We start from the raw sequence: 57,311 nt of genomic DNA on the forward strand, positions 1-57,311 counted from the left end.
TCAGATAACTTTTAAAATGTTCTCTCCTTTTTCCTTTCAGCTAGCTCCACCCCTTTCTTGCTAGCCTCTCCAAATAGTTACAATTCTACAGCAGTAGCTACGTTACCATGGCAACACACAGCCAATCAGAAGTAGCTATCTCCTGCCTACCTTTACCATTAAACCAACATTAATAACATAAACAAAAATCCCCATTATGATTAGGTTTTCCGTTACAGCGTGGGGAGTAATTGTTTGCCTTCCAGGAGACAATACGTGATCAACTGAAACCTAAAAGACAGAACTTCTATCAAATTAGTTCACTTCACAGAATCTTCTTAGGACATGTGCTTTGGAATACAGACTTTGAAACCTTAGCAAATTATATTACAGTACAAGAGCTCGTAACTCAGAGCTCTCATTCTTTTATGGTCTGTTAAGGGGAAAACACAGAAATACACTCTTTCAATAAATAAAGCTGGATCTTTGATTCACCAGGCCTGGTCTTCTAATTTCTCCTATAGTTAACAGGGGAAAGAAATTACCCTTTATTTTATTTCACATAAGTTTTCCATAGCCACCCTTTATACAGATTAGCACAATTATTCTCAAGTGATGAATCTCCTATTTTCTTTAATGATTCAGCCTAGTTTCCAGGAAGAATAATAACTGCTGACACAAATCACAATCCTTTCATGTCCTTTTGAAAGCAAAGATCCCAGTCCATTAACTTGTGAGCACTGAACTGGCTAAGTACACTAAACATTACCATGTAACATCCCATTTAAAATAGAATATTGATTCTTATTCTGCTGTAAATCAATTACAAAGAAGGAAATTAAAAATATTTTAGTTATTGTGTCCCTTTCATTTTTTTCCTTCTCTGCTGAATGTCTTATAGCAGGCACTTACTAGACATCTTCAATTTTGTATGGCTTAACATTTGTAGCAGTAACTACTCCAAAAACACATTCACTTCTAGAACCAATTCTTGGGGGAACATTATAAAGTAAGCTACTGAGATACAAAGGAATTTCCTTGTTAGCTTTCCTTCCTTTGCTACCCTATTCACATAGGATTTCTAAAGACTGGTATTACTACATGTAGGCTTCGAAAACTCCCCAGTGTCTAATACAATAATCTTACATCTGAAATAAAAGCTAAATGCAGAGGATTTCTAGATAAAAAATATAGCTTGAAAGAGTTCAGCCCAATTCAGGGAATCACTCTTCTGCGAATTGAAATTAAGTCATATTTGGAGACATTAAACCAGAGAAAGAGATAGGGTTTTGTTATTTTTTTTCTTTGTATATTTTACTAGAATTAAATGAGTCTGTCACATTTTGCCCTGGTACATTATTCCTTGAGGTAGATAGCATCCAAGATTTTAAAATAAGACTAATGATTTAATTTAATTGCCGACACTAAACCTTAAGCTAATGTATATTTACACTAAACGTTCAACTAATTAATTCAATAACCAGATTAAAAGTATGTTTTTATTGCTTTGCTCTTCTGAGTCTCCAAGAGGGAAAACAAATCTGAAAGACTGGCTCTGAAGGAGAACATGTGGTTTTTTGTGCAACTTGGGCATCAATCTCCAGCTATTTTGAGCTGATGCCAGGGTTCCCTGGCTCAGTGCAAAGGTGCTTTCAGTGTACCAAAATGCCAGGAGTGAATGGAAGAAATTAGAGGGGGAGATACTTCACAGTACATACTTTAATGCCACTTTAACGTCATGTTCCCACTCTACAGAATCACACTTTCATGAACCCTTTAAAGCAAGCCAGGAACTGGAGGAGCAACATTGCAAGATGTGAACCTTCTTGTGATACATGCCACAGCAGTAGTACAGGGTTTAGATGTGAAGACCTCTTAGAGGTTTCACAGCAAGCCTTTTGCAGCCATAACAGCAGCATATAACTTCTGGAAAAACTCATGATACATGTTGTTAGGAAGGCTGTATGGGATGCAAACCCTACTGGGAGGTAGGACATACCATATTAGAGTGGAACCCCTACTTAAGAGCATCCGAACTTAAGATCATTTTGAGTTAAGAGCCATTGCTCTGCCGGGGTTTCACTTTGACATAAGAGTAGCATTTTGTTAAGAGTTTGTGATAGAGGAAGCTCTTGCAAAAGGGAGCTCTAGCGTAAGAGTACAGGGCTTTAGGGCCTCAAGCGTGGTGTCTCGTGCTCTTGTCCACTTTGAGAAATGTCTGCTTTGCTCTTGTCCACTTTGAGGAACTTTGGGTTAGTTGATTTTGTGTGGTTTTTATTCCTAGTATGTTTGGCTTCATGAAGAGAGAGCAAGAGAGGGAGGGAGGCTGGAATGAGTACAGTATGAAGAAAATGATTCTTCAGCCTCTTCACTTTGTGTGCTTCTACCATTTCAAAGTTGAAAGTTTCTTTTTTATCGTTCTATGTGAATGTATGAATGTACATTTATACATTATACTTACAAACTACATTTTTATTTTAAAACGTAACAAAAATGGGGGTTTTGGGGAGGCGGAACGGATTAAAAGCATTTCTTTTTTAAAAAATAATTTTTTATTAGTGCTTTTTCATAATTGTGAAAGACATAAACATAACAAAACAACAAATAGAACAACAACTTATAAAATTAAGATCAAAGAAGAAGTGAAGGAAAAAAGAAATAATATAAAAAAGAAAAAACCCACCCCTCTAACAAACCAAGTGAATACATAAAATTGACTTCCATCTATTGCATGGTGTTTTCAATTCCTTCAATTGGCAGTCTCTTACTAGTATCGCAGTTCTTTCTTATTCCTCTGTTTGGAACCATAGTTCCTAACCTTGTTCCCTGTAGTATCAAATCAGTACCTTAAATTTCTCATTTTTTAGATAATTTTGATCAGTTCCCGGTTTGTTCGTTTGTTTGGTCTGCCTTGATTATTCACTAATAGATATGTCAATCTGTCCATATTCATGATCTCAAGGATCTTATTAATCCAGCAATTTATCTCTGGGTTTTCTTTATCTCTCCAATACTTGGCATATGTCATCCTTGCGGCGGTAACTAGGTAATTAAATAGTATTTCCTTATTTTTGTCTTTCTCTATCTCTAACATTCCTAAAAAAAATATTTGGGGTCCATGTTTATTTTGATTTGTAATATCCTTTGCATTTTGTAATGTATTTCTTTCCAAAAAGCTTTGGCTTTTTTACAAATCCACCAACAATGGAAAAAAGTCCCATCTTGTTCCCTGCACTTCCAACATTTATTTGATATTTTTATTGTAATTTGATAGTTTTGGGGTTCAGATACCATCTATAGAATATTTTGATCCAATTTTCTTTCATCTCTGTGGCATATGTGAATTTTAACCTATAATTCCATGTTTTTCCCACTCTTCTAATTTTATTGGTTTCCCTATGTTTTCGGCCCATTTTGCCACACAAATCTTTATTAACTCAGTCTCCATCGACCATTCCAATAAATTTTTTAAGATTTTTGTTAGAATTTTATTTTTCAGCTTCATTACTTTATCTCAAAAAGTTTCTTTATCTTCGAATCCCCTTTTCTTTTATCAGAATATCTTTGTACCTCGGCCAAATTTCTCCACCTGTTTCTCTCCTTTGACACGCTTCCAGTGGAGAAAGCCATAACGGAGTTTTTGAGTATAGTTTCCCTTTATACTTTTCCCACACTTTTATTAACGATGACCGAACAAAATGGTTCCTAAAATTCTTTTCCACTGCTTTTTTGCCAGACCAAATGTAGGCATGCCATCCCGCCCTCAAATTTGCCCCCTCTTTTTTATTCTGGGTTTCTCACTCATCCAAACAAACTTGGACAACTCCTAATAATTTTTAAATCTTTGTGCGTTCCTTATTATGGGAAGGTTTTGAAAAAGGAATAACATTTTTGGCAGGATAGTCATTTTAATTACTGCAATTCTCCCTAATAGTGACATCTTTAAGTATTTCCACTTTTCTAGATTGTTCTTTATTTCCTTCCACTTAGTGTCATAATTATTTTCTAATAATTGAGAATTTTTCGCTGTTAGCGTTATTCCTAGATATCTAATATTTTCCTTATTTGTATTCCTGTTAATTCTATTAGTTCATCTTGTCTTTTCTTGATCATGACTGCTTTGCTGGCATCCCTAATAATTTGAATTGGAACTTCAGCAGTATCATTCAGATCAAAATATTCTTTCAGGATTTTTTTTTTGCTATCCTCTTCTGAATTTAACAAATTCCCATTCAATCTCCAATTTAAATTTTGTTTTGTTTTGTTAATAGTGAACTCTATTGGACAATGGTCCGACATATTTCTGGGGAGTATTTTTATTTTAGTCACTTTGAGCATTAATGATGTTGTCATCCATACCATTTCTATCCTATTCCAGGATCTGTTTAGATTTGGAAAAAAAAAGTGTAATCCCTTTCTCTTCCATGATGTGTTCTCCAGGCATCTTTTAAATGTTAATAGCATTTCAATGGGAAAATTCTCTTTGAGATAAAAGCATTTTGAGCTAAGAGTTCTGTCACGGAACGAATTCAACTCGTAAGTCAAGGTATCACTGTACGTGTTTGAACAGAATTTATTCCGTTTCTGAACCTATTTACACACGTTACCCTCATGCCTGTTTCCATAGCCAACGGACCTGTCTATCCTCCCTATCCTTGCCTTTGCAACAGTAAAAGATTTAACCCCTATGAGACAACAAGCACATACCCTCTTATCTCATTTGGCTTTAAAATGCCAAGGAACATGATACTGTGGAGCTGGTACACCAGCAGGTAATGATTGCTCCTCTTGCACTAAATCAATATGTATTACAATGATGGCCAGTTATGTAATAAACAAGAGTTTAAAACTTATTATATCTAATTATAGAATCAAAGTGTTGGAAGAAACCATAGGGGCCATTTAGTCCAACGCTCTCCCATGCAGGAATACACAATTAATAATTAACAAAACTTAAATCATATTTACTAGGCCAGTGCATAAATATAGATTAAACATTTTTTAAAGATCATATAAAACTGAAACCATCTCATAATAATAATGTATATCCGCAATTCTAAGATGCACTCCCCCCACCCCATAAACATTTCTGAAAACAAAGTGTGTCTTAGAATTATCGGTGCTTTTCTATATATAAATAATTTTTTTCTGTTGGTGGTACTGAAATTAATGTGCATCTTACAAGCAGTGGTATCTAAGGCTCTTCCACACAGCTGGATAAAATCCCACATTTTCTGCTTTGACTGGAGTATATGATAGTGTGGACTCAAATAACCCAGTTCAAAGCAAGTACAGTATTGTAGGATTTTCAGCCTTGATATTCTGGGTTATATGACTCTGTGGAAGGGCCCTTTAAAAAAAAAAGTGTCAGAAGCTACTTGAGAACATAGTCACTTCTGGTGTGAGAGAATTGGTCGTCTACAGAGATGTTGCCCAGGGGACGCCCGGATGTGTTACCATCCTGCTGGTAGGCTTCTCTCATGTCCCTGCAAGTTAGAGCTGACAGACGGGAGTTCATCCCGTCTCGTGAATTCAAACTGGCAACCTTCAGGTCAGCAACCCAACCTTCAGGTCAGCAGTTTAACAAAAGTTTAACCCATTGTGCCATCACTGCTCGGAAATGCCCGAAGCTCACTGAAATGCCTTTCTAACTGCAGATACTGAACTCATGGCAACCCAACAGCAATGTTCTCATCACCTGCAACTGCATAGAAAGATATTCCATAACTGTAGCACACCCCTTCCCAGCTGTATCCCTGACAAAATGATTATCAGAATTTGGATAATGGGGGATTCTAGGAAATTTGAGGTATGGAAGAGTTTATAAGATTTTGTGCACTGGTATACAGCTTGTTGAGGTTTTCGGGTTAAAATTGGGAGGATGCATAGGGAGTTGGGGGAAAAAACATTGTTTAGATATTGCAACATCTGTGGGATGGACCACATCTTGGCAAAGTTACTTTTTGGGAACTAACATGACCAACACATTGGCTATCAGATTAAGGCCCCATCTACACTATAAAATACAGTCTATGGGCCCGTCTATACAGCCATATAATCCCTAATAAACAACCCAGAATATCTGGTTTGAACTGAGTTATCTGAGTCCACACTGCCATATACAGTAGTCCAGTTCAATGGGGATTTTATACAGCTGTGTAGAAGAGGCCTATGAGTCTACATACAGCTTATATAATGCAGTTTCAAACTGCATAATATGGCAGTGTAGATGGGGCCTACAATTTGGAAGGTACGGGCTCCAGTTCTCACGGGACATACATTTAATCACACATAGTCCATTGCTGAGTTCAGGCTATTCTCCACTTCCAAACAAGTGAAAGCTTGTGGAATATATCCTTCCTTCAAATCTATATTGAATTGCATGTCCTCATTTTTTCCATAGAAGATTAAAAAAAAACACATTTTTTTCTAAATTATATTATTTTCTGCTCCTTTCCTCCTTTTTGGGCTCATTCCTAGGGACATAAGAAGCCAAAGGCAGTTAACAGCACCCATGTGTGCACCTACAATGAAGAATTAGTACAGTTTGACACCACTTTTGCAACCATGTAGCAATGCTATGGAACCATGGGAGATGTAGTTTTACAAGGTCTTTAGCCTTTGTATTGTCAAAGGCTTTCATGGCTGGAATCACTGGGTTGCTGTGAATTTTCCAGGCTGTATGGCTATGTTCCAGAAGCATTCTCTTCTGAAGTTTTGCCCACATAATAATAATAATAATAATAATAATAATAATAATAATAATCTTTATTTATAGCCCGCTTTTCTCCCGCACGGGACCCAAAGCAGCTTACAACGTATTAAAATCACATAAACAACAATCAGAACACATCCATAATATAGGCATAATAGGATAAACATAATAAGAAAAACAACTACAGTATATATTCACATCTATGGCAGTCATCCTCAGAGGTTGAGGGATCTGTTGGAAACTAAGTACAGTAAGTGAGGTTTACATATCTGTGGAATGTCCAGGGTGGGAGAAAAAACTCTTGACTGCTTGAGGCAGGTGAGAATGTTGCAATTGGCCACCTTGATTCGCATTGAATGGTCTTTCAGCTTTAAGGTCTGGCTGCTTCTTGGCTGAGGAAAACCTTTGTTAGCAGATGTTAGTTGGCCCTGATTAATTCATGTCTGGAATTCCTGTTTGCAGAGTGTTCTTTATTTATATGTCCTGAGAAGTCAGCCATAGGAAAGCACTTGATGAACCAACCTGGACACAGCATATTATTTGAGAACACAGAAATTCTGGACCACTCTAACCACCATGTCAGACTACACAAAGCCATTGAAATCCACAAGCATGTGGACAATTTCAACAGAAAGGAGGAAACCATGAAAATGAACAAAATCTGGCTACCAGTATTAAACACTATAATCAGAACAATAAATAAAGAATGTCACTCAAAAACAGGCATTCTAGACATGAATCAATCAGGGCCAGCTAACACCTCCCAACAAGGGTTTCCCCAGGCAGGAAGCAGCCATACCTTGAAGTTGAAAGGCTATTCAATGCTAATCAAAGTGGCCAATTGAAACAATCACACCTGCCTCCAACAGACAAGATTTATTTCTCCTACCCTGGACATTCCACAGATATATAAACCCAACTTGCCTAGTTTCCAACAGACCTCACAACCTCTGCCACAGATGTGGGCAAAATGTCAGGGTAGAATTCTTCTGGAACATGGCCATACAGCCCAGCAAGCTCACAACAACCCAATCTGTATTGCAGTAGTTCTCAACCTATGGATCCACAGATGTTTTGGCTTTCAACTCCCAGAAATCCTAACAGCTGGTAAACTGGCTGAGATTTATGGAAGTTGTAGGCCAAAACACTGCTCTATTGAATTGCTTATCCTCATTTTTTCCACTTTATATTATGTTTATGCTCCCTTCCTCCTTTTTATGCTCATTCCTAGGGTCATAAGGAGTCAACGGCAGTTAACAGCAACCATGGGTGTGTCTACAATGAAGAATTGGTGCAGTCTGATACCACTTTAGCAACCATGCGCCAAGGCTATGGAACAATGGGAGATGTAGATTTACAAGGTCTTTAGCCTTTTCTCTCAAGCCACAACTCCCAGGTCTCCATAGCATTGAAGCATTGCAGTTAAAGTGACATCAAACTGGGTTGTTGTATGTCTTTCGGGCTGTGTGGCCATGTTCCAGAAGTATTCTCTCCTGATGTTTATACCTCACAACTTCTGAGGATGCCTGCCATAGATGTGGGCGAAATGTCAGGAGAGAATACTTCTGAAACATGGCCACACAGCCCAAAAGACATACAACAACCCTGTAATCCCGGCCATGAAAGCCTTCGACAACACATTGACATCAAACTGTATTACAGTAGAGTCTCACTTATCCAAGCCTCGCTTATCCAAGCCTCTGGATTATCCAAGCCATTTTTGTAGTCAATGTTTTCAATATATCGTGATATTTTGGTGCTAAATTCGTAAATACAGTAATTACAACATAATATTACTGCGTGTTGAACTACTTTTCTGTCAAATTTGTTGTATAACATGATGTTTCGGTGCTTAATTTGTAAAATCATAACCTAATTTGTTGTTTAATAGGCTTTTCCTTAATCCCTCCTTATTATCCAAGATATTCGCTTATCCAAGCTTCTGCGGCCTGTTTAGCTTGGATAAGTGAGACTCTACTGGACTTACTTTTACAGTGTCTATTAGGCGTGGGCAAACTTGGTCCCTCCAGGTGTCTTGGACTTCAACTCCCACCATTCCTAACAGCCTACTACAGCTCCCAGAAGCCACCAGCCAGGCTGGTGTCTTCTGGGAGCTGTAGTAGGCTGTTAGGAATGGTGGGAGTTGAAGTCCAAGACACCTGGAGAGACCAAGTACGCTCATGCGTGATATAAACCTTATGCCTCCCTCCCTCAACCTATGCTGTTGTCTCAGTCTCCGGCCCCTTTAAGAAGCTAGGCTCCGCCCACTCTCCTCTCAAGCCGCCGCCCAGGGGCTAATCAGCGCCCACTTTGGTGCCGGGTGGAGGAGGGCGCGCCTGAGGGAAGCAAAATGGAGGCTGCTTCGGAGGGAACCTTGCCGGCAACCAACGGCGGAGGCTCCGGCCCGGTGCCCGCCGTTCCCGAGCGGCTCCAGCAGCGGGACGCGGAGCGGCGGGAGGAGGCGGAGCGTCGTCGGCGGGCCCGCGAGGCCCAGACGGTACAGGAGGAGCAGAGCGACGTGTTCGCCGCCGCCTTCGCCCGCGAGCAGGCCGCCATTGAGGCCCTGCTGAGGCCTGGTGGTGAGGCCGAGGCGGTGGCAGAGGCCGGGGAGCGTTTGCAGGCCCTCCAGCGCTCGCTGACCGACTCGGTGCGCTTCCTAGCCCCGTACGAGGTGCGGCGGGCGCAGGCGGCGCTGCAGGGCCTGCAGGGGGCGCTCTCAGAGCGGCGCCTCCAGCTCCAGCCGCAGAAGCGCTTCGCCTTCAAGAAGGCCCTCAAGAAGGAGCCCGCCCCGAGGAGGACGCCTCCCGAGCAGGAACCAGACCCAGAGAAAGAGGTTCCGCCGGCTGCGTTTCAGCCCGGCTGCGGCTTCAGCGACGCCGAGGACCAAGAGCTACAAATGGGGCCTCAAGAGCTGCTCCAGAAGGACGTCATCCTCTCCCAGTTGAGCCGCTGCCGAGTGCGCCTGCGCGGGAACCCCAACACCCTGCTGGTGCGCCATTGCAGGGATTGTATTGTGCTCTGCGGCCCGGTTTCGACCTCGGCGCGTGTGGACAACTGCAGCGGATGCACCCTAGCCCTCGCCTGCCAGCAGCTCCGGACCAACCGCACCACTGACACCAGTTTCTACCTTCACGTCACTTCCAAGGCCATGCTGGAGGAGTGCAAGGGTATCCGCTTCGCTCCTTATCCCTGGAGCTATGAGGGGCTCGAGGCTGACTATGAAACATCCGGCCTGGATCGGAGCAGGAACCACTGGAGCCAGGTGGATGACTTCGACTGGCTAGCAAGGGATGAGGCCTCGCCGAATTGGAGCATCATCCCCGAGAAGGACAGGGTTACCGACTGGAACTGAACCAAGTGTTTCCTGGAGCGCCAGACCCGAAAATAAGAAGGTTAAGGGCAGGAGTTGAACACATTATTTCAGGCATGGGCAAACTTGGGCCCTTCAGGGTGTTTTGGACTTCAACGTCCACCATTCCTAACAGCCTCAGGCCCTTTCCTTTCCCCCCTCAGCCGCTTAAAAGGCTGAGGGGGGAAAGGAAGGGGCCTGAGGCTGTTAGGAATGGTGCAAGTTGAAGTCCAAAACACCCTGAAGGGCCCAAGTTTGCCCATACCTACACTGTTTCCTAAATTTAGAGGGTGAAGGACTGGAGTTGAACCCATTGTTTCTTTGAGTAGGATGCCTCAAAACGAGAGTATCAATGAATGGAATTGAACCCATTGTTTCCTGGAGAACAATCCATGGTAATAAAAAGATGTGTGACTGGAGCTGGACCCACTCTTTCCTCTATATTCTACTCTTTACCAGAGCACTGTGTTGTCGAAGGCTTTCATGGCCGGAATACCTGGATTGCGGTGAGTTTTCTGGGCTGTCTGGCCACGTTCCAGAAGCATTCTCTCCTGACATTTCACCCACATCCTCAGAGGTTATGAAGTCTGTTGGAAACTAGCCAAGTGGGCTTTATATATCTCTGGATGGTCCAGGGTGGGAGAAAGAACTCATTTGCCAGAAGCAAGTGTGAATGTTGCAGTTAATTACCTTGATTAATTGAATAGCCTGGCAGCCTGGGGGAATCCTTTGTTGGCAGGTGTTCACTGGCCTTGATTGTTTCATGTCTGGAATTCCTCTTTTTTCAGAGTGTTGTTCTTTATTTACTGTGCTGATTTTAAAGGGGTTTTTTTAATACTGGTAGCCAGATTTTGTTCATTCTCATGGTTTCCTCCTTTCTGAAAATGAACAAAATCTGGCTACCAGTATTAAAAAAACCTCTAAAATCAGCATAGTAAATAAAGAGATCAACACGCAAAAACAGGAATTCCAGAGCAGCCTAGCTTTGAAGCTGCATGGCTATTCAGTTCTAATCAAGTTGATCAATTGCAACATTCACACTTGCCTCAATCAGACAAGACTTCTTTCTCACATCCTGGACATTCCACAGACATACAAACCTCCCTTGCTTAGTTTCCAACAAACTTCACAACCTCTAAGGATGCCTGCCATAGATACGGGTGAAACGTATGTCAGGAGAGAATGCTTCTGGAACATGGCCATACAGCCCGGAAAATTCACAGCAACCAAGCAGAGCACTTTCTGAAACTTCTGGTGGAAGCTTGGGAATCACATCTGGAAGGACTAAAGTTTGGGGATGACTGGATTTGGATTGCCTTGAGGCAACTGTGCTGTAGAGTGGTATTTCCAGATGTCCAGCCTTCCAGATGTTTTGGACATCATTTCCAAACATCCAGAGAACCAAGTTTGGGAATCACTGAATTGAGTGGAGTGCCTGGAGCAGCATGCTATGTTTTGAAAACATTTGGAGGGCTGAAGGTTTTTTTACTTTACTTTTCTCTCATCTTTCTTTTGATATAGCATCTTATAAGAGTTTTGGACTTCAGCTCTCTCAGGACTTTCTGATCATTGGCCCAAGCAGCTGAGGGTTCTGGGAGTTGAAGTCCAAAACAAAACGCCTGGAGAAATAGGGTTTGAGAATAATTGGTGCCAAGGAATTCACATGGGAGATTAGCTAGCTACTATTAGCCAAAACCAAACTTTTTCTGTTTATTGTCTATTGAACAGGTAATGACATTGTCAACAAAGACTTGCTAATTGGATTAAGCAGAGTGCTTAGAGTGTGCTTTGCTGTAGGGCAGCAACATTTGAAGGGAGCACAATTTATTTACTTTTATTATGTCTTTTTTTCCAATACAGGGACTCAATAAAGAAAATAAATACATTGAGGAATCATTGGATTAAGTGCAATGTCTGGAGGCAGACGTGCTGTCAAACAGTGGTGCCCAAACTCTTTCAGAGGTTTCTCCATTAAGAATTAATGCAACTTGACACCTCTTTAACTGCCATGGCTCAATGCCATAGAATCCTAGAAGTTGTAGTTTAGTGAGGTACCTGTAGCCTTTAGCAGATAATGTTAAAAGCCTTGCAAAACAACAACTCACAGGTTTCCATAGCATTGAGACACCACAGTTAAAGTGACATCAAATTGCATTAACTCTACAGTGTAGATGGGCCCTTGGATTTCAGCTTTCCAGAATCCCTGATTGAATCAGCAGATTAGATACCATTATCCCAAACTGAGTAGTGCAGCTTGTTTCTGTGTAGTGTCTGTTAAAAATGGGGTAAAGATACTTGCTCTGATTTTTCTTGTTTCTTTTGTTCACTAATGAAGCATTCACCATGTTCATGGTGCTAATTACAGTTTTGTATGCTCTTTATATTCCTTTCTATACTGCTTGCACTACTTTTTCCTGGTGTGTTAAGGGGCTGCTTTCTGCTCCTTAGCAAAGCTTTGGTGAGATGAAAGATCCTCACTATTAGGATTATTACTCCAGAGTATATTGTTTACAATGCAGTGCTTTGAATGGTGGCTTGTTTTACATCTGTAATACATTTGATTAATGCCAAGCATTCAGAACTGGAAAACATTATTAATCGTACATGTTAACCTGTTAGTATGATGAATAATTTTATAAGGCGGTGCCCATCACTGTGTAAATATATGGTGACAGTATGTGTAATGGATAACAGCTTGGCAGTTTTGGAAACCTTGTGCCTTCAGTTGATCATCTTATTTTTCAAACATTTCAAATGACTGCTTTGCTGATGGAGAAAATCTTATGTGGACTTTGAATTTTGTTACAAATGTCCTAAATCTAATGCCTTTGTCATTATGGAAAATTCTATTAAATCCCTTCATGGTATATTCCCAAAAATATTATACATGAATGTGATCTTGTCTGTATACTTTAATTCACATTTGCAAATGCCACCAAGTCATGGAGCTTTCGAAACTCTGTATTCTGCTGCTAGTACACATTACATGTAATTGTTCCCAGTTTCAGCTATGTTGTTCCTGAAAAATTGTAAAGTAATGTAATTGTATATAGAAACAAACAGTGCAAATATGTATTGGACACCATTTTGAGAAAGTTTAGCACTTTGATTAAGCTGGGAAAAGTTAAAACACCTGCTTAATTTCTCCACTGAAAATTTTTCAACTTTGGCTAGATTGTGTTGATCATTGTTAAATTTTTTGTTAACACTTTTAATAAGAGGTGACATTCACAGTGATGGAGCGCAGAGCTTTACATTACATATTTCTGTACAGTGCATAGTATACATGAGTCCGAGCATTTCAAGGTTTTTGAGTATCCATTGTTTTGTAAACATAATAGATAGAAAGAACTTGTTCTTCCACAGAAATAGTCTATCTCATCTTAGAGGTCTCTAGTTTTGTTTTCCTTTCTAAGAAGTTAAGTATTTACTGTATGCAAACTCATTGTACCATTTCTAATCTCTTTTTCTGTCTGTTTTTTGTTTAAATGTTTATTGTGAAAGACTTGAAAGCTTACTCACTTTGTGTGCTCATGATGAAATCTTATCCCTGATACCCAAAATCCCATTTTAGATTTGGTCTTTTACAAGTATCTGTTCCAGCATTGAGTGTACAGATGATTGATGGTTAGCTTGGATCAAAATAGTCCTAATTAAAACAATTAAGTGAAAGTTATGCTTTAAATAGTTCTCCATTTAAAACGTGCTGTGTCTTCTCTCTTTTCTGTAGTTTTCTTGTAATAATGATTGGAGCAGGGCTGCAGGATTCACATGGAGAGATGAGTGGTTGATTGCCTTGCTGCAAATAGTAATGTGAATCAAAATAATTCCTTGGGGGCTGGATGGTTGTTAGGTCTGGCAAGCATTTCAGCCTTTTACAGAGCTGCACATAAGGCATCATTTTGCCAGATACAGCTTTATCTACAATGGTAACACTACAATAGGAAAAACATCTTGAGAAAGCTATTTCATATAAGTTTTAGTGCTATTTATATAGGATAGGATATAGTAGCTGGCCACAATAGAATTGCACTGGAGCTGAATTTCTGAAATTTCAATCACAACTGAAGAGAATCTAGGTATGTGGTTCCTGGATGTTTTTGCTTTTCCGTGAAACATTTTCAGTTGTAATGATGGGAAAGTTAAAGGGTTTTGCTTACGTGTTAACTGAGCATCCCAGTAGTCCACTGATGATTTATAGGTATGTCATTTTTGTGCACAGCACAACTGCTGTGATGATGCTACAAGTCATAAAGCAGAGAAAATAATCATAAGTTTCAAGTACACATCCATTTACTTGGCTTTATTGCTGTAACTTTTTTATTTGTGGGTTTTTACATGGGAATTGTAGAGCTGACCATACTGAAAAAGACTGAAAGAAAAAAAGAATTGGAATGCGGTCAATCCTCAGTTTATTAAGAAGATAGGTTTATTCTGTAGGTTCTTAAGTTTAATTTGTATGTTAATTGGATCAGGTACATTTTAAAGTGTAACTTCAGCCCCCAATTTTGTTTTATTAGTTTTTGATGGTATGGAGATGGGTTAAAACCCATGTGATGTTTGTTTTGCTGTATGTGCCTCTGTTCAGAGATTTCATCTCACTTTCTGTCAGTGTGAAAAATGGATTTTGATTTTTTTTTACCTTGTTGAAACTAGGATTGGTGATAAAACTTCAGTGGATACATATTTTTCCCCCGGTAGTTCCCTTCATATGAGTATTTCCCTTTCCAGAGGTAGATTTTATCTCACTTCCTGTTGTCTCACCCCCGTTTGTAACTAGGAGCCCTATGTAAGTCTGATGTTTGAAATTCAGACTTCTATCAACAGACAATGGTTTCCTATATACATATATCACAATGCTAGTTAATTCTTCAGCGGATGACAACTCTTTTGGCCAATTTATTATATTCCCCTTTTTGGTTCCCCTGCCAGCATCCAGTATTTCCTTCCACCATTCATATAGTTACCTACTCTGGCTTTAGGCAACTTCTTTTTTACCTGCCTTTCCCACAATAACCATTGTTAAAACTGAGCTTATCACCTCAACATATCCACTGGTTTTGCGTTCCTATTACTATTAATACACAACCAGCTCATCCATAGCAATAAATGGACTTCATGCATCTTGAAGAAGTAGATTTAAGACTACAAAAATCAATCCCAATAGCTTTTTTTCAGTCTCAGAGTTGTTACACAATTTGTATACCGATCCAGACTCAGCTATGTCTTGGAGATATTTTTTCTGGTTAGAGATAGTTTTGTGGTTCGCCCATGAAGACTAATGGATCTTTCATGGCTCCAGAAAACTTTAGAAAGTTTTATGGATGGTATACATTATGATCCTGGTGAAGAACTAAAATCTGGTTAGGACTATTGCCAAATGTCCTCGCCAACCTGTTACTAATTGGACACCTTTGTTTACAGAAGACTTGCAGGAAATCAAAATGGGAAGGATGACAATTGGAGTGGAAAACTCAACTTATTCTTGACAAGAGATGATGCAGACAACATATTCCTGTAAGGGCACTTCCAGACAGGGCTTAAACCCACTTCAGAGCTGATGAAAGCTGTTTTAGATGTCATTATAGCAGACGCTGACATTGGGTGTCCAGCAACTCCCATCAGTCGGATTACCCTGGGTAGATTTCATTTAGTGAATGACACAGATGTGAGCAAGCTGCTGGAAAAAATGAGAACAATTTGTCTTCTTGTCATCCAATTTGTCATCTAGGAGGATATACAGTTAAATATTACAATGCAATATATTTACAGTACATCTCAGGGAGGTAAGTTTAAAAGAAGTAGTATGATCACATTTAAAAGCACATTTCTTGGATACCCTGGACTTCATCAATTTTAGACTAGTATAAAATATTCCTCCTTAGATACAAGGTGACCGAGAAGGCAGTTGCCTTTCAACTCCAAGCTGTCGGATGATACAAGTTTTCTAAACCTATTTCAAACTGACTTCAGAGCAGGGTATGGAGCCGGGAATTGTAGTTACCTTAATGCAGCATCTCTTAACAGGTTGAGGGGAGAGTGTGTATTTTGCTGGTTCTTTTGGTTCTCAAAGCAATATTAAATACCATTGACCATGCAATCCCCTTGGAATGTCGTGTTGAAAATTGGGAGCATTGGGCTTCAGTGATTCTAGCCCTATGGCTAGGTAGAGTCCAGTTGGTAGTGCTTGGGGATAGCTGCTCCTCAAAAAGGAGTTGTTACATGGCATACTACAAGGTGCTCTTCTTTCTCCAATGCTGTTTAACATTTACATGAAACTGCTGGGAAAGGGATCCTCCAGTGGCTTGGAGTGGGATGCTATCAGTATTCTGATAGCACCCAAATATTCTTCTCCATGCCCTCAAAGATAGTCTCAGTCAAGGATAGTATGTCTTCTCTTAATGAATGACTGAAAGAGGTAATCAGTTGAATGGAGAAGAACAATCATGTGAATCCAGACAAGATGGAGCTTATCGTCAATTGTTCTGATATGGATTTAGAGGTGTGTTCACCAGTCCTGGGTGGGATTATACTCTCCCTAAAAGACTGTTCACAATTGAGGAGTGTTCCAGGATGCATTATTTCAAATGAAAGTCCAAACAGATGCAACAGCCAGGAGCTGATTAATATGTTTTAATCATATATAAGTGTATGTGTGTCAATTCCCCTGTCTTCTGAGTGTTGTTCTGTATTTTATTTATTTTAGAGTTTTTAATACTGGTAGCCAGGAGAATTCCAGACAAGAAACAATCAGGACCAGTTAACACCTCTCAACGAAGGATTCCCCCCAGGCAGGAAGCAGCCAAGCTTTGAAGCTGCCAGGCTATTCAGTGCTAATCAATCTGGCCAATTGCAACATTCACACTTGCCTCAGGCAGACAAAGAGTTCTTTCTCCCACCCGAACATTCCACAGATATATAAACCCCACTTGCCTGGTTTCCAACAGACCTCACAACCTCTGAGTATGCCTGCCATAAATGAGGGTGAAATGTCAGCAGAGAATGCTTCTGGAATATGGCCAAGTTGTTGTTTATTCATTCAGTCGCTTCCAACTCTTCATGACCTCATGGACCAGCCGACACCAGAGTTTCCTGTCAGCCGTTGCCACCCCCAGCTCTTTCAAGGTCAAGCCAGTCACTTCAAGGATAACATCCACCCATTGCCCTTGATCGGCCCCTCTTCCTTTTTCCTTCAATTTTCCCCAGCATCATTATCTTCTCCAAGCTTTCCTGTCTTCTCATTATGTGGCCAAAGTACTTCATCTTTGCCTTAATATTCTTCCCTCCAGTGAGTAGTCGGGCATTATTTCCTGGAAGATGGGCTGGCTTGATCTTCTTACAGCCCAAGGCACTCTCACAAGTTTCCTCCAACACCACAGTTCAAAAGCATCTACCCTGTTTCCCCTAAAATAAGACATCCCCAAAAAATAAGACCTAGTAGAGGTTTTGCTCATTTGCTAAATATAAGGCCTCCCCCGAAAGTAAGACCTAGCAAAGTTTTTGTTTGGAAGTTTACCCAGCGCCTGCCAAACAGAACACCAGAGCATGCAGTATTGGTAAATGTGCATACCAGTTGTATATGGAAATAATGGTAGTAACAAGAAATTCTTGACAGAAGTCACAGTTTCTCTGGTATGGTTATGTTGGTTTGTGATGACAACTACTGTACAGTATAGAATAAATGTTCATTTTTTTTGTTCAACAATAAATGTGAATTCTTCTTCATGGAAAAATAAGACATCCCCTGAAAATAAGACCTAGCACATCTTTGGGAGTAAAAAATAATATAAGACACTGTCTTATTTTCAGGGAAACATGGTATTTTCCTTCATTCAGCCTTCCTTATGGTCCAGCTTTCACATTCATAGGTTACCACGGAGAATGCTATTAATTTTATTGAGATTGGTCATTGCTTTCCTTCCAAGAAGTAAACGTCTTCTGATTTCCTGACCACAGTCTGCGTCCTCAGTAATCTTCACACCTAGAAATATAGTCTGTCACTGGCTCCACATTTCTCCCTCTATTTGCCAGTTATCAATCAGTCTGGTCGCCATAATCTTGGTTTTCTTGATGTTTAACTGCAACCCAGCTTTTGCGCTTTCTTCTTTCACCTTGGTGATAAGGCTCCTCAGCTGCTCCTCGCTTTCAGCTATCAAAGTGGTATCATCTGCATATCTAAGGTTGGTAATGTTTCTTCCTGCAATTTTAACTGTAGCCTTGGATACATCAAGCCCCTCACATTGCATGATGTGTTCTGCATACAAGTTGAATAGGTAGGGTGAGAGTATACAGCCCTGCCGTACTTCTTTCCCAATCTTGAACCAGTCTGTTGTTCCATGGTCTGTTCTTACTGTTGTCACTTGGTTGTTATATAGATTTCTCAGGAGACAGACAAGGTGACTTGGTATCCCCATCCCACCAAGAACTTGCCGCAATTTATTATGATCCACATAGTCAAAGACTTTAGAATAGTAAAGAAAACAGAAATAGAGGGTTTTTCTGAAACTCCCTGCCTTCCTCCATTATTCAGCGGATATTGGCAATTTGCTCTCTCATTCCTCTGTCTTTTCTAAACCCAGCTTGTGCATCTGGCAACTCTCACTCCATGTATTGCTGGAGTCTACCTTGCAGAATCTTGAGCATTACCTTACTGGCAGGAACATGGCCATACAGCCCGGAAAACTCACAGCAATCCAGTGATTCCAGCCATGAAAGTCTTCGATAATACATCAATCACCCTGTTGGAATGGACAGACAATAGCTGAGAAAATATTGTAAACTATCTAAGAGGCATATTTTTCTCAAATACCCAAGGAAACAGAAAGTAAAGGCCGATGTATACCACCTGTAGCATTCCTTTATCGAATACCCTGTTTCCCTGAAAATAAGACATCCCCAGAAAATAAGTCCTAGTAGAAGTTTTGCTGAATTGCTAAATATAAGGCCTCCCCCGAAAGTAAGACCTAGCAAAGTTTTTGTTTGAAAGCATGCAGGATCGGTAAATGTACATACCATAGATTGTTGTACATGGAAATAAAGGTAGTAACAAGAAATAATAATATTATAATAACTTTATTCTTTAGGCTTGAGCGATCCATGAAAAAATTGATTCTAAACTCGTTTCAAAAGTAGGGGGCGCCAGCGTTTCGTTTCTGTGGTCAATTCCGAATTTTGCCCCCCAAAAAATTCAAAATTAACGAAAATTCGTTAGTTTCAAAATTGATTCGTTAATGGCAGACGCGCATGCGCAGTGGCCAAAAAAAACAGCACGAGGGGAGATTTTACAGGACTCTCCCGCCCTCATTTTTTGAGTGATCTTCTTCAAACTTGGTACAGTGGTAGAACACATTTAACACTGATAGCTCACCAAAATTTGGAACGTTTCCCTTATCCTCTGATTTTTAGCGAATTTTCATAGCTTTTATAATAAACCATTTTTTAATAATTGCAGAAATCTGTTCCTGGTTTGAAAGTCTTATTTCCTGTTAAATTGGGTTGTCTTTACTGTGAAAGTCATTGTTCTACTTCAGAAACTTTGTTTTTGTGGCTGAAACTTTGTTAAATTAGTGTGTGTGTGATATATACTGTATATATATATATATATATATATATATATATATATATATATATATATAGTCCCTGCATATGTGTGTGTGTGTGTGTGTGTATAGGTAAAGGTAAAGGTATCCCTTGACGTTAAGTTCAGTCATGTCTGACTCTGGGGGTTGGTGCTCATCTCCATTTCTAAGCCCAAGAGCCAGTGTTGTCAATAGACACCTCCAAGGTCATGTGGCCGGCATGACTACATGGAGTGCCATTACCTTCCCGCCAGAGCGGTACCTATTGATCTACTCACATTGGCATGTTTTCAAGCTGCTAGGTTGGCAGAAGCTGGAGCTAACAGCGGGCACTCACTCTGCTCCCGGGATTTGAACCTGGGACCTTTCAGTCTGCAAGTTCAGCAGCTCAGTGCTTTAACACACTTCGCCATCGGGGCTCATGTATATATAATATACATACACATACACACAATGTGGAGAATATGTGGAAAGGTAGATAGATAAGTTGGGAGCCACAGCGAAGGCACCTTCCTGGGAGCAAGGTCTAATAATAATAATAATAATAATAATAATAATAATAATAATAAATCCCTTACAATATCCAAGATAGCTCACTGCTACAGAAAATTTGGGAGGTTTAGTTTGGTATGGTACCATTATTGGCAGAGAAAGCTAAGCTGTAGGAGTTGAAATCCAATCATTTATCCTCCCTATAGAATCAATTTTATATGCATTTTTAGCTACAGAAAAGCTAAAATCAGGACAGTAAAAAAACAACACCCAGAAAATGGGAATTCCAGACAGGAAACAATCAGGGCCAGCTAATACCTCCCAACAAAGGATTCCCCCAGGTAGGAAGCAGCCAGGCTTTGAAGCTGCAAGGCTATTCAATGCTAATCAAGGTGACCAATTGCAACATTCACACTTGCCTCCCACAGACAAGAGTTCTTTCTCCCACCCTGGACCTTCCGCAGATATATAAACCCCACTTGCCTAGCTTCGCACAGACGTCAAAACCTCTGAGTATGTCTGCCACAGATGTGGGTGAAACGTTAGGAGAGAATGCTTCTGGCACATGGCCATAGAGCCCGGAATACATACCACAACAGTGTGATCCCGGCCATGAAAGCTTTCGACAACACAACCACAGTATCCATTCAAGTTCATGTAGCGTCGTATGGAGACCTGTATTGGGGGGAGGGAGGGTGCGAATCTGGGCCCCTGGGAGTCGTAGTCCTCCCTCCCTCCCTCCCCGGGAGCAGTCGAGGACGGGCCTGGCCCACACCCCCTCACATCCCGGGACTCTTCCTCCTCACCGCCGGGCCCCGCGCCAGCCTCCATCTCTGCGTGTCTCTGTCTCTCTCGGTCTCTCCATTCCCGGCTCCATCCGCCGCCTTCCCGCCTCACAGAGAGACACCAGGCCTGAGCTGAGGCGAGGCGGTGGCGGCCATTTCCCCCCTCCGTCTTCCTCCTCCTCCTCGGCCTCCTTCCCCCTCGCCCCCTCCCATTGGCTGAGCCCGTGACGCCCCTTTTGCTGAGGGGCAAAAGGAAAGGGCCTGAGGCTGTTAGGAATGGTGGGAGTTTGGGTGATTTGCAAAAGCTTTTTTTCCTAACGAAAAAAACGACGACATAACAAAAAACGGCCTCTCGCGGTTCGAAACCGCGATATCCAGACGTGTGGACAATCAAGGCCGTATATTGCTTCAAAAGTAACGAAAGTAACGAATTAATAACGGGTAACGGGGAAATCGAATTATTTGAGCAAGCCTATTATTCTTGTATCCCACCTCCATCTTCCAGAAGGGACTCAGGGCAGCTTACACAGGGACAAGCCAAACAACAACAACATAAATGTACATACAAACAGAAATTTAAAACAGTAATTTAAAAACAGTATAGAAATAAAATATAATATAGAAATTCTTGAAAGGTTATGCTGGTTTGTGATGACAACTACTGTACAGTAGATAATAAATTTTCATTTAAAAAAAAATCAACCATAAATGTGAATTCTTCTTTGTGGAAAAAAAAGACATCCCCTGAAAATAAGACCTAGCGCATCTTTGGGAGCAAAAATTAATATAAGACACTGTCTTATTTTTGGGGAAACAGGGTACATGTTGCCGTCCCACTGTTTTTGTGTTCCTTGCAATGTTATTCTCAGCCACAAGGTGATGCAAAGAGATACTCATCTACAGCTTTAATGTTCATCTTTCTGTGAGGATGTGAGGTGAATCACCTCACATCCTCACAGAAAGATGATGAACATTCCTCTTACAATGTGTTGTGTTATGGAAATTATTGTGTTCTCTTTTATACGGATGAAAACATTTAACCATATCACAGGACAGTGGTATTTTATAGCTTTATTTCTCTGATAAGTATCTCCTATAGAAGAGGCACATGAAGTTGAACATATACGAGATGATGTCACATCTTTCTCCCCATTTCTTAAAACCATCGTTGCATTAGGTATATTTCGGATAAACATGGGTGGAAGAGACAACATGGCTAGTGCATTGTTTCATACTCCGAATTCTATGCCTACTCTCAGAACACCCTGCTGGGATTCTCAAGGTCTAGAAAAGATCCTCTTCTGTCTTAAGAAAAGACATTGGAGTAGAGGTTTCTTTTTCAATTGATGAGATGACGACTGTATTGTTACTACATAAAAGGTTATGTTTCTTACAACCTCTGCAAGCCCTGTGCCACTGTTGGCCCAGTATAATTATCCACAAGCTGCTCATGGTTCAAACTAGTTTTGGAGATGAAAAATTTCCATGGTTGATAGGGCTTCTCTCTTGCTGTATGGCTTTCTTCTTGCTATATTGTTTTTCCAGTTGCCAAATTCAGTCGACCCTCCACATTTGCATGTTACACATTGACAATTGTGGATATTTGCAGATTACTTATATTTGCTGTAGCCTCTGCTGCTTCCTGATACATAATCAAAAAATATGTTCTCTCCAAGCATTTCCAGATCTTCCAGCATGGTATTATTATTGTTGTTATCATTGTCATCATCATCTTGCTTTTATCTCATGATCAATTCTATGGTCAACTTCTGGCAGTGGTTTACCATGGAATTGTGCTGGAAGACCTAGACATTCATTTAGGTTTTTAAAAAGTTTTCCATTTTTGTAACTCCCATGATTTCAGAGGACTTCAGACATAGGTTTCAGTTCATTTAAAACACGTCCTTAATTCCATCCCTAAAAACACATAAGCCAGAGGGTGTCATTCAAGGTGATTGACACAGGATAAGCAGCAATATGGTTTTACTGGCTTGGAGCAATGTGTAAAATAACTGTCTGATGCACTTTTTAACAAGTATTTCCTGTCAAAAAGAACCTGAGGTGGAGCATCTTTTTATACCTTGGTTTTCATTTGTAATGCACTGTAATACATCACGTGAAGGCCCAAACCCACTAAATAGTAAAATGAGGGATTATTTCCACTGCTCCTCTGCTGCTGGCAGAGATTTCTCTAAAGTGGATTACACTGATTAGTATTAGGATGACGTATTGTAGATCCAGCTTTAATCATTTGCAACTGTGAAGCTGTTATTCCTTTGCGTAGAAGGGACCACCAGAAATAGTAGCACATGCCATTTGCCAATAATATTTTTTTTCCACTTGCGGAAAACTTGTTAATTTTGCCCACATCGCTTCAACTTCTGGCTTGGCAAGATGAAAATGTCAAAGAATGGCTTGACTAGAGCAACCCTATTTGGACTCTCCAAGGCCTGAATGGTGGCAGATCGTCTTTTGCCGTTGTTCCCTTTACCAAAAAAGGATTAATTTTTGTGGAGGCTTAATACATTTGGCATTTCTAAGATGGCGTTGTTGAAACTCAAGTTCAACCAGAAGAAAAGGGTAAAACTAGCACAAGGACTATGGCTCATGAATTGGTTTTCAGTGTTTGCAGGGATCGTTGTTTTCTCAATGGGGTTGTTCCTGAAAATTGAGCTCAGGAAGCGAAGTGATGTGATGGACAATGCAGAAAGCCACTTTGTGCCCAATTCCTTGATATTGGTGGGTATACTAGCATGTGCGTTCAATGCATTTGCAGGCAAGATATGCTACGATTCTCTGGATCCTGCTAAATTTGTGAAGTGGAAGCCTCTTGTAAAAGTTTATCTATTGTCATGCTCATTTTTTATCATCTTCATCTTTTTTGTTGCTCTCTTTTGCTTTCTGCTGAGGGGTTCTCTGGAAAGTACACTAGCGCAAGGGCTAAAGAGCGGGATGAAATTCTATCGTGATACAGATACTCCTGGAAGGTGCTTCATGAAGAAAACAATTGATTTGCTCCAGATGGAGTTCAAATGCTGTGGAAACAATGGTTTCAGAGACTGGTTTGAGATTCAGTGGATCAGCAACAGATACTTGGACTTTAGCTCCAAGGAAGTGAAAGAGTAAGTACTTTGTTAGAATGCAACTTGTATTCTTCTATGTTTACAGTTGAACTTTAGTTGGCATAGTACTACTTGACAAAACCATTGTGTGTTTCTTATCTTAACATTTTAAAAAATTGAATGATCCTAGAAAACAAAAATAAATAGATGAATTGATTATCCTATAGAAGTTGTTTATTCAAGCATTCAGAAAAATAAGAATTCTATTTACATAGGAGTAGAAAAAAGTAAGGCGGCATTACAGGTTCCTTATTCAAGCAGTCTTCCTCCTTTCTAGTTCTATATAAGCAGAAAAAACAGAGCTGAATGCCTGAATAAAGTAACCTCCCAAAATAAGTAGTCTATTCATCCGTCTGTTTTTGTTTTCTCTAGGATCATTCATATTTTAAAAAAGTAAATTCAACTGTGAATGAGAAATAGAAATGAAACTAGATGATTGTAGAGCTGTGACTATGGGGATCTATCACCCTAACCAGGGAGAAAAACATCTCACACTCTCAAAGAGTTGATTGAAACTTCATAGGCAATATCCCTACAGAACTATTTTAAAATTTTGCCCATCACTGCCATTTTGCATTTGGTTCACCTATTTAGGTGTCCCGGTTCTGCTATTGTCAACATGGCCACCCAAGCCTGCTTGCTCCCTAAACTAGAATATACAATAAGAACATAATCCAGTAGGAAGCTGTCCAGCACAAAGCTCCCAGAGCTAAATCCAATGTTGGTCTGATCTAGAGCAGGTGCATTGAAACTGATGGAAAATCAAATTGTGATGATACGGTAAATTCCACTCATCTCAAGTGGTCCATTGCTAAGGTTGGATTTTAGTCCACTGAAATTGAGTGATCTTACACGGCTCCCATTCATTCCAACAGAGGTTGGGCAGGAGAACTTCCTGCTCATTTCTGTCCTGACATTGATAGTGACCTCTGCTAAGCTTCTCTGTGGTTATTCTTGGCTGGTTGGGTAGATGGAATTAGAGGGCTCTACAAAATGTACGTGCACTTGGTAAGATGCAGCTTTTATTTCAGTTGGCTTCATAAATCCAGGGCAGGCAGTTTCTTCTAGCCATTTATTTCTTCACAATTGTAAAGGTATTTTTTTGTTGGTCTTGCCAAGCCATTGCGTTTTAACATATTGCAGCCTGCTGGGATTCCTTTCTGGCTTTTCTTCTTTTTCTTCTTTATCTTTTTGTGACTAAATTGTGACAGTAAAGAGAACACAACATTGTTCTCTTATTGGGTTATCTCAAGTGATGAGTTGTGTGTCTTCAAGTCATTTCTAAGTTATGGTGACCCTAAAGCAACACTGTCATGGGGTTTTCTGGGAATGAGAATGTGTGACTTCCCTAAGATCACCCAGGGGGTTTCCACTGCCAAGGAGGGAATTGAATCCTGGCCTCCAGAGTCATAATCCAATGTTCAAACCATGACATTTCCATGATGAGATAAATTGAATAAATACCTGAACCCAGCGACAGCTATCTTTCTTTCTAACGCCATGTGTTGTTGCTCTTTGCAATAAATTAGAAGAAAAATTTCCCCCCTTAGCTTCTCAAGAGATTAGCAAGGTCCCCACCTTGTACTGAGAGAAACTGGAAACACAGAGATTAAGAAAGCTATGAATGGATAATTAGTGAATTAGTGAAAATTAAAGCTCTCCCAAGCGTTGCAGCCCAGGAATGTAACTCATCACTTGGGATTAACTCAATAAGGGGTTTAAAATGAAAGATGAAAAACCATTTTTCAAGTTGGTTTTTGCCCTTTAAGTTCCCGTTGAAAAAAATGGGAGCAATGCCAGTTATGAGAAGAGTTGATAATCCATTGTTGTGTCAACCATTTCTCTACCTATACATCAAACTTTTCTCTTTAATCTGAGTTTGAATGTGATAATTAGATAGCAAGCTGATTTTTGTTTAAAAAAAACAAAAAAGGATTGATCATAACCCAACAGACATTAACAGCACAGCTCCTTGGAGATTGTGACTGGCAAGAGTCCATGAACCACAGTTGCTAATACTGATGCTTTTCAAGAAAAAATGTTGGAAACCTTTCCATAGAGTTCCTTAGAGACAGTGCTGATGAGAAGGAAGTTGCTGAAATAGAGTAATAATCTCAAATAACCAAAAGTCTAACATATAGCTTTTAAACTGGTGGGTTTCCATGAAAGAGAGAAATAATTGTAGCTAATGGGCAGAAATAGGGCATCAGTCCTTGGGGGAAAATAATAATTTCCAGTCCAGTTCCAGGACCACTGGTTTAGAACAGGGCTTCTTAAACTTTTCCCACTGTGACCCCTTTCCACCCGAGAAATGTTTACATGACACTGTATGTATATGTGTGTGTGTATGTATATATATATATATATATATATATATATATATATATATATATATATATATATGTATATAAAATAAGCATAAAATTAAACATTAATTTATGATAAATCAGCATTTGCAAGGTTTACTAAATAGGCTGATTTTCCTTTTTATGAAGTATAGCTGAAGCATTTTCTTCAGAGTCCACCGTAAACACTGCACATTGTTGCTAACAGATACATATAAATAGAGGACCTGAATAGTAATGAGTCAGACACTGAACACTGGATCAATTCAATTAAAACAATCAAGCACATAAGGATTAGAGAAGCACAAAGGAAAATACTGACCAAATAATATAGAACCCTAATTAAATTAGCTCACATAACTAAATCAACCACAAAATTATGTTGGCACAGATGTGGAGAAATTGGCTCCTACATGCATATGTGGTGGGAATGTGACAAAGTACAAAAATTCTGTAACAATGTTAAGAAAGAAATGTAAGAATTAATAGGGCATATACTGAAGTTGACTAAAAAAGAATTCTTCACCCAGAAACTAGATAGGAACTAAAACATTCAAGATTGGGCAAAAATTATAAAATATGACAGTCACCACTCAAGCAACGGTGGCCCTGGGCTGGAAAGAACATAAAAACTGGGAAGTCAAAAAATGGTTTGAATATTTAATGGATTTCGTGCTTCAGGATTACATTCTTGAAAGGAGAACCAAATACACATCAGGCTGAATCAAGAAGAACTGGGATCTGAAATGGGGAAGACTGAGAGAGGAAAAGGAAAATACAAAGAACTGAACCATACTCTCGCCTCGATTGATCAACTAAAATAATATTTGAATGAAGGAAAGTACTGTTCCCTGAGGGTGGGGGGAGAGGGGGGAGGGAGTGGATTGTGTATTTGAATTTAATTTTATATTGTATATTTTCTGGACAACCCAAATATATACTGGGCCCTTGGTAGCCAATGGAGTTTGGTTCCAGGACCTCCCACAGATACCAAATCCTTGGATGCTCAAATCCCATTATATACAGTGGGAAAGTGAAGTATCCATTATATAAAATAGCAAAATCAAGGGGTTTTTTTTAGGAATTTTAAAAAATATTTGTGGATGGTGGGATCTGTGAATGTAGTATCTACCTTATGTATATGGAAGGCCAACTCTATTCAGGCTGGAAATTTTGCACTCATTTATACATCAACTTCCAATTAAAAAAAAAACCTCAAAAATGATTTTGCTTGGCTTTTGACAATTGCCTCAGGATGTTATTAAAACAAGTATTTGGTAGTTTGGGATAGAATTTTACATCCTTGATAATAAAAACAAGTGTGTTTATATAATGATGTTGAACTGGGTTGCTGTGAGTTTTCCGGGCTGTATGGCCATGTTCCAGAAGCATTCTCTCCTGACATTTTGCTCACATCTATGGCAGGTATCCTCAGAGGTTGAGAGGTTTCCAACAGACCCTCCAACCTCTGAGGATGCCTGCCATAGATATGGGTGAAACGTCAGGAGAGAATGCTTCTGGAACATGGCCATACAACCTGGAAAACACACAGCAACCCAGAGATTCCGGCCACGAAAACCTTTGACAATATTTTGAACCCTGATGTCATGCCAAGTGCTTATTTGTTAAAATGGACAGTTTCAATTGAAGAACTTCCCTTTCAAATAAATAACTAGTTGGGAAAACATAATGAGATGTTCAGCATGCTAGAATTATCTAAAGATGTGTAAGCTTGCTCCTAATCCAGGCAAGGCAGGGCAATGCATGACAGGAAAAACAAGATTATGTTGTGCCTAAAAGTGTGGGTGTATTTCAAAACAGTGAATTACCACCCTCAATTACTTGTCTGATTTTGGAAGCAAACCAGGGTCAAGACTGGTTAGCAATTAGATGGGGATATCAACATTAAATACCTCACATCGCCAGGTAGGGCTAGAAAACAGCTGTACCAGATACTAGGGGGTTCCTATTTGACCTATTTAACTTTATAGTTTGTTAAATAGCATGTGTGCTTCCCTCCCATTAATACCATTCATATTTAATTTTGTTTTAATGTTAGTTTATTTTTAGATTTTAAATTGTATTGAAATGCCTTTAATGTAAGCCGCTTCAAGTCTCCTTGTGGAGAGAAAAAACGGGATATAAATAAACATCATCATAATAATACTTTCCATCACGATCCAAGGAAGATGTTCCACTCTTAAACTGGTGCTTATCATCAATAATGGATTGGATAAGGGAAAACAAACTGAAACTTAATCTAGAATAGATGGGGTGCTTCTGGTCATTTGAAAGGTTACATTTCCGCTGAAGAAGTTGGTTTCTGTTTGCACTCCTAGACTTAACCCTGAGCTTGGAAGCTTGGGTTTCAGCTGTGGCCAGAAGTGCATTTGCACCATTAAGGCTCCCGTGCCAGCTGTGCTCATTCCTTGAAACATGAGATCTGACCAGAGTGACACCGTGCCTTAGTTACGTCCTGGGTGGATTACTGTAACATGGTCTACATGGGGCTGCCTTTGAAGATTGTTTGGAAACCTCTATTGGACCAAACAGTTGCAACCAGATTGCTAACTGGAGTTAACCAAACTAATTCAACTTCTCTGTTGAAGCAGTTTCACTGGCTGGTGGTCCCTTTCTGGGTACAATTCAATTCTGGGAACAATTGATAAATCCTTATATGGCTCAGTCCAGTTTATTTGAGGGATCATGTTTCCTCTGAGGAATCTGTGTTTTGAGATCTGCTGGGAAGTCCCATCTCTGTATCTCAGCACCTTAACAGGTAAATCTGGTGGGAATGCGAGAGAGGGCTTTCTCAGTAGCTGCCCCTGGCTCAGGAATTCTCTTTCCAGAGTCTTTGTTTCTTTGTTTGTTTAGACTGGCACCCTCTCTACTCAATTTCCACAGACAGGTTAAGATTGGGTGTACTGTCTGCTCCACCTGAACAATGTGCTGGATTTTATATCTGTTATTTCTCTTGTGCTGTTTTTGTAATGGTTTGGTCTTTTAACTGGTGTGTTGTTGTTGTTGTTTTGGAGTTTCATCACTTTTTGTATTTTGTGAATTTTAAACTTTTTTAATCTTTTGTAAACTACTGCTGAGCCCCTGGTAGTGCAGTGGGTTAAACCGCTGAGCTGCTGAACTTGCTGACCAAAAAGTTGGTGGTTTGAATCCAGGGAGCAGGATGAGCTCCCGCTGTTAACCCCAGCTTCTGCCAACCTAGCAGTTCGAAAACATGCAAACGTGAGTACTGCTCCAGCGGGAAGATAACGGCGCTCCATGCAGTCATGCCAGCCACATGACCTTGGAGGTGTCTACAGACAATGCCGGCTTTTCGGCTTAGCAATGGAGGTGAGCACCAACCCACAGAGTCGGACATGACTAGACTTAATGTCAGGGGAAAGCCTTTACCTTTACCTACCTAAACTACCTTGACTCCCAAATTGGGAAAAGATTATGATCATCATCACCATCATTATTATCAGTTAACAATTGTGAGATAGATAGGACAAGCCTCCAGAGTTTATTTTGATTGTGTTCCCAACAGTTCCTGTGAAGACAGAGAAATCTGATTACTCACTGGATATTCCCTGGGAATTCTATATAAAGGCTTTTTAGTGTTCATAGAAAGTGTTGGTTATATGTATTTTAAATAAAGGTGTAGATATCCAAATATACAGTTTGTGAGTCCTTGGAAAACGTCTCTGCTCTTCAGAAGGGTGAAAGATTGTGTAGCACATCCTGGGATACAAAAATTAAAAATGCACAGTATACATAACGATACATAAGTACAGGCTACTGTATTTGTGTGTAACTACACACAAGGCTGGCCTAGCTTGTCATATAAAAAAATAGTAACCTTTCATTTTCAGGATGAAGGTGGGGCTAGCTCTGCCTTCCCAAACCTGATACTCTTCAGCTGTGATGGATGAAGTGGCCAGTGGCCATGCTGGCTGGCTGGCAGTGATTGAAGCTGCTATCTGACAAATTTGGGCACATTTGGGCTGGAGAATGTATCCAGTACTGTACACAGATTCCATGTCCAGCAATGATGAGAGCACATATCAATACACCCCAGCATTTCTTATATTATTATTCAATAGTAAGAATGCCATGTAACACGCGGTGGTTGTTGGCGTCTCCCCCTGTGTACTTGGTACAGTAGCATCTTTATTTTAAAAATCAAGTCAGTGGTTGTTTAGATTAAGGATATCCTACAAAAAAACTTCACAAGAACTGTATATTAAATCATACCACTGCAAACATTCTCTCCAAATCTGGCAAAAAAACAAAAATCCTTAGTTGTTGTTTCTGACTTATGTTTTTACTGACTTATGGTGACCCTAAAACAAACCTATGGCAGGTTTTATTGGCAAGATTTGTTCAGAGGGAGTTTTGTCTTTGCCTTAAAGATATTTATATGAAATGAGAAATAAACAGCCAAAAATAAGTATATTTGTATAGCTATGATAAAACTTTGAATATTAAACTCCTTGCCTTGAAATATTTCAAATGATACACCACAGTCAAGACTCACAGGACCCTCAAAGTAGTTTCATGTATGCCATATAGCCTATATTTTAAGTCAGAGCATCCTAAACGTATCTTCCATTAGGTGTGATGCAGACAGCTTCATTGGACTTTGTAGGTATTTGTAGTACCAGCAAAGTGCAGTCTGCATTACGGTTCACATCTAATCTAATATTTAAATTTACTTTGGATGTTTGCATGTATTTATAGTGCTTGTATGCTTCTTGTCACAGTAAAATCTCTAAATAGCTTGCACTACAGGTGAAATCTAGTGTAATATTTTAAGTCATGGCCTCCCCTTAGGGCAGTGGTTTTCAACCTGTGGGTCCCCAGGTGTTTTGGCCTACAACCCCCAGAAATTCCATCCAGTTTATCAGATATTAGGATTTCTGGAAGTTGAAGGCCAAAACACCTGGGGACCCACAAATTGAGAACCACTGCCTTAGGGACAGTTACCTTAGCCTTTGTATGTGTGTATATATATACTTTCATACTGCTTGTTACATGTCTGATGAGTACATATCTAATACAATATTAATCAGCTTCCAAACAATTTTTTAAAATTCAAAATACTTTGAAACACTCAACAGTAATTCAAAACCAGAGTGGTGTAGACTTATTTAAACAAACTGCCTTAACGAATTTGTTTTAAGCAGCCATTGCCTTTGGCTCTTGGGCCATCCAGGGGGGAAAATTCTGTCATGTGGCTGCCATCACTTTATGAACTGATGTACCACAGCATTCTATGGTTTTCAGAACAACTCATAGTAAAGGTAAAGGTTTTCCCCTGACATTAAGTCTAGTTGTGTCCGACTCTGGGTGTTGGTGCTCATCTCCATTTCTAAGCCGAAGAGCCGGCATTGTCCGTAGACACTTCCAAGGTCACGTGGTTGGCTTGACTGCATGGAGCACTGTTATCTTCCCACTGGAACGGTACCTATTGATCTACTCACATTTGCATGTTTTCGAACTGCTATATTGGCCAGGCCACCACTAACAATCTTCAGAGAAAGGATTCAATCGGGCTCATGTGGGAAAAGAGAGCCTGCCAAATATACTGAGGTCCTTTCTCACTACTGAACAAGCCCCGTATCCACTGGTGATACGTTCCTGCACTTCATGGTTGCTATTACCCATGTAACTGTAGGTAATATTAACCTTTATTGAAATGAAAGACTTCTGGCCCAAGAATATAAAAGAGTCATGCTGAAGGAGCTAGAACATGGCTAGAGAAGACATATATTTGTTGCATGTGGATTAATGAAACCAAACTACTGGTTCTAAAGATACAGGGGTTTTACCGTACACAAATATAGCACTATGATTCTACTTTACCTGCCAAGTTTGTATCCTATGGAACCATTGGGTTAGTTGAAGAAGCCCTCTGCCTGAGAATTTTAAATACTTCTCTGTAAATGACAAATCTTGGGAATCCATGAGATATTGCCACGAAAATTAACTGGAATCAGAGTAGAAGAATGATATGCCATGAAAGAACACCTGTTCCCTAATGCATTGTATGCTGAGAACAAAGATTTGAAATGGCTCTGTAGTGAACACATAGCCAGTTTCATGAATATCCACATGGCTCTTTGTCTTTCCTCCATTCTGCCTGCAGACATGCTTGTGTGTAATGCAAAGTGAGAAACAGGGTGGAATGTTTCATTCAGATTGATTGGAAAGTTCCTGTTCTTTTCAATTTTATATTGGGTTAAAGCAAACTGATTTGGGGAGCTGGTATAAAATGTCTCTGATAATATTAAGAACTGAAATAAAAATTCTAGGATAAAGAACATGTGGATATCTCCAAAGCAAAAAAAAAAAAAGTCCAGAACAAAATCTGAAATTTTCTGGATGTGCTCTATGTCTGGATGAGCTCTATATCAAGTTAAATCAGGTATGGTGAATATGTGGCCTTACAGATTGGCTTGCAATCCCCATCATCCCTTACGATTGGCCGTGTTGCCTTAGGGTTGCTGAGAGTTACCATTTACCAATGTTTGAGAGGTTATGCATTCATCACTGTCAGATAAAGTTAACAAAAAGAAATTCCTCTTTGGTCTATTAGAGAATGGGACTTACCTACCATGACTTTGTGGTAAAGTAACAGTTATTAAATATGAAACCCATGCTCAGTAACCAACAGGGACACTTGGAGAGTGAAATGCTTTCCCCCAGAAGTATGAAAACTTCTTAGTTTCATTCACTTGTCCTGATGGATTTAACTTTTCAGTACAGAAATGGAATCTTGATGAAGTTGTAATTCACTGTGCTTTGCCTCTTCCCCAGCCGTATTAAAAGCAATGTGGATGGCAGATACTTGGTGGATGGTGTCCCCTTCAGCTGCTGTAACCCAAGCTCTCCACGACCCTGCATCCAGTATCAGGTTTCGAACAACTCAGCTCACTACAGTTACGACTTCCAGACAGAAGAGCTCAACTTGTGGAACCGGGGATGCAGGGAGGCTCTGCTGAAGTACTACGGTGGCATCATGAGCTCCATGGGGGTCTTCGTTCTCTTCGTCTGGCTTTTTGAGGTAACACATTGGCAGAGTGGTTTCTTTCCTTTTTTCTAGATCCTGCTTTAAAAACTGGTCTCTACATGGAAGGGCAAAGATGGGTAATTGTAAGTAACAAATGGGGAATTGCAACAAGGATTTAACTAACACAACTCCTGCATTTCCTCCAACCTTTCACAGATGGCAACAGGGACACATATGGCCAAATAGCATCAGCATATGGTCAAGATGGCAAATATTATTAATGAGGTAGAAGTGACGAGTGGGGTGCCACAGGGTTCTGCCCTGGCCAGAGTGTTACTCAAGATGGAATAAAGGGTTTGCTTATCAAATTTGCAGATGACACCAAATTGGAAGGGATAGCTAATACTCCAGAGGACAGGATCAGAATCCAAAATGACCTTAACAGATTAGAGAGCCGGGCCAAAACTAACAAAACGAATTTCAACAGGGAGAAATGTATAGTACTAACGTTATAAATTAAAATTAAAATGCACAGATACTGTATAGCAGTGATTCCCAAAGTGGGCGCTACCATCCCCTGGTGGGTGCTGCAGCAATCCAGGGGGGCGGTGATGGCACCTATTAGGACATGGGGGCGGGGCCAGGGGAGGGGCGGGTCCTCTTCCCAACTGCCGGAGACAGGACTGAGCAGGCCTGTAGCAAGGGGGGGGGGGGTTTAGGGGTTCAACCCTCCCCCCAAAAAATTTTCAGGTTATAAAAAAAACCTGGTTTACTCATGAATTTTAACTGGTTAACCAAATCCCCATGCTAAATCTATGAGACGCAAAATATTAAGAGTCCCTCCAGGCACTATCTCAAGCAGATATTGACAGGTTTGTAGCGGGGTGGGGGGTGCTAGGGGTTCAACCCCCCCCCTGAAATTTTCAAACATCCCCCCCCCCATTTTTTCTGGCTACGGCCATGGGACTGAGACCTGAGGCGCCTGTTAGGACACAGAGGGTGGAGCTAGAGGAGTGGGTGTGGCTTCTTCTCAAGAGCCCAAGACAGGGCTGGGCTTCTATACCTCTCCTGAGAGGCTTTTTAGGACTAAGGGATGGGGCTGGGGTGGGGGCGGGGCCTATTCCCAAGAGCGCGAGACAGGGCTGAGCCTCTATATACCTCCCCTGAGGCACTTGTTAGAACACGGGGGTGGGGTATAGAGGTTCAGCCCTGTCAGGCACTTGGGAAGAGGCCCCACCCCCTCCTCTAGCCCCACACCCTGTGTCCAGGACAGGGATAGAAGCTCAGCCCTGCCTCAGAGCTTATAACTCCGCCCATCCCAGTCCTAGCCACCCATTTCTGGCCCCGCCCACCTCCCAGGTCTGCATCTTGGACTAGGGGAGAGGCTCAACCCCGCCCTCTTGAGCAGGAGCCACGCCCACCCCTCTAAGCCACGCCCCCTTTCCAGGGGGTGCTGAGTCATATTTTTTCTGGAAAGGGGGTGGTAGGCCAAATAAGTTTGGGAACCAATGCTGTATGGGATGGGTGACACCTGGCTTGAAAACAGTACATATAAAAGAAGTCATAGTATATCAAAGCTGATCATGGAAGAGCTTGGCAGTTGAAATTAATTATTTCTTCTTCCTGTCAGCTTCCTGTCATTTGGTCTGCAGCACCTTAAAAAGTCAATGTGATTCTAGGCTGCATCAATAGGAGTGTAGCGTCAAGATTGAGGGAAGTCAGACCTCACCTGGAATTTTCATAAAACACTTTTCTGGAGATTCCCGAGTATGCTGGAGTCCTACCTTACACTTTTGCTTCCAGCCTGTTGGGATGGACTCAGATTTAGTACTGAAAATGAAAGAGGCAAAACAAGATCCTTGATATTCAGTGAAAGTGAAAGCTGAGTGGGTTTTTTACATTGTTTTAGTTTACAAGCTCAAGTAAGTATATGTTACTGTCTTATTTTGGTGTGATCCCATTTTGAATAGACATCCAATATCTGAGATTGTTCACAGAGATAAGGATCGTACTCAATATAGCGAAGCTGCAATCCTATACTTACTTAGCAGTGTGAACGTGGAGTTTAGTTTTGAGTTGATTTGTAAAGGACTGTGGCATACACTTCTTAAATCAGTGGTGATATTGTGCAAGAAAAGTCCAAAAACAGCTTCCATAACTTACATAATTATGTTCCCAGCTTCTGCATTGCAGGTGGTTTGGAAATTTGGAGCATTCTTTTAGGCAGGTAAGCCTGGGAGGATGGACTCAGATTTAGTACTGAAAATGAAAGAGGCAAAACAAGATCCTTGATATTCAGTGAAAGTGAAAGCTGAGTGGGTTTTTTACATTGTTTTAGTTTACAAGCTCAAGTAAGTATATGTTACTGTCTTATTTTGGTGTGATCCCATTTTGAATAGACATCCAATATCTGAGATTGTTCACAGAGATAAGGATCGTACTCAATATAGCGAAGCTGCAATCCTATACTTACTTAGCAGTGTGAACGTGGAGTTTAGTTTTGAGTTGATTTGTAAAGGACTGTGGCATACACTTCTTAAATCAGTGGTGATATTGTGCAAGAAAAGTCCAAAAACAGCTTCCATAACTTACATAATTATGTTCCCAGCTTCTGCATTGCAGGTGGTTTGGAAATTTGGAGCATTCTTTTAGGCAGGTAAGCCTGGGAGGATGCCTAAAAGTAATAAACAGTTGAAGATGGGACAAACTGCACACCTCATTGTCCATATATAGTTAAGGAGCAGCTTTTGGGCAATCTGGAAATTGTGGTGGGGATGTGAAAGATGGCCTTCTTGGTGGTAACTCCCAGGCTGTGAAATTCCTTCCTATAGATGCTGAATTGCCCTCTCCATGTTATAATTGCTGCCAACATACAAAGACATTTTAAAACAGGTGGGACTTTGGCAACTGATGGACTAGAAAGAGAACTTCTATTGGGAGGAGAATACTGTAATTCTATCTATTGCTTGTCAATTGAGTAATATTCAAAGGTTATAATACGTTTAACAGCTTTTATCATTATAACATTATGTTTTTATACAAATTTGAATTTGTTAGATAGCCTGAGTCAGTTTTGCAAGACAGTAGCTAAGGTATGTGTGTGCGTGTATCTGTGTGTATGTGCAATGACCTCTCTAAAGCAGTTTGTGTTTCTAAGGAGTAAGTTCTACCAATATCTGCCCATACGTAAGAAACATTGGGTATCTTATGTCTCAAAAGTACAATCTTCACCCTGTTTTCTTTTGAATAAATGCATAAAAGAACACCAAGTTTAAGAAAACATGGCATTTCTGATCTTAAAGCAGTAGCTGCAAAAACAGAAAAAGAGGGACACTAAGGTATTTTTGTCGTGAGTTTTACTGGTATTGTGGATTGCTTAAAAGACAAATAGATGGGCCCTAGAGCAAATCAAGCTTGATCTTTCCTTAGAAACCAAGGTGACTGAACTGAGACTGTCATACTTTGGACATATCATGAGAAAACACAGCTTAGTAGAAAAGGCAATGATACTTATTAAAATAGAAGGCAGGAGGCAAAAATGAAGACCATATTTTAGGTCAGTAGTTCCCAACCTTTGGGCCTCCAGGTGTTTTCGACTTCAACTTCTAGAAATCCCAGCCAACTTACCAGCTGTTAGGAACTGTGGGAGCTGAAGTCCAAAACATCTGGAGGCTCAAAGGTTGTGAACCACTATTCTAAGTGGATGGACTCAATCAAGGAAGCTCTATGATCATGCGTCTGCAAACCGTGGGCAGAGAAGTTGATGAGACTTAGAGGTTTCTCTTTCATGGGAACACCATAAGTCAAAGTTGATGTGATGGCAGTGGACAACAACAAAAAGCTAAATATCAGTATGATAATATTTGGGTAGAGCCATGCATGTTCCTACAATTTAGAGCAAGAGTGAGCAAAGAAGAGATCTCTGTATGTTGTCAGATTGCAACTCCTATCAGCCTGAACTTCTTTAGATAGATGTAAGGAATGCTGTAGGTTTGATTTTATACTTATCTAGTAGACCAGTGGTCCTCAACTTGTGGGTCCCCAGGTGTTTTGGCCTATAACTCCCAGAAATCCCAGCCATTTTACCAGCTGTTTTGATTTCTGGGAGTTGAAGGCCAAAACATCTGGGACCTACAGGTTGAGAACCACTGTAGTAGACCATACTTTCCCCATTCTGACTTCAAATGTACCCAGAGTAAGAGTTTATAGTTCTCTCTGTATTTATCCAGAAGAAAATCTCACCATGTTAAATAGGATATAGGGGTTTCAAGTGTTCTTTATATGAGGGCCAAAAAGCTTTTCCCTTATAGGGCTAGAAAGAGACCTTATTGGACAATTTGCTAATTTTACCGATTTTTTTTTCAGAGAATAAATCTGATTTACCTAGAACATAAACCTATTAATAGCTGGTTCCTAGGTGTAAAAGCTGCATGTCATTATTTCCAGCTATCCCTTATTGTTACTTGACCTGGCTACACCAGTAGGATAAGCTTCCACATATGTGGACATAGGATTGCAGCGTTATGCATTGAAGATTTTCATAATTGTCTACTGTATGAGATAAACACAGAAAGAAGATTCCTTGCAAACAAAAATTGACTTGAAAAATGGTTATTGTATTTTTGTAAACAAATGTTCAGAATAAATATTGATAAAACCAACAATCAAATCCAATCAAAACCCAGTATTAAGGTATAAAAATAACAAATTGCAAGATAAAATAGGGAAAAATTCATAAAAACATGGAAGGTTAAATCAGATTCAATAATCCCACTGAATCAATTGAATGCTCCTGAGTGTTGATTTACCAAGTTACTTTTGATTCAGTGGGTCTACTCTAGTTTGTGTTTTCAACTGGATGTATATCAGTGATGCAAATCATGTGGACCTTTACACATTGGACTGCATTTAGAGATCCACATGATTCCCAAGTTGGACTGTATGTCCTAGCAGCCCCCAGTCAGCATATACCATACAGTGGTGAAACATCCTGGGAATTGTAAGCAACAGTATTGAAAAGGCTGCATGATTGCTACCCCAGATGTGGCCAAACCCATTTAGATTTTGCCAAAATTCTGTGTCTATGGAACAAATATGATGCAGTAGAATTCCAGTACTTTGTTTATACCTTGAAGATATTGGATCCCATCAGATCTTGAAAGTTGAGCAGGATGAGGCCTGCTTAATATTTAGAAAGGAGACCATCAAGGGATACCATGTGCTGCAGGCTATTCAAGAGAAGGTAACTGCAAGTCACCTGTCAGTATTCCTTGCCTTTCCTGGGGTCTGCAGGAAGTCAACAGGCAACTTAAAGATACATTGTTGAGTATGTATCTTCAATTCATTTCTGATGTATGGTGACCATAAGGAATTTTGTTGGTAAGATTTGCTCAGAGGTGTCCTCTGATGTTGAGAGTGTGACTTACCCAGTCATAGGGTGCATCTACACTGTGTTTGACACCACTTTGCTTGTTATGGTTCAGTTATATGGAATCCTGGGATTTGGACCTTGGTGAGGCACCAGCACTCTCTGACAAAGAAGGCTAAAGACCTTGTAAAGCTACAACTCTCATGGTTCCATAGCATTGAACTATGGGAATGAAAGTGGTGTTCAACTCTGTTATTTCTACAGTGTAGATACACTTATAGTCCAGCAATAAGATCACTACATCATGCTGACTCTCTGAAGGCACATATTACTATTTTGTTTATGAAGTAGATAGAAAACATTATTTCCCTTGTTTTGATGTTTGGTCAGACCATCAAAAATCAAATTTAACCTCAGAATTGCAGTCTGCAGCATGGAAAGCAGCTTTGCTTTTGCAGAATAAAAACATAGATAACTTCAACTGTCATTTGTTTGACCAATTTGCTTAAGCATGTCAGTTGCTTTTAATTACCCAAATTACATACTTACTTATCTTACTCTGTTTACTTTGTTGCTATATTTGGGGCAGCAAAATTATGTATTGATATTGAAACTGCAGGACTAAGCAACATGACTTTGGATGGCTAATAACACATGAAATCTTTCATAGACATCACACTGATAAAACTAAAGTTAAAAGTCACAAAAAAGATATTGACAGAAATCTAAATTCCTGAAATTTTCCCTGGAATGTCATAGGCCTAAATTCAATCCAAAATAGAGCAGACCCATTACATCAACAGAATATGTATATCTGTATGTATTATTTACCAATAATAATATAATAATAACTTTATTTTTATATCCCGCCTCCATCTCCCCAAAGGGACTTGGGGCGGCTTACATGGGGACAAGCCCGATCCAACAAAGATTAAAACCAAACATAGATTAAAACATATTTCAATAAAATCAATGACATTACAAGAAGACAATAATATGAAAACAGCATTATCAACAGCCAATAGTCTGAGCAGTAATGGGTATTGAAATTCAAGGGGAAGGGAATTGTGCAATAGAATTTCAGAACAGGGCTGGTGGGTAAAAATGCAAGGGCCAATAATAAATTAGAAGTAAAAGAGCCATGTCAGTTTAAAACGCTAAACCTATAGGAAGAAGGACAGGGATAAAGTTCCTTTTGACTCAGTGAGTCTACTCCATTTGGGACTAGCATTAGATTCAGCCCATTGTCCTTACTAACTTTCTAAAGACAACATCAAGATATCACTGTTAGTATTTATATATCACTATCTTGATATTGAGGTAATGATGCTAAAGAAATTTACCAACACATTTTCCAGTCCTCCTAATCATAGCTTTTAGCTAAAATAGATTCTCAACTGAATGCTAAATTTGAAAAGATCCAAGCAGGCATTCAGCCTGAATAAGTGGGGGAAAAGACCCTGTCAAATGGCTCAGGGTTTCCCGGAGTGCAAGAACTTCTGAAGAGCTTTGAAACTTTAGTGCTAGCATCAGGAATGCGGGCTGCAAGCATGGTTCATGGCTCCTGTTTGAAACCCAGACTTTCAGTGGTGTAGTGGAGCCAGGACTTTTTGACTGGCAATTGATCCAAAATCTAATTTGTCCATCCTCTCCCTAGGCTTTCCTGTGCTTCAATTCATCACAGTAGCTGGAGAAGAAGGGGAATTTAAGCCAAGATTTAATTGTTATAGAGCATTCTTATTGTAATCCAAAGATTTTTGGGGTGGATTTACCAAAAGAAAAAAACCTATTATTGACAGAGATGAAAAATGGTAGATATTGTTATGTAGTAAATTAGAACAGCTACCCACACTTCTTGACTTTCTGTGGGGGTGTTATACAGATGCTAAACTTTAAACTTTATACCAGGTTCTTAATTAGGGGAGATTTTGTAAACATACTCAGATGAATATACTTACAACTCTGCTTGAAAATGCTATATTCAGCGTATTAATGTCTGCAAAGAAACCCAGCATACAGGAATGTTGAAGAACCTTTGGCCCTCTAATCATGAAAACTCACTGGGCTGTCATGAGCGCGTCGTACTCTTTCAGCCTGAGACTAAGGAAAAGGCAAAAGACACCTCTGAACATACCTTGCCAAGAAAACCCCATGTTAAGGTTGTCTTAGGCTTGCCATAAATAGGAAATAACTTGGATGAACCCAGCAGCAACAATATACATAGGTAGAGACTGGCAGGCAGGCAGAAACACTGCATCCTTTTTGGATCCAGGTCCATCTCAGACGTTCTTTGGGTTCCATGTACTTAGGAAATGGAATTGCACGGAAGTCCCACAAAGGCCATCAGACAATGTAAGGGCACTTCTGGTGGGACTCTGTGGTGCTCATTTTCCTAAGCGAATGGAAACATAGTCCAAAGACCATCTTCAAACTAAGCTGCAGAATGTGGGGGAAAGCTGGAAGAAGACAAGGAAAGGTGCGGTAGGTATGTGGGGTGACTGGCCATCCCTGAAGATAAGGAAAGACGGGAGGGAATGGTGTCCAGGTCCACCTTATAGACTTCATTAGACATTCTTCAGGCTCCATTTCCATGTGCTTAGGAAACGGAGTCTCATGGAAATCCTACGGAGGACATCAGACAATGTAAGAGCACTTCCGGTGGGACTCTGTGGTGCTCAGTTTCTTAAGCGAATGGAAACCTAGTCCAAAGACCGTCTTCAGACCAAGCTGCAGAATGCAGGGAAAAACAGGAAGAAGACAGGGAACAGTGCCGTAGGTATGTGGAGCGCCTGGCCATCCCAGAAGATAAGGAAAGGCAGAAGGGAATGGTGTAAGACGGTTCTCTCCATTTTTCCCTGCTTTCCCACCACCCATCTGATGAAGTCCTATGAAAAGTCCTGTTGATTTGCTTTTTAATTTCCTATGTAGTACTCTCTCCCTCCTTCTGTCTGTATGTGTGTAAGAGAGGGAAAGAGTATTTCAAAACCTCAAGGTGGTTTGCAACAAAACTGAAGAACAGATATAAATAGACACACATTTGAAGGGAACTCATAATGAAAGTGGAAGATGCAAAGAGGAGAAGGAAACTGGGACATTTTAAAAGCACCTGAAAAAAACGAGATTAAATAGGATTAATTGGGACTGTCCCTCCCAAATCAAGACAGTTGGGCTGTATGCTTTAACGCATTGCAGGACTTTCCTCCCAATTCCATATTCAGCTGTAACATGTGTTCTTGGCATCCTCCAAGTGCTGATCATTTTTAACATCTCAGAGGACCCCCAAGAATACATGTTATAGCTCAATTGGGAATAGGGAGCAGTGCATTAATACATATCCTCTAGCTGTCTGGTGGGCAGGCATGTAGCCGGGGGGGGGGGGGGGCTTGAATTCTCAGGGTGGTCCGTGAGAAGGCCTTATATTTATTATTTAAACTGTTATGTTTATCCATATCATGATCTGGCCACCATGCTCAATATATCCCATATGCATGGGGGTATTGGGATAACAATACAAAAAGTTTGCTAGGATAGATCCTCTCCCATCCAAACTCAGCCACCCCCTCCCGAACAAAAATTCCAGCCCCCCCTGAATCAAAATCCTGGCTACGGGCCTGCTGGTGGGTATTAAGGAAAAATTTGTGTTCCTGGTGTTTTCCTTGGAAGAGGCCCCAACATCACTACGGCTTCTAAGGGCTATTTCTGTTTGGGAAAATGGAAGCATTCTCATGCAGAGCTCACTGGTGTCTTAAGTGAAAAGCTGGGAGCTTTAGAGCAGATGACATAATTAGAGGAGGCAGATAGAGGCCAATCAGGCTTAGGACGTGTAATGGGGCCATGGTTCGCTCAGCCTCGCAAAGAAATCCAATCCGCGCTGAACTTAAAATGGCCGTCCCTGAGCGGCAAGCAGCCATTTTAAATGTGTCATAGTAGCATTGTGTGCTGCGCTCCAGTTATGTTGCAAGACAGGTCTTCTGTGGCCTAGATTGAGCATGAAATTCTGGCAAGGTGTAAGTGCTACTTAGGATAGTAATGTTTGAAGGGATGGAGGCAGTTTTGCGGTCCCCGCATCCTCCTTGGAGTGCAAGAGCAACCATGGGCAACCACATTTGAATTTGTTGCTTCCCTGATTGGGTACAAAACAACAACGTTGTGGGTAAGACTAGTTAATAAAGTAGATTCATTTCCTGGAATTACTTCTTTATCAAAATATTTGGTACCAGAGGCAGAAATAATATGGAAGGAATAGGAATAGGTAGAAGATAGTATTGGATAGGATTGAAACAGACAGCAAACAAGCAAACAATAACTTTGGCCAAAGGATCTACATAGCTCAATTGCTACTTTCAGTTCAACCTATTCACAGCATTGGTCAAGATGGATCAAGATTATTTCAAGCATCAGCATTTAATAGGACTTCAGTGCTACAAAGTAAAAGACAAAGAGTGCATAAGCAATATCTAATGCATATATGGTAATCCTTATCTGAAGTCTATGTGACCAGCACATAATATACCCAGAGTTTGTCTGCAGATGAGGATGTTTCTCAGGGTCTGGCTTTGAATGTAGACATAACATCTGGTTGTCGGCCCTCGACACACAATTTTGCAGTTATAGGGTTTCTAACATAACACAAATGACAGAGCTTAGCAAACAAAGGTCATGGGGAGATATCAGCTATTGTCAAAATAGAAAATCGAAGGCAAGAGCAGTACAAATAAATGGGCAGATATCATAAAACATATGATAAAGGCGTCCCAAGCTATAGTAGCTGGAAAGAACAGGAAAAATGGGAATGAAAAATGGTTTGTTTATATAGCAGATTGTATGCTCCAGGATTATATTTTTGAAAGGAGGTTGAAATACACAACAGGCAGCTATAAAAATAATTGGAATTCGAAATGGTGAACACCGATAGCTAGAATAAAAGGGAAAAGGAAATATAAAGAGCTAAATCATACTCTCTTCACGACTGATCATTTCAAATAATACTAGAATTGAAGTCATCCTGTTTTCCCCAAAATAAGACCTACCCCGAAAATAAAACCCCTCATGATTTTTCAGCATTTCTGAGGATGCTCGAAATATAAGCCCTATTTCAAAAATAAGCCCTAGACATAGATAATTTAAAAAGTCAATTTGGAAAAATAAGACTGCCCCTGAAAACAAGCCCTAACTCAACTTTTGGAATAAAAATTAATATAAGACTTGGTCTTATTTTGGGGAAAACAGGGTATAACTGTTCCCAGTGGGTGGGGGATGAAGGGCGGGGGAAGAACAATTGTTAGACGCAAGAAGTTGATAAGTGTGGATTGGTAAGGTTAATGTAAACAAGATACATTATATTGAGATAAAATGTAAGTGAAATTTCATTATCGAGATTTGTATTGCCCAACTTGTGTACACAATTACAGTAGAGTCTCACTTATCTAACCTTTGCTTATCCAACGTTCTGTATTATCCAACTCAGTCTGCCTTTTAGCAGTCAATGTTTTTGTACTCAGTGTTTTCAATACATTGTGATATTTTGGTGCTAAATTCATAAATACATTAATTAATACATAACGTTACCATGTATTGAACTGCTTTTTTCTGTCAAGTTATTGTAAAACATGATGTTTTGGTGCTTAATTTGTAAAATCATAATGTAATTTGATGTTTAATCCCTCCTTATTATCCAACATTTTCACTTATCCAATGTTCGGCTGGCCTGTTTATGTTGGATAAGCGAGACTCTACTGTAATACAAAAAATACAAAAAATCTATTGTCAAAATAGAGTTTGCCAGGCGCTCCAAAAAGATCAGTATACACTTGGACTTTTAATTCTTATTTTATGCTAACAATAGAAGAATAATGTATTGTCAAAGGCTTTCACAGCCGGAATAACTGGAATATTGCATAGTTTCCGTGCTATATGGCCATATTCTAGCAGCATGAGGTTTTGCCTGCATCTGTGGCTGGCATCTTCAGAGGAAATGAAGATGCCAGCCACAGATGCAGGTGAAATGTCAGGAGAAAATGCTGCTAGAACACAGCCAAACAACACTCCAATAGAAGAATAATTTGAAAGGCTTTAGCAAATGTTTTATTCACAGCTAACAATATGCACATTTGAAATCAAACCCTCCTGGTTTTGGCCAGGAGGATAGCAGCGTTTCCCTCTCCAAAGAGCCGGGCTCCTTGCAAGAAGGCAGGGGACGCCACTTTGGGGAGGAGAGAAGCAGTGTTTCTCTCCTCCCCAAAGCGCCAGGCTCCTTGCTTGCAAGAAGGAAGGGGGCCGGCGCTTTGGGGAGGAGAGAAGTGGCATTTCCCTCCCTCTTTTTGCAGCTGGAGTCTGGGCGCCTGAATGCGCCTCAATTGCGCCCCCAGACTTTGGCGCCTTTGGCAACTGCCTACTTCACCTAACGGTTGAACCGCCCCTGACTGCAGGCCTGCTACTGCAATCTGGCACTGGAAGCTTATTTCTTCAGCTTGTCTTCACTCTCGCTCAGGGATAATTTGAATGCTTTTTAGCATATAGAGAATTTTTTTATGCAACAGAAATACAGCATCTTCTGGCGTGAAGCCCATAAAGAGATGGAGAAAATACTTCAAAAAAAGTTTGATTTAAAACCAGAGTATTTTCTCTTAGGAATTACAGATTTTCAGATGGACCCTAATATGAACACGCTGTTTGTATACTTTGTAACAGCTGCCAGAATATGCCTAGCACAATTGTGGAAAACCCAAGAAATTCCTTCCATGGAAAAATGGATTTTGAGAATTCTAGACATTAGGAACATGGACCTTCTGACACAAATATTATCACAGAACAACTCACAAAGGCAAAGGACAGACTGGAATAAATTGGAACTATATCTGGAAGAGAGAGAAACAATAGAACTTTATTGATACAGGCTAAACAACAACCCAAGGCCTGTAGAAGTAAAAATACCAATGCTGGTTAATGTATAGACACAAAGAAAATATGATCCGCAATGCAGAAGATCTGGAAGATGCAACAAATTATGTTTTGTTATGTGTTTGTTTTGGGGTAGTTTCTTGGGATTTATTTCTCTTTTTTATTACCTTACTGATCTACTATATTCAGTCTTTTGTCTATCTTTCCTAAATTGTTCCCCCACTTTTAATGTATCAATAAAATCATAAATAAAAAACTAAAAAAAGAAAAAAGAAATACAGCATCTTCTATGTCTCGCTGCTAATAATCAGAAAGCATTGTTTGCTAAGATTAAGGTAGAGCACATGTTTTATAGCAAGTTTGATTTTTGGCATCTTCAGTTTGAAAGACTATTCCCTGCATTCACCTTAATCTCTTAATCTTGCACTATTAGGCTAATGAAATGAAATGATGCTTGCTTGTGTTCATTTTCCTGAATCAAAACAATGATTCAGAAGAGAATTGCAAGAGCCAAGAGGCCGTTAAATACTTAATTGTTAAAGTCAAGCTGGCAAGTGTCCTTGCTGTGAGCAAGCAAATAAACCTCATGACTACCTGCTCTTGTTACCTAAGAAAAACAATCCCATTAGAAACAGTTGAAGCAGCCCTGTCCCTCTCTAGATGGGAGTAGGTCTCATTGCATTCAGTAAGATTTAGTTCTCAGGTGACTATTTAAAAATACTTCACTAAGGCAAGGCATGAGATTCCTTAGCTGCATTTTTTATGTTCCAAAATCACTCATTATTAGCTTCTGCCAAGTCCTTAAAAACATGGTGTAGAGGGTGGATGGAGAGGGAGGAAGCAAAGCTCAATGGAAATGAACAGAGTGGTGGAGGAAAAGCTTTCACTTGCCATATTTACTCAAATCTAATGCTCACCTTTTTTGGCAAAATTACGTAGCCAAAAGTGAGCTGTGCATTAGATTAAATGGGATGTTTGGAATTGCTAGTTAGTGCTGTCAAACTGCATTGACTCTACAGAGTGGATACAAATTTTTAAAAGATATTTTTAAAGTTGTTTTAAAGATGTTTTTAAATTGTTGATTTTAGCCTGTTCTTGTAAGCCGCCCCGAGCCCAAGGGGAGTGGTGGCATATACGTTTGAATAATAAATAAATAAATAAATAAATTTTAAGTCTTTTTCTAATTTCTTCACTATGATCTCCTTTTTGACTGAAGACTAAGCCAAGATATAAAATCCTAGAATTATTTCAGTGTTATCATCATCCACTTTTAAGTTATATTAAGTTTGATGAGGAATCCTTTTTAACTTTCTTACTTAACCTTTGTTAGTAGTAATTCTAGACCTTTGCTATTTTCTGCTAATAAAAATGGCCAGCTTCTGATCAAAGGAAATTTAATATAATGCCAAATTTTTAGCTTTGTTTATGTTTTTTTCTGTACATTATAACTGTATTCTCAATTTGCTTCTGACATGATAAATAAATACGTGTAATGTGATATTTCTTTAACAACTGCCATCGACTTTTCACAGCTTTTCCAATTAGACATGTTTTCTCCTGACATGTTCAAAATATGATAGATTCAGCTACAGTAGAGTCTCACTTATCCAACATAAACGGGCCAGCAGAATGTTGGATAAGCGAATATGTTGGATAATAAGGAGGCATTAAAGAAAAGCCTATTAAACATCAAATTAGGTTATGATTTTACAAATGAAGCACCAAAACATCATGTTAGACAACAAATTTGGCAGAAAAAGTACAGTAGAGTCTCATTTATCCAACACTCGCTTATCCAACGTTCTGGATTATCCAACACATTTTTGTAGTCAATGTTTTCAGTACATCGTGATATTTTGGTGCTAAATTCGTAAATACAGTAATTACAACATAACATTACTGTGTATTGAACTACTTTTTCTGTCAAATTTGTTGTATAACATGATCTTTTGGTGCTTAATTTGTAAAATCATAACCTAATTTGATGTTTAATAGGCTTTTCCTTAATCTCTCCTTATTATCCAACATATTTGCTTATCCAACATTCTGCTGGCCCGTTTATGTTGGATAAGTGAGACTCTACTGTAGTTCAATACGCAGTAATGCTATGTAGTAATTACTGTATTTATGAATTTAATTCCCATAATTCCTAACAGTTGAAGTCCAAAACACCTGGAGGGCCAAAGTTTGCCCATTCCTGCTCTAGTCTATATTATTTTGTGTTATTGTTATGTATTGTGTATAAGAGTGAAATGTTGCCCTTCCCAGTATAAACTTAGGCAAAAGCCTCTACATGTTTCTGTGTTTCTCCTTATTAATAAATGTTGCCATCTTGGCCACATTCTGCCCTTGTTTGGATGGATGTGTCACAGTTTTCTTCCATGAAATGCCTGATTGTATGAATCTGTGCTTGATCAGATTAACCTGGGCTCTGTTCTTTATCCTCCCTAGCTGTCGATCATGATAGGCTTGCGGCTGCTGCATACCTCCCTGGAGAGCATTGCCAACCCAGAAGATCCAGAATGCGAGAGTGAAGGGTGGGTTCTGGAGAAGAGCCTGAAGGACACTTTCAAAAGCACCTTGGAAAATTTGAAAAGTATGGGTAAATTTAATCAAGTGGATGCAAGTGCGGAAGGTGCAGAAGGCGAAGGAGCAAAAACCCAAGCAGTCACAACCGTCAGTTGAGTATCTTGTCTACTAAGACTGTTCAGAGACTGAGATGTGTGAATATCCACTTTTTAAAAGTCGTAAGCCATCACAGCTATACATTTGTATACACCAAACACTCACTTTTGTACATATGGCCAATATAGTATAGTTCACATCGGGATAATAGAGGCATCCTTATGTTGGGGCATGAGACAGCCAGTAACGTCTATGGGAAATGGCTATAACATGATATTTCTCGAAGCAAATAACATCAAGTTATTAGGCTTGTTATATTCCCATCTCAAATAAGATTTGCAGAGTAAAACACTGGATGGTATTATCTTTTATTTTTGTCTCTTGCCATTGGAATCTAAATGGGGAAGTTTAAAAGTAAATTATTTTTGTACTAAAGTTTATGAGATATTTGAAAAAAACCCTTTAAAATAGATAGATTAGTAGGAAAAAACATAGTTTAAGATGTCAAGCCAGATAAAAGATTCATAGAAAGGTGTACAGTTTGAAAGCTCATCTGGACAAAATCAAAGGTTTAAAGTTGTTATTGAAGGGCAATTTTCTGTCATGTTCAAATGCAGTATTGTACAATATGAGTATAACTATACTCAACTTTTATGCACTGAACACAAATTTGGGATTTTATAGAAGGAAGATTAAATTCATTTGGAGGTCAAAATAAGGTATAGATGCCACCAGCAATAATTATGGTAGCTATTCCTTTATGTAATTTGCTAGATGTGCTATAATAACTGAAATAAAAACAAACCTCTGTCTTATAAAGTAATAATGGCAACTAACTCTTATTGCCTGGCTGCCAGAGGAAAAAGGCCATCTCAAATCAACATTTAGATTTTTTTAAATTCTTCCAAGATATTGATAGGGATACAATACTCAGTCATAAAAGACTTGTACATTAATTAGATGTTGGGTGTCATGTAGAAAACTTTTGATTTAACTCTTTTTTGCACCTTGCAGCAGACATTATTGACTTGGTGCATTTTCCCATCCAAGACATATGCAACATCACTGTATTATTGTGAAAGCAGCAATCCTAACAAATGTCCTTTCATTTTATAAACTGGAATGAAGCATGGGAAAATGTAACCTTGGGTCTATATGGAGCTGATATTTTATATTTATTTTCATGTACATAATTATGCGTACTTGGCTGCAAGCCTTTCCCAAAAGAAAGCAAAAGCCTTCTATTAAACGTTTAGTTGGCTTAAGCAGATCCTAAATGCTTTTGAACAGTCCCTGTCAAAAAGACTTAACTCGCTCTACAGCAACAGTGTGTCTGTGATATTATGAAAACAGAACGGTAAGCTTAAGAAGAAGTGGACTGTGAAATCTGTCATTGAGGAAGTACTTGCATAGGGATAAGGATGAAGGGAAGGGAAAATGTTTGGAAGCATAGCTTGCATATGAAGATGCCTTATATTGAATTGGTGTATTAGTCCCTCTAAGGCTAGAGGTATTTTTCACTTACAACAGGTCTTAAGACTTCCCTTGTGTTATTGCTTGGGTTCCTTTTAGCAGGAGAAGGCAGGAACTATAAAGGGGACTTTCTATATGCACCTGTCATTAAGATGTGGCATCGCACATGTGGATGGGAAATGAAGGCAGGCAAATAATTGCTCCTAGATAGGGAATATAGAGTTCTAGACATGGCAATATAAAGACAGCTAGAAAATGAGGGCATTTTGAAATAAAGCTATGGCACTAATGCTGTTAAATGGAATAGGGAGCCAGGATAGACACTTCAGAAAAAACTGTGGCTTGCAGTTGATGGAGGTTAATAGTTAAAGAAAACATATGGCAGCTCGAAGGAAACATCAATGGTAGCCTTAGTATATGAAGGCTGAGATACAAGGGCTTTGGCAACAGGTACAGGAAGAGAAAAGCAAGTTTTGAAGATAACATGTCAGAATCTGGTGGCATCTTAAACATTTAGAGGACAGCCAAATGAGAACTTTATCAAAGACCCTGAAAGCTTTCTGTTGGTTCTTGAGCTGTAGAGGGTTTTTTTCCTATATAATAAAAGGCCACTTCGATTAAACGTGTGATCTCACCTTTTTCATAATCCTTTGTTGATATCTGCATAGAAAATGTTTATAATGTTGGTACAATCCTACGGGTCCTAAAAGAATTCAGCACTTCTATGCTCCAGAGCAGAAAACAACTTGGAAAGCAGATTTTAGAAAGGAGGGTGTATAGTACTTCTTGTGCATGGCCGTACCAGGAAGCGGCTGAGCAATTACAGATATGTAAGGGCAACAACCAAAAGGTTGGTTAAGCCTTGATCTGTAAGGGAACTAGTTGGGTTAACATGAGCCTCATTTTTAAAGGACAAGCAGTTGGGTGAGTAATCTAATTAAGAAGATTTCGGAATTGTCATTTGCGGTGATTTCAGTGTGCAGTGCTCTCTGTGTGATGTATCTGTAGTCATGGAAAGTACCACAAGTTAATATGTCACACATAAACTTTTTGCAACCGTAGAAGTGTGTGGCTGAGATGCTTGGTGGTGGAACAGTCCCTGTTATCTGTGGGGTTTTTTTACATATTCTTTGACATATTCATCTTTACATTTGTTGTATTTTACTTGTAATATATTCTGCTATATCAAAATACTTTGGTTCACTTACAAAATCACATTGTCACAGCTGATCTCAAGGAAACCTTCAGTAATGTCAGCGATGTAGAGACTCTGGAAAGAGATTTGTGCTGGAACATAGGAACTGGATCCATTTTCTGTCCAAGAAATTGGAAGAATTGGTTTTTTTTTTAAGTATTTGTTTTCTCCTCCTTCTGAACATTTGTGGTCATAACCTCTGGGTTGTGTTGCTTCCAGTGGGATAAGACAAACAGGACATGTTAGCTACGTAGGTATCATTTTATTGAACTGCCACAGAGGCAAAAACAAGTGGTGAAGGTTGCCCATTGAGAAGGAAAATTAAATTGGTCATAGACAAGGCAACCAGGAAAATAGTGGAGTATTATGTAAGATAAGTTATTCCAGCTCCTGGGGGTCTACTGACAAGTCTGGCTTGTACCATGCAACTGGTAATATTTATTTGTCCTCTCAAACAGAGATTTTTGTGAAACTGTAAATGCCATTTAATTATGTTTGTAGGTGCTATTTTGCTAGTGTACATGTAGATATTTACAAAAATGTATTTCAAAGTTACTTGTTTAAAGAAAATGCTAAATATATTATGTTTAATACAATGCCTGCCTCCTTTATTTATCTGTATTACTGGGTCCCTACAGTTATTGTGTAGCTTTTACTCGTGATTAATTGTGTTTTGATTGGAAGAATTTGTAACTGACAGCCTTACCTGGTTTTTTTTTTCAACCTCTGGATTTAAGCTCCACTGGAAAACTACTGTTTAACAACACAATTGAAAAGCAGCAGTTGAAGAAATTGGGAAGGCTGACTAGTGATAAATGCATAAAGATGTCTGATGCAGCCACTACTAAGCTTTAGCTAGGCCCTGCTTGGGTACCCGCAAGTTGGAGGATGCAAGGAAAACATGAAATACGAATATAGATTGGCATCCTGATCTGTGCAGGCAAAAGTCCAGCTTATGTCTACATGTGTTGTCGAAGGCTTTCATGGCCGGATTCAATGGGTTGCTGTGAGTTTTCTCAGCTGTATGGCCATGTTACAGAAGCATTCTGGAACATGGCCATATAGCCATACATCTTGGAAAACTCACAGAAACCCTCATGTCTACATGTCTTTTAATCACTGTGGAGACTGAAATTGTCTTCCTCTCTCAGCCAATAAAAGTGACAATCCCCCAAGGAGCAGGGAACACCTGAGAAGCATCTGACTCTGAGGCTGCAGCTAGATGCACAACCATGAAGGTATCTCTCCTTGGATCTACCAGGAGTTTTTCAAAGATCTCAGAAGACAACATTGTTCTTGTATGTCTGGGTACAGTCACATTGCTAGATACTCTTCAGCCATCATCTCTACTACATGGCCATGGGAGAGGAGAAAGATGAGTTTGTGGAAAGGTGAAGGGTAAACTGTTTTGTAGTTCTGCCATGCACACATGTTGTGGCATTAACAATTATTTACTGTACATCTATACTATACTTCTACTAAGGCACTCATGGAGGTTTAGAATGTAAAGGCTGGAACACAAAGGGTGAAACTGAATGCTCCACTGGTGACACTTTCCCGATTTCTCTTCTTGCTGCACTTTACACTGACCAGCAACCAGCACCAATGGATTTCTAAGCTCTTAAGAGCTGATATTTTGGACACATGGAAAATGCAAGACAGCTGAAGGTCAGCAGAAGTTAACTTTGGTCCCTGCCTAAAAATGCAAAAAAGGCAAAACAAGATAAAACAGTAAACACTTTAGGCCAGAGGTGCTCAAACTTTTTAAGCCTAGGGCCAATTCACGGTCCCTCAGACTGTTGAGGACTGGACTATAGTTTGAAAAAAACATGAATGAATTCCTATGCACACTGCACATAGATTATTTGTAGTGCAAGAAACATGAAAGAACAATGCAATATTTTAAATAAAGAACAATTTTAACCAGCATAAACTTATCCGTATTTTAATAGAAAGTATGGCCTTGCTTTTGGCTGATGAGATAGTTAAGTTAATTAGGATTGTTGTTGTTGTGTGCCTTCAAGTCATTTTAGACTAAGGACGACCCTCAGTCTAAGGTTTAGGGCGGGGAGCAGGTAAATCACCTTGGAGGGCCGCATTAGTTTGAGGACCCCTCCTATAGGCTCTTGCCACTCGCAATAAGCTAATATGGGGTGCCATTCCCTCCTTCTGCCCATTGCTAAAGATTTTAAGTAATCTGCAGAAAGGCAGGGCAGATATTCTGGCAACTATTCACTTGCTGTCCCTTTAGGTCCTAAAGAGTTTAGGAGATGAATGAATGAGTTTTCTAGGTAAGGTTGCTCTTCCCTACATTTAGAGGGATTTCCTTAACACATGTGATATGATGCTATGCGATGGATCAGTATTCACTACCTGAGCTATAAACAGTTATACAAACCTTGTGTTGAGTCCTACATCTGTTCAGATAGCCTACACCAAAGAGTGTCTGCGTTGTTCTCCTTTCAGAGTTAGGTGTCCTAAAGATGGGCTGGCAGTCTGTTCAATAATCATGCTGTTGTAAACCTAACAGGATGTTGTAATTATTTCAAGTAATCCCTGAAGTAATTATGTCTTATGGTCAATTAATGGCCACAATGTAACGTGCCCCCATGCCGCAGTAATGTATCCAGCCCTCTCCTGGTAATGTCCTGACACAAGTCCACCGCAATATTGCTTTCTACAGTGTGCCATACAATTAGGTGAGGAGGAGCCACATTAGTATTCACCATTCTTCTTTCCAATACCTTGGAAATCATGGTCGTAGTGCAGGCAGTAAGACTTCAATGGTAGGTTTTTGAAGAGCAGCATCAAGAGGTATCATAGCTACATCTTCAGGATCTTATCAATGGTATTCAGAAATCAACAACTTCTGATCTCATACCTGCTTTGGGTCTCAGTTTAGAGAGGAAAGCAGAGTATAAATAAATACATAATAAATTAATTAATAAATAAATAATGTGATTAATTCCTAGACTAATAAAACTTTTACTTTGCACCTAAATCAGCTGGAGACTGCTGATCAATCACAGAGATGTGATTTCTACACCCACAAAGGCTGAGCCTTGGTTTTTGTGCCAAGCCTTCTCATGGTGGTGGATGCACATTCCATGTGTTTGTATAAAAGCTGCTTCAAGCAAATGCTTTAGACACATATCCACCTTTGGGCTCTTAAAAACCGGCACCCCACATCCATAATCAGCCAGTACAATAGCACTGCTGTGTATGGAACAGTTTTGTAGGGGCACCCCTCAAGCAAGAGGGTTCTTTTAATAGCACTTGCTCACATGTAAGCTTTATGCAGCTTTCCTTGTTTACATAACGTTAGCTGGCTTGACGCCAAGCATCTCCCAGTTGGTTGCTGTATCTTCTATGTATGCCAATGGGCACCACCAAACTTACCCAGACATTCTGCAGCGATAGCAACATGTTTCTTCCCTGCTTAAATTTAGAGAAATTGAATTTATTACGAACAAGTAAAAACTTCCCTTATTCCTCCAAAGCACAAAATGCCTGATGAAACATATAAAGAGGGAGAAAAAGTATACACAGCTTCCTCAAAGCTAATTATTCCTAAGTAACCTTAATGCAATTTATGAGATTAACCTTCATGCATTGCTCTATCCTGGACACCTAATACCGGACAATAATTGCTTCCCTGTGTATATACAGCTTAGCAGGGAAAGGCTATTTCAGGCCCTGCATGTTATGAATAACCTCCATTGAACTGGCAAGTGGAAGAATTTACAGCAATGAAACAGAATTTTTAAAGGAGTTACAGAAACAGTAAAATGCAGTGAAGTTTATTGCTAACGTTCTTCATATGAAAGCCGACATTGACCTCAGAAGATCACACAAGATTTTTAAAATGCTCTTTAAAAGAAGAGCATCAGAGGTTAATTGATTAAGAGATAAGGCCAGAGAAATAGAACATCACATGCTAACAGCACCCTACTGGGAGATAAATGCCTTGGCCAGTTAGACTGGAGCTACCAAGGCAACAAGTGAGGAAATTAAATCTATTTTCAACCCCAGAGAAAATGGTACCTGATCAGCTTTTGCAATATTATAATTTCCTGTTATTACTTTGACAGATAGAAAAGTGGCATACAAATCATTTTTATAATACAGGGGTCTGGCATGCATTCTATAGATTACATTCCACATATTCGCTAGCACTTATTTATTTACGACATTTCTACCCCGCCTTTCTCACCCCGGAGGGGACTCAAGGCGGCTTTACATACAGACCACAATTTGATGCCTTAAACACAATGTATACTTAAATAAATATTAAAATAGAATTAAAAGTAAATTAAAAACAATTAAACATTTAAAAATAATACAATTCAGAGTTAAACATGTAATCCACGAGTGTAATCCGGGTCGTTCCAACGGTCATTGCACATTGTTCCTAATCTATCTATTGCACCAGTTCTCTAAAGGCTTGGTCACAAAGCCATGTTTTCACTCTCTTGCGAAAGGTCAGGAGGGAGTAGGTTGATCTAATATCCCTCTTCAGAGGAAGTTCCACAGCCAAGGGGCCACCACTGAGAAGGCCCTGTCTCTCATCTCCGCCAATCGCGCCTGCTAGGGAGGTGGGATCGAGAGCAGGGCCTCCTCAGATGATCTTAAACTCCACGGTGGTTCATAGAGGGAGATACGTTTGGATAGATAAGCTGGGCCGGAACCATTTAGGGCTTTATAGGTTAAAGCCAGTACTTTGAATTGTGCTTGGTAGCAGATTGGCAGCCAGTGGAGCTGACACAACAGGGGGGTTGTATGCTCCCTGTATGCTGCTCCGGTGAGCAATCTGGCTGCTACCCATTGGACCATTTGTAGCTTCTGAACAGTCTTCAAAGGCAGCCCCACGTAGAGCGCATTGCAGTAAGGATGTAACCACAGCATGAAGTACTGTGGCCAAGTCTGACTTCCCAAGGTATGGGCATTAAGTTATATCAGGTTCAGTAGGAACAAAGCCATAACAAATTGTTCTCAGCCGTTAAAGGGGGAAGTCAAGTGCAACTCAAGTTTGAATGTAATCCAATAAGTTGGTTCACATATGCAGACACTACTTGTAACTTTCAAATGAATCAGCTCTGCAGAAAATCATTGTCTCTAAGATGACATTGCTAATGAATCCGACTCACTTATTCATTTTGCTTACCCATGCTCCAACCTGGCCTGTTCAAGGAAGTGTTTGTGGGTGTTTCTAAGTTCCACAGTACAATTGCATGGTGTTTCTGCCTCAAGTATAGTCAAAATACAGGGCCAGCTATTATTCACCATTTTAGATATCCACATGTTTGTGTGAGTGTCTTGGAACATATTCCCCGCAGATATGGGGGCCACATTGTATGCAGAAGCCATATATAAAGATATATCACAAATTCAAAATACTCTCTAAAAATGTTCAAAACAAACTAAAAGCAATCCTTAAATACAATTGAAATTTAAAATGATTAAAACAGGCCATGTGGAACAGCACTGTTTTGGATGCCCATCAGAAGTTTAAAATAAATGGATCCAACCTAAATTCTTTGGCTAGGAAACTTCAGTCAGGGTGCTGCTGAGAAATTCCTGTTATTTGTATTCACCAACTTGCTATGCATACTCACAAGATACTAGGATATTGAACAGGGCATTCACTGAGGATCTCAACATTCTACCAAGCTTATATAGGATAAGGCAGTCTTTCAGATATCCTGGACCTAAGCTACAGCTTTATAAGAGATTTAGCATGGCAGTGGCTTCAACATCAGACTATGACTCTAAAGACCAGGGTTCAATTCTCCACCTGGCCATGGAAACCCACTGGGTGATTTTGGGCAGGTCATACACTCTCACCCACAGAATACCCCATGATAAGGTTGGCCCGGGCTGTGGCGCAGGCTGATAAGCAGCCAGCTGCAACAGATCACTCTGACCAAGAGGTCATGAGTTCGAGGCCAGCTCGGAGCTGCGTTTGTCTCTGTCTTTGTTCTATGTTGAGGCATTGAATGTTTGCCTTATATATGTTATGTAATGTGATCTGCCCTGAGTCCCCTTCAGGGTGAGAAGGGCGGAATATAAATGCTGTAAATAAATAATAAATAAGGTTGCCTTGAGGTGAGCTGAAACTACTTGAAGGTACACAGTAACAACATCAACAAGGTCAAAACCAGCAGCTTGAATTGAGCTCAGAAGCCAATTGGAAGCCAGTGTGGTTCTTGTGCTAAACGGTCCCTAATATTAATTCCTGTCAACATTCTGGTTCCTCCATTATGCACTATAGCTTCTGAACGCTTTCAAGGGCAGCCTCATATACAACGCATTACAGTAACAAAGGCATGAACCATTGTGGTCAGATCTATATTCTCCAGAAAATGGCAGACCTGGC

General features: G+C 39.8%; 2 protein-coding genes across 2 annotated transcripts; both read left to right on the forward strand.

The window, feature by feature from the left end:
* Positions 1-8,974: 8,974 nt before the first annotated feature.
* tbcc (tubulin folding cofactor C) lies at positions 8,975-13,715 on the forward strand. Its single transcript, XM_062971629.1, has one exon. It carries the CDS (start codon positions 9,045-9,047, stop codon positions 10,044-10,046), a length of 1,002 nt encoding a protein of 333 aa, XP_062827699.1. The 5' UTR covers positions 8,975-9,044; the 3' UTR covers positions 10,047-13,715.
* Positions 13,716-13,858: 143 nt separating this feature from the next.
* Positions 13,859-51,531, forward strand: prph2 (peripherin 2). The gene is made up of 3 exons (XM_003215967.4): positions 13,859-24,020; positions 33,182-33,428; positions 48,094-51,531. Exons 1-3 carry the CDS (start codon positions 23,440-23,442, stop codon positions 48,325-48,327), a joined length of 1,062 nt encoding a protein of 353 aa, XP_003216015.1. The 5' UTR covers positions 13,859-23,439; the 3' UTR covers positions 48,328-51,531.
* The last annotated feature ends 5,780 nt before the right edge of the window (positions 51,532-57,311 follow it).

This window comes from Anolis carolinensis, chromosome 1, assembly GCF_035594765.1.
Source record: "Anolis carolinensis isolate JA03-04 chromosome 1, rAnoCar3.1.pri, whole genome shotgun sequence".
In the NCBI taxonomy this organism is placed as follows: Eukaryota; Metazoa; Chordata; class Lepidosauria; order Squamata; family Dactyloidae; genus Anolis; species Anolis carolinensis.

What these genes read in the sequence shown, in the direction of transcription:
- prph2 (XM_003215967.4), top strand. Translation starts at nt 23,440, where the DNA reads ATGGCGTTGTTGAAACTCAAGTTCAACCAGAAGAAAAGGGTAAAACTA. An exon ending in AGCTCCAAGGAAGTGAAAGA is followed by an intron (nt 24,021 to 33,181) that starts GTAAGTACTTTG and finishes CCTCTTCCCCAG; the next exon opens with CCGTATTAAAAGCAATGTGG. An exon ending in TCTTCGTCTGGCTTTTTGAG is followed by an intron (nt 33,429 to 48,093) that starts GTAACACATTGG and finishes TATCCTCCCTAG; the next exon opens with CTGTCGATCATGATAGGCTT.
- tbcc (XM_062971629.1), top strand. Translation starts at nt 9,045, where the DNA reads ATGGAGGCTGCTTCGGAGGGAACCTTGCCGGCAACCAACGGCGGAGGC.